This window comes from Rutidosis leptorrhynchoides, chromosome 4 (assembly GCF_046630445.1).
Source record: "Rutidosis leptorrhynchoides isolate AG116_Rl617_1_P2 chromosome 4, CSIRO_AGI_Rlap_v1, whole genome shotgun sequence".
Taxonomy (NCBI): Eukaryota; Viridiplantae; Streptophyta; class Magnoliopsida; order Asterales; family Asteraceae; genus Rutidosis; species Rutidosis leptorrhynchoides.
The window spans coordinates 611385130-611457218 of NC_092336.1; the positions used below are offsets into that span (position 1 = coordinate 611385130).

At 32.1% G+C, this 72089-nt stretch overlaps 4 protein-coding genes across 4 annotated transcripts; 1 reads left to right on the plus strand and 3 right to left on the minus strand.

The window, feature by feature from the left end:
* Nucleotides 1–8127: 8127 nt before the first annotated feature.
* On the plus strand, nucleotides 8128–10675 carry LOC139843016 (protein FAR1-RELATED SEQUENCE 5-like). The gene is made up of 5 exons (XM_071833104.1): nucleotides 8128–8435; nucleotides 8825–9047; nucleotides 9151–9435; nucleotides 9543–9725; nucleotides 9986–10675. Exons 1-5 carry the CDS (start codon nucleotides 8128–8130, stop codon nucleotides 10673–10675), a joined length of 1689 nt encoding a protein of 562 aa, XP_071689205.1.
* A 12206-nt stretch (nucleotides 10676–22881) lies between these two features.
* LOC139904552 (uncharacterized) lies at nucleotides 22882–23857 on the minus strand. The gene is made up of 3 exons (XM_071886471.1): nucleotides 23692–23857; nucleotides 23362–23592; nucleotides 22882–23199 (listed from the first exon to the last, which is right to left on the minus strand). The coding sequence occupies exons 2-3, from the start codon at nucleotides 23482–23484 to the stop codon at nucleotides 22930–22932; spliced, it is 393 nt and encodes a 130-aa protein (XP_071742572.1). The 5' UTR covers nucleotides 23485–23592; nucleotides 23692–23857; the 3' UTR covers nucleotides 22882–22929.
* A 116-nt stretch (nucleotides 23858–23973) lies between these two features.
* LOC139843017 (uncharacterized) lies at nucleotides 23974–25606 on the minus strand. Its single transcript, XM_071833105.1, has 3 exons — nucleotides 25528–25606; nucleotides 24433–24720; nucleotides 23974–24329 (listed from the first exon to the last, which is right to left on the minus strand). Exons 1-3 carry the CDS (start codon nucleotides 25604–25606, stop codon nucleotides 23974–23976), a joined length of 723 nt encoding a protein of 240 aa, XP_071689206.1.
* A 13829-nt stretch (nucleotides 25607–39435) lies between these two features.
* Nucleotides 39436–41627, minus strand: LOC139843020 (uncharacterized). The gene is made up of 5 exons (XM_071833106.1): nucleotides 41194–41627; nucleotides 40778–41151; nucleotides 40574–40723; nucleotides 39955–40459; nucleotides 39436–39514 (listed from the first exon to the last, which is right to left on the minus strand). The coding sequence occupies exons 1-5, from the start codon at nucleotides 41625–41627 to the stop codon at nucleotides 39436–39438; spliced, it is 1542 nt and encodes a 513-aa protein (XP_071689207.1).
* Nucleotides 41628–72089: the final 30462 nt, after the last annotated feature.

The following is a 72089-nucleotide window of genomic DNA, read 5'->3' on the forward strand; positions in this document are numbered from 1 at the left end:
GGCCAAAAACGAGTTATATTACATAGTTTCGGTATTAAGTCATGAAAATAGCAAATGGTTTAATGATTGGAGGGTGTTTGCGTGGAACGAGGGGTCTCAGGTTCGAACCCGGGCATAGGCATTTATTTTGGAACTTTTTCTTCTTGAGAGGTAGTAATTACTCTTATTATTATTATTATTATTATTATTATTATTATTATTATTATTATTATTATTATTATTATTATTATTATTATTATTATTATTATTATTATTATTATTATTATTATTATTTTTATTATTTTTATTATTATTATTATTATTATTATTATTATTATTATTATTATTATTATTATTATGTTTATGTTTATGTATATCATGATTTTTATTATTATTATTATTAATATAGTTTACATTATTATCATTTATATAAGTATTATAAGTATTATTATTATTATTATAGTTATTATTATTATTAGTATTATTATCTTTATTTTAGTATTATTATAATTATTAATTTTACAAACAAAAGAAATTTATATATTAAAAAGTATATTACATACTATATTTTTATATGAAATGTTATTAACTATAATAATAACTAAATTACATATAGTGTATAAAAATATTTTAAGATATTATAAGTAATAATATAAACACGTATATAAATATAAATATTAATTTTAATACATTATACCTACATAACAATAAGTTACAATTTAATAATATATTATAATAAATATATATGCAACTTTGTTCGATTACAATTATGTGTGTTAATATATATATAAATGATATAGGTTCATGAATCCGAGGCCAACCCTGCATTGTTCAGTTCTGTCGTATGAATATTTTACTACAAATATCGTATTGTGAGTTTCATTTGCTCCCTTTTTAAATGCTTTTGCAATATATATTTTTCGGACTGAGAATACATGCGCTGCTTTTATAAATGTTTTACGAAATAGACACAAGTAATCGAAACTACATTCTATGGTTGAATGATCGAAATCGAATATGCCCTTTTTAGTCTGGTAATCTAAGAATTAGGGAACAGACACCCTAATTGACGTGAATTCTAAATATAGATCTATCGGGCCCAACGATCCCCATCCAAAGTACCGGATGCTTTAGTACTTCGAATTTATCATGTCCGAAGGGAGTCCCGAAATGATGGGGATATTCTATATGCATCTTGTTAAGGTCGATTACCTGGTGTTCAATCCATATGAATGATTTTTGTCTCTATGTATGGGACGTATATCTATGAGAAATGGAAATGGAAATGGAAATGAAAATCTTGTGGTCTATTAAAATTATGGAAATGATTGATTACGATAAACTAATGAACTCACCAACCTTTTGGTTGACACTTTTAAGCATTTTTATTCTCAGGTATGAAAGAAAACTTCCGCTGTGCGTTTACTCATTTTAGATATATTACTTGGAGTCATTCATGACATATTTCAAAAGACGTTGCATTCGAGTCGTTGAGTTCATCAAGAATATTATTAAGTCATTTATAGTTGGATATATTATGAAATGGTATGCATGCCATCAACTTTCGATGTGATGAAAGTTTGTCTTTTAAAAACAAATGCAATGTTTGTAAAATGTATCATATAGAGGTCAGAACCTCACAATGTAACCATATGTTATTGTATTCGTCCTTATGGATTAGGACGGGTCGCTTCATGTGGTATCAGAGCGGTGGTCTTAGCGAACCAGGTCTTGCATTAATGTGTCTAACTAATAGTTGTTTAGATGCATTAGTGGGTCTGGACTTTGACAGTGTCTGCATGTCAAAAGTTTTGCTTATCATTTCGTGTCGAAAATTACCTGCTTATCATTCTTAGGGAATCACTTGCTTATCATTCTTAGTCTAGATAAGTCTTACTGCATTGATTGCATGAATAGTGTATAGACAAAATTCATATCTTAGCGTATCTGCTAACTCACATCTTAGCGTATATGTTACTGTAAACTTTGCCTATCATATTCCGTAAAAAAATTTCCGTAATCTACGAAATCTTTTGCTCTATATATATAGATATTCTATGTAAATAGAATACCATCCGATAGCCGAAAATCATTTCATATCGAAAAATCCTTTATTCAATCGTACGAAATGGAAATCGCCACTAGTTCAAGTCCCTCGAATTCTGATATGGAGTTTCACTCGAGCTCCGAAAGCAGTGTGACTGGAATGGATCAACCAATCAGCCATCATCTATTCTGGATGAATTGGAGATGGATTCGTAGCATCCTCAATCATTGGAGACAAGAAGAAGGTGATCCCTTCCATCCACCACACTGCCCTCTTGGCGAAGAACCTGAAGCACTTACCGACGAACCTGTCCGAGATACCATTTTCTCTCTCATTTCCAGAGTGTCTTGTTACGACTATATATTATCTCACATTCTAGTTCTTATTCACCCACTCGTCTGAACCACCAATCATCCCGGAGTAATAGAAGAAGTCAGCGAGCTTCGCGCTCGTGTACTGGCTTTAGAAAATATGGTGCAAAGGTTACAAGCACCAGCAGCAGCACCGGCAGCAATAGTACCATCACCACCACCGACAGTAACATCCGCACCCCACATTTTAACATCACAATCGGTACCTCGAGCATCAATGTCAGACACACCATAGATACCAAGGAGTACCAACAACAACAAACGATGAATTATTGATTCATAACTTCATCAGAGAAATATTCTACGGTGATTATGTAATCTCCAAAGTCTTAGAGATTATCTATCCTAGCCCTAACCATAAATCAGATGAGTGAACCAAAATGATAAAAGGAAGAGTAGAAACCCTGACAAGAATGGTGCATGATTTACAAGCTAAATTTGTTTTACCAGCAGCATCAACAGTACCATCAGCATCATCAACACTAGCAGCACCTATAACATCACAAGCTCCGCCAGTTCAAGAATCACCGTGGACATCATCACTAATCAACAACGCATATATTGTATCAACGAGTTATGAAGTATTAACTCATTCCCCCTGAAGAAATTATATGTATATTATACATATATACATATATATATATATATATATATATATATATATATATATATATATATATATATATATATATATATATATATATATATATATATAATATGAATTTTGAGATCAAAATAAATCTTTTCGTACTAAGCTATTATGTATGAATTAAATAAGGGTAGATACTACTCGGTTAAATTCATATTACTAATATGCTGAGATGTACATCCTTCCTTAACAACTTAATCATCGTTAACTACAATCTGTGTTTCAATTCAATGCATTCCATTTCCTAATAAATCAAGTGTATTATTCAAATATATGTTTGATTTTACACTTTCATCACCGATGTACTCGAAACTTTTCAGATAACATCATTCGTACCTTGCGAAGTTCACAAGAATTCCACGAATACCAACATTATGCATCAACAAATAACGAAGTATTGATTCATAATTTCAATTTCATTGAAAAATACTCCGTAAAAGTTATGTAATTTCTAAAGTTTTAGGGATTATTCAATTCTAGTTCCAACCGTAAATCAAATGAGTTTAATTTAATATTAACTCATTAAATCTATGTTACATTTGAAGAAAATATACACATATATTTTCATAAAGACTGTAATAAAATTCTTTTGTACAAAATATTAATTGTGAATTTTTTTTAACGGGTAGGTAATACCCGAGAGATATATATAAATTCACAATTAATATGTTACATTCTTCGAATCTGATTCAGCAATCACCAACTATACTCACTACTTTCACAACAATATACATTCTTTTATAAAAATCAAAACAACCATTCTCATCCAAATTTGATTACGTATTCTGATTTTGACAAATCAAAATCCAAGTCAAGATTTAACAGAAGACATCACTATTAGATTCTTACATCTTTTAAAGCTATACTTTAACTTCAAAAATGTGCTAGAACATCATTTCTATTCATAGAACCCAGAAAAGTATTTGTATCATTCAAAATCCTAGAACATCATATAAATAGTAACGATTACAATCTATGTTCAAGTCTTTCAAAACTCCTGAAGACACTCGAGATGATGATCCAACCACATGTAACCCGCAGTCTTATACCTGACAAACTCTCGAAACCAAAGTTATAGTTTAACACGTACTCGCGCCAGAACCTTAGGCATTTATTAGCAAAAATAACTTTTCAATCCCTTTTCAAAATAGACAGTTTTATCACAGCTCCAGCAAGTCAACTTCAACTTTTCGATCGAATCAACCTTATTATACCTTTGATATATACATTTGCCATTGTTATTGTTACCGGGAAACCATTTATATTCTGCAATATTACCAACAGAGGTACCAGCAATCTCGTTGCTCCTTGGCTTAAATCTCTCTGAAAAATTTGCTATACTTAATTATTAAAACCCTATCAGGTACTCATCGATATCTTGTAATGATAGTTGCTATACCAAATACCAAAAAGCATTAATCATTAATTCTCGAATTTCGCAACGTTCCTACGTCAACAGTTATATATCTATATATAACGTATATCTTCTGGACTGATGAATTCCAATTCGGAATCTCTGAATTCCTGAAAAGCACTCTAGCTTACAAATCAGATCTCTGAGTTCTGAAAAAGCTGATGTAGCAGCGAAAACTAAAGACTATTTAAACAGTCAAAAGTTTGATAATAAAGAATGACATACTGAAAAAGCTCAAAAGTTTTGATACTGAAAAATGAATTAAGCAAACCATGAAGGAGGCTATAGACAAATCACAAAGACTAAACCTGCCTTCAAAGAATCTAAATGATTCAGTATCTGCTGAAGTCATTAACAAATACCTTGCTCCTGACTCTAAACCTTTACGGACAAATCTTCTTCATCATCTTTCGATATTAGAAATTCTAAGATATCATCGTATCTTTCATAAAAAATATCCTCGATATTTCTGAAGATATTTTCATAACTATTCGTATCTAAAATCATTTATCTCTTCGCAATATCAGTGTTAAATCAGAAAGAAAACTGTTTTAGTTTCTAATTTCTGAAAAATTCGAACTTAAAATATGAATGTTATTGAAGTAGTGTTGGAAACTGAAGCATAAGTTAGTATAATATAATGACACTTGATCAACGTGATTATATTACAGTAAGTCATGCTGAGTTTCTAATGGAACTTGATGATTCACAGACCATAACATCATCAGGTGCCATGTTACACGACTCTTACATTCTATCTAATCTCCAAACATATCTTCCTGATAGTTCTATCTTTTCTCTTGAATTCTGATAATTTAACCAATTAATATCGTGTTGTTACAATCTCTCTTAGAACATTAACTATGTTCATTTTGAAATTCATATATATGAATTCTGGACCATTACTCACTTTACAAGAGGTCGAGAAGAGAATAAAAAGGCAAAGAGCTTCAAAATATAAGAGAAAATATAAAGCCCAATAACAACACGGAGGTAACAAACCGTGGATATTAATACGAATAGCAATATAAAGACACGGTATAATTAAGAATTGTATCACGCCAAGGTAATAGTAGAAGTAAACAGATTTTTCTGGTGGAAGATTGAAAAGAAGGATGACAGAAATGATAATTAGAAAAATATCAAGGAATAGAACGGGATTAAACATTTTCTCAATCTTTTGGATGTATGAACTAAGAAAGAAAGTATAGGAATGGTGAAAATAATGGAACAAAAAAAGTTTAATTTATAATGGGAATATCAGACAGAGAAATCGAGGCAGATCACCGTATTTAATTATAGAGATCTTAATTTCCTTATTCGCTGAAGAACTAAATCTTTTAGATTTCGAAGATTTCCTCTAAATCCCTTAAACTCCGGAAATTAACCCTATCTGCGTCAAAAGATATGACGAAACTTTATTTACTCATTTCATTCTTTTGTGATAGCTTCACTCGTACTCTTCGAGTAGTCGAATTATCTTATCCATATTACTGAACAGTAATAAAACTCTATTTATCAGCTCATATTCGTCAGGAAAATATTCTTATTGTTAGCCATGATGATCCCACTCAAATTTTAGGACGGAATTTCTTTAACGGGCAGGTACTGTGACGACCCGGAAATTTTCGACCAAATTTAAACTTAATCTTTATATGGTTTCGACATGATAAGCAAAGTATATTAAATTGAATTTCAAAATTTTTGAACTATTTTATGAAATCATTTGACCTTCGACCAGTTCCGACGATTCACGAACAATTAATTGTAACTTGATAGGGGTGTATATATATATATATATATATATATATATATATATATATATACATAGTGGACCAATCCATGAATAAGCACTAAATGGGGTACAAACTGGATAAGTGAATATGGGCCTCATATTTCATATTTTTAATAAAAAATTCAATTTATACTGAAAAATGCGAAGGGGTATTTTCAGAATTTCACATTTTAATTTTGGTATATTTTATCTTTTCACCTCGTTCATTCCTCTTCTGTTCGTTCTCTCTCTTCGTCATCAATATTCATCATCTTCATCATTAATCTTCAACATATATTCATCGATTCAACTTCAATCGTAGATTCAATTTCAATCGTTCATTCTTAATTTTGTAATTTCTACTTTTAACTTCAATCGTTCATCCTGTTACTTTCGATCTCTTTATTCATCATCAATATTCATCGTCTTCATCATCAATCTACAACATATACTCATGGATTCAACTTCAATCGCAGATTCAACTTCAATTGCTCAATCTGATGGTTACGTTCATTCGTATCCTCTTTTTTTGTTTTACTTAAATTAGTTTTATGTTTAAAATTAGGTTTAATTGATATACGTCGTTCGTTTCATTTTTTGCAGTTCATGTTATTACCAATTCGTCTAATGAATCAACTGCTGATTCTATTCCTGATACGTTTTCTAGAAAGTTTTTCATTCATCATTCATCTGATATTTTTTATCATTCATCCAGTCTCTTTTTATGTTTATTGTTTTTCATATGAATTATATATGCATTTTGATCAATGATAAATGTAATTTTTTTGTTTAATATATATGTTTTGATTGATCAGTGAAATCTACTTTTTTAGAGTTTTGTTGTATAATAAATGTTTTTTATAGACTTTTTTAGTGCTCTTTTGTTTTTGTTTGTGTTGTATGATAAACTATACGCAGTTTCATGTACTTTTGTACCATTCATTATGTATTTTTTAATCATTCATTATAACTGTAGGCAGTTTATAATATATAACATTCATAATTTGTTTTTCTTTCATCAAAATGTAACATTTTAATCTAATTATTGTATGAATTTTTTTATTATTCATCGTAAACTTTATGATGTTTCATTTTTTTTTCTCATTCATCATGTATCATTCATCATTCATCATTCATCATTCATTCTTTATAATTTATGATTCATCATTCATCATTCATCATTCATCATTCATCATTCATCATTCATCATTCATCATTCATCATTCATGCTTCTTCAATAATCATTCATCATGTAATTTATAACTATTTTTATTGTATTTTTCTTTTATAGGCACCAACTCTGTCTGTAGAAATCATTTTTTGTCTTCTTATGAGGATGAAGGTCCTGATGGAAAGAAATTGTGGTTTCCTAATGTTCCAGATCATTTTAATCCTGTTATTGGTTCCGTGCTTAGATCATGGGAAGATTGTTTATATTTTTACGACTTATATGTTGAGGCTGCTGGGTTCAATATTAAGAAAGCTTCTGAAAATAAAGATGAAGATGGTTCAGTTATTTACCAAGTTTATAGGTGTAATAGGGCAGGTCGTCCTGCCCCAAAAGCTCTTGTTCCCCCTGCTATTGTTAATCCACCTGCTGTTGTCAATGCATCTCAATCTGCCCCTGATCCTCATTCTTCCATTCCTGATAAACCTGCAAAGCGAAAGCATTAGCGTAGGAAAGTGTCTAACCGTAAATCTTCTAGTATTAAGGTTGAATGTGAAGCTTGCATTAGATTCAAACTTATTGAGGGTAAGATTGTTATTTTTAAGTTTTTTGAGGGGCATAGTCACAAACTCATAACTGAAAGGAATAGGAATTTGTTGAATAAAAGGAGGAAGTTGGATCCTGAACACATGAAATTTCTTTTCAAACTCAGTACTATATCAAATATGGGTGGATTTAAAGCTCACACACTTTTTAGTGCTCTTAGTGGTGGTATTGATAATGTTGGTCCTTTGCCTGTAGATTTCAATAATTTTCATCGTGATTTGATCCAATCTCTAGGTGATACTGATGCACATATTGCTATTGAACAACTGCTTATGAAGAAAAATACTTTACCTAACTTCAGTGTCGAGTATTACTGTGATCATAATGATTTTTTACGTGGGGTTTTTTGGGCTGACAATATTTCTAAGTTGAACTACAAAGAGTTTGGTGATATTGTTGGCTTTGATGCTACATATGGTACAAATATGTAAGTTTTCTGTAATTCGTATCACATTATTTTTGTTATTTATCATTCTATTTTTATCATTCAACACTTTATTTTTATCATTCATTTTTCATCATTCATCATTCATCATTCATAATTTCATCATTCATCATTCATCATTCATCATTCATCATTGATTTTTCTCATTCATATTGACAGATTACTTATTTTTCTTTTTTTATCCTAAACTTGCATTTTATTTTGATTATAAATTAACTAAATAATTATTATTTAAGACATTATTCATTCATAATATCATTCATTAAACATTAAAAACATTACTGAATGATTGAAATACTTTATTTTTATCATTCATCTTATAATTTTTATGTTTTTTTACATGATTTTTTATTACTGATTTTTTATTATAGGTATAACATGGTTTTTGTACCTCTCACTGGAGTTGATAACCATAAGAAGCTTGTTATTTTTGGAGCTGCTTTATTAGCTAGTGAAAGCATAGAATCGTTTAGTTGGTTTCTTGATTGTTTTCTCAAAGTTTTTGTGACTGAACCGGGCTTAGTGTCCACTGATCAAGACCCAGCAATGTTGGAGGCTATTAAAATAAAGTTTAAGACTGCGCAGCATCGGTATGTATGTGGCATATCAGTCAAAAACTTGAAAAAAGGTAAATTTTCTAGTTTAATTCATGTTTTGATATCATTCATTTGTTTTATATTATTTTTTTGTTTTATAGGTTGGTCGTGAGTTGTTTTCAAATAAAGATTTTTGTAAGCAAATGAACAACATATTCTGGAATCAAGAGTTGAATGCTGAAAAGTTTGAAAAGTGTTGGCAACATGTTTTAGATGAATTTGGCTTGCATGATGTCGATTGGTTTAAAGATATGTATGCTATGAAGGAGAAGTGGATACCGTGTTTTTTCCGAGATACACCAATAGCTGGATTGATGAGAACGTCATCACTTTGTGAGAGTGAAAATTCATTCTTTATAAAATGCAAGAACAAGCATTCTAAATTGGTGGAGTTTTTTCACGATTCGATGTTGTAGTTGAAAAGCAGCGCCATAACAACACGGTTCTCGAGTTTGAAATGGATAATAGATCTATTAATTGTGTTACCAATTAGCTAATTGAGTTGCATGCTAGGGATTTTTATACACCAACCATGTTTCTGTTAGTTCAAGAAGAAATATTTCAGTCTTCTATCTCTTATGTGCAAATCAGCTCAACCATTGGAGAGAATGAAGACAAACAATTATGTGTAATTGAAGAGAAATTTCCTCTTCCTCGTCTAAACTGGAAATATAGGGTCAGCTTTCACTTCATATCTTTTTAAATTTTTCCTAATCTGATTACTTACATTTTTTTTGTTTTAATATTTTTTAGGTTTAATTTATTTATTTTTTTCTTTCGGTATATTTGTCATTCATCATATTTTTTTTGTTATTATATGTTTTTGTCATTCATCTGTTTTCATTCATTATCTTTTTTTGTCATTCATCTTTTTTTCATTCATTATGTTTTGTTATTCATCTTGTTGTTAACTTTTTAATTTCCTCTTTTTTTTAGGTTACTTTTAATGTTAAAACTGCTGAAGCCAGCTGTTCGTGTTTGCTTTTTACACGTGAAGGTCGTTTATGTAGGCACATATTTTATATGTATCATGTTCATGATGTTGTTGCTATCCCTATGGTTCATTTGTTGAGGAGGTGGTCAAAGGAGGTATCTGAAACATTTAATTCCATTTTCGTATATTATGATGATAAGTCTGAATCCAAAAAGATTATCAATCACGTTTTCAACAAGCTTAGGAAGGTTTCCTCTTTATGTCGAGATGATCTAGATAAACTTGTTAGTTTTAGAGATAAGTTTGATGTATTAATTTGCGATTTTTTTGGTTCTACTTCTGATGAGCCTTCTACATCTACTAGAGGTGAACATATTAATAGACTATGGGGATTCTCTAAACCAGTCAATTCGAATATCCGTGCTCCAGAGAATATTAGAAACAAAGGTCAACATAGATCAAATCGGATATTGTCTTCCAAAGAAGTGGTTGTTAAGAAACATGTTAAGACAAGTGCTTGCAAGCGTTGTGGAATTCATGGTCACAATGTTCGGACTTGTACTACTGACCTCACTCAACTACATAATTCAAAGAATAAAGGAAAAAATGTCATTGATTTTGAATTAGAAGACGAAAGTGAGGAAGATGATGAAGACCTTGCATATGAAGATGAAGATTCTGATTCTGATTAATTGTTAATGTTTTTATCTTTTTTTATAATTTTCTATATGTTTTTATACTGCTACTCTTTTTAGTATAATTTTTTGTGAAAGTAGATTACGAGGTATTTTTTCAAGTTTTGGATCATTCATTAAAGCATTTTATTATTCATCTTTTTTTAATCACTTGTCATAAATTTTATCATTCATTATATTGTTTATCTTGTTTTTAGTCATTCTTAGCTCTTTCTTTTTATTTATCAGATTTATTTTATTATTTATCACGTTCTTTTTATCATTCACCACGTCATTTTAATCATTCACCACGTCATTTTAATCATTCATCTTGTCATTTTAATCATTCATCATCTCATTTTTATCATTCATTACAACATTTTCATCATTCATCACCTACTTTTATCATTCATCATCTTCTTTTATCATTCATATTGTTTTCCATCAGTCATCATCTCTATTTTATCATTCATCATCTTTTTTTTATTATTCATATTGTTTTCCATCATTTATCACCTTATTTGTTTTCAACTTACTGTCCTTCATCATCTTCTTTTTTCATTCATTTTAATTTTTTATCATTCATCACATCCTTTTTTCATTCATCTTGTTTTTTAATCATTCATCAACTCTTTTTTATCATTCATCTTCTCAAGTTTTTTTATCAAAATTAAAAGATGAATCGTTATGATTACTAAAATCATTTTGTAACAGTACAATTACTGTATGTTTTAAGTAATCATTTATAACTTTTTAAATCATTTTATTTTAAAAAAATTAGTTTAAATTCATAATATTACAATCTAATAATCCATTTTTGTTATCATGAATCATAATCTATCGTTATTTTAAATTCATAATCATTTATATCTCATTTTCAATCTATCATTCATCGTTTATGAATTTTTCTAACATATCACAAACATTCATCATAAAACTTTCAATCATTCACCAAACATATCATTCATTGTTCCATTTTCCATCAATCAGGAAACAAACATTTAGTTTGTACAAAATAAGCATCAAACAAACACTGGTTTAAGACATTGATATTCACTATTCGTCAAAACACAGTTCCAAAATATTTCATTTAATCACCTGAATTCTTCTTCTATTCCAAGACATCACTGACCTTTTTTTAAAACCTTGAATTATTTGTCTCTTTATAATTCTTCTCTTCTTTCTTTAGGTTCTCTTCTTTCTCCTTTTCTGAATGAGTTACTTCATAGGTATTGTACTTTTCCATCCACTCATTCATAGATTTATTGGTAGGATGTGTTAAAATCTTCACTCCATATTTCACACTTAATTCGTTTAACTGTTTTATTTGAGCTGGTCCTTCTTTAAAGAAACCACTCTTCCATTTAGGATCTCCCATGTATGTTTCCATGTGACGCATCACGAAAACACCACAGTCTATATCGTTTGTTTTTGTGCTCCATGCCAGTGGTACCACATTTACTTTGCATCCCATTTTTTCAATTGGATTTCCTTGATCTTTTAGATACTGTTTAAAAATCAATCCCTAAAAACAATATATTCTCTTAGTTAAGTATTAAAAATTTTAGTAAAACAAACTACCTATAGTTAAACACGATAGTTATCAATAATTTAATCAATATCAATTTTATCTATACTTTTTATCATTCATCATAATTATACGCAGTTTTTTTAACACCTAATATTCTATCATTCATGATATACTATAAGCAGTAATATGTATATTTTCTATCATTCATCTGTATTTTTAGTATTCATCATAACTATCTGCAGTTTTTTAACATATAATGTTCATATTGTTTTTATCATTCATCATAAACTATATGCAATTATATATAGTTATTGAAGTAACATTTCATAGTTTACTTACCACATTTGTTGGTATTTTGCCATACTTGTTTTCGTATATAACTTTTTTTCCTGAATTGTCAATCACATCAAGGATTCCAGTCTTCATGTGTGCACAGATCAGATAAAAGTGATCAGATTTGCAGATTGGAAACATCACCTGTATTGATTTTTTTTTATATCAGCTTATATGAAATATAATTCTTCATTTTAATATGAAATATGTAAATATATAATTTTTATTTGTCATTTTTTTCATACCAGATCATATGAACTGAAATTCCTTTTTCCTTCATCATCTTTCACAAAATTAAGTACATTGGCATTGAATTCTTCCTGGTCTGATTTGGTTGGCTTACTCTTCATCAACATCTCTATTCTCTACATGGTGAATAATATCAAGTTAGTTTATAAATTATAAAAAATATTTTCAAACATATGATATAAAATAAATCATGAATGATATCTATTCATTTAATTTATTCATTTATATTGAAATGATTGAATATTTTTTTAAAACTTACAATAAAACTTGTTGGCATGAAGTATCTTTTCGGAGAATTATCTGAAGCATGCTTTTCTTCATCATTCAGGATTGATGACCAAACATCAATTACTGGTGCATGAACAGCTATCCGATAGAATAGACTAGCCATGGGCATTGGGAAACATGCTACTGGATAATCACAAGTGTATACAAAATCGCTGGAAAAAAAATAGATATCCGAAATTATGTTAATTTTATCATTATATATGTCACTATTCTGGTAACTTTTAGTTGTGTTTTTTTAATACGTGAATGATAATATATAAAAGTATACTTACTAATCATCCTGCAGAAAAGATTTGAAGTATCTTGCAATTTTCTTCTCTTCCTTCTCAACTTTTGCTTTGATGTTCACCTGTCGTTCATACCAGGGTGATTTGTACACTGCTGCTAAACGAGTTTCTCGTTTCTCTTTTCCTTTCATGCCCTCTTCATCATTTATGTAACATCCCGCCTTTTTTCGTTTACTTTTCGTTTATTCATTTTAAAGTTCGTTATATATTTATAACATCTCCCGCTAATACGCGTTTTAAATTATCTCGTTTAGGTAATTCATGCACCAAGTGAAACTAGAGGGACTAGACTTGCCAAATGACCAAAGATGTTACTAGGTCAAAGTGGTCAACATTCATTCTCATCCATTCATCCATCTCTTTCTCTCTACTACTTCCTCCATTTTATCTCAAACTCCAAATCCAAAGATTCATCATCTATTTTCGTTCTAGCAAGTGTCCATCAAAACAAATTGCGTTTTTGGAATCCTTGCAACTTCCTCTTCGATTCCATACCGATTTCATTACATTTGGGTAACTTTCTAAAATCACTAGATTTTGTGTTCTTGATGTTTTTAACTTATAAAGTTGTTAGTTAGTGTCTATGGCTCAAGTCTAACATGAATATATGATTTATATGCTCGATTTCGTTGTTTTAGTGTAACTAGCATGAACATGAAAAGTGTGTGTTTGATTTTGAGTTTTGGATGATTTAATGTTGTTGTTATGATAAAGTGCAAGTATTAAATGTGTTCCTAGTATCACTAGCTTCAATTTGATGTGTGGGTTGCTTTAGATAACTTCATAAACTTGATTATTGATTTTGGTAGATTTGGGTTAGGGTTTGATGAACTTGAAATGAACCTTTGATGCTTTGAATGACATGAGATGTTATTAGTAAGTGTTTAGTTGTATTGTATGTCTAATTATCTTCGAAACGACATATCATTCATGTAAATTGTTTGCCCGAATCATTGATTTGCATTTATGAACTTGAATGCATTAAATGATGAGCATTGAATGTGATTTGGGTTGTTGCAAGTATTAAATTGTTTGTTGAAATGTGTTTAGTTATTTTCCTCGTCAAAATACCTTCCCGATGATATAAGATACATGTTTTGATTGTTTGCGGGTCATAAATTGGGATTGTTTGAGTTTTGGTTCGTGCATTTCTTTGTTGCAGCAAAACAGTGTCTGGATACAGATCTGAACGCCGTCCAGATTATTGGACACCATCCAGGCCTTCAATTTTGGACACCGTCCAGCAAATCTGGATGCCGTCCAGATACACTACCAGATTCTGTTTGGTTTGGTCATTTTTATGAAAAAAGTTTGCCATGCTATGGACCTCTGATTCACATGTAACTTGTTCTAACATGCTCATATATGATTAAAAACCTCAGAAAAATAGTTCGGGACCCGACCCGAACATGTTGACTTTTCGTTGACTTTTACCCGACCAAAGTTGACTTTTAATCAAACTTAACATAATACTTATGCGATCATTCTAACATGCTTTTATACTTGTACCTTGCATGAAACATGACAATTTGATTCACATGCTATTATAATCGAGTCTTAACGAGCCATAAGACTAATTGAACGCTTTGACCGACCGTGTTTACCGATATTGATACAAACCTTTTTGTTTAGGTCAATACTAGCATTCGTTCTTGCACACGTTTACTTGTTGAAGTACTTTTACATACGTGCACTCAAGGTGAGATAATAGTCCCACTTTTACTCTTTTGAACTTACAATTGGGATGAGAAAACATAAACGTTTCTTTTTACTAAGTGAACACAAGTACAGGAAAACAAACATTCTACATACGAGTTTGAACAAAAATCCTCAATTCGATTATCATTAGTTACACTTGCCGGGTGTAAGCGAGAACTTATGTTATATGGCCATATGGGTTTGACAAACTCTCATTCAGGCGTTTCGCTACCGTCTACGAATGAAATATATTTTTGAGAAACATTGTATGCTCTAACACTATTGTGATGGAGTTCTATGGAAGGAATGTTAAGCATTGATAATTGGGTGCTCGTGAAACAAATTTTGGAATGGTTTACTATTATATCAATGTTGCAAATCTTGTGTTTCACTTGTACTTACGTAAACCTATGATTTCACCAACGTTTTCGTTGACAGATTTCTATGTTTTTCTCAGGTCCTTAAACGTTTTGTGATACATGCTTCCGCTCATTACTTTTGATACTTGCTTGGATGTCGAGTATACATGCATACGTGGAGCATCTTTTGGCTACTTTTAAATTTTATCGTATATGTTTCAATTGTGCTTTAAACTTTGTTATGTAACTAGTTGTCGAACTACTTTGTAAACCTTGAAACATCTTTACTTTTGAAATGAATGCGACATACTTTTGGTCAAACGTTGTTTTTAAAGACTTATGACCACGTAACTGGACCTAAGTAGACGGCGCCGTCAATGACGATTTTGTCGGGTCGCTACAATTTACATTTTCATTTATATCTTTCAGGATCTCAGCTATCATAACAACCCCCTCTTCAACTTGTTTATTTTTTTCATTACCATCCTCCTTATCCAATGCTTCATTAGTTACCTTAATTAAACATTTATTATAGTTAGCTCTTATCATATAATAAATAATTATTCTTGCTATTTTTCATTTGTATTATCTACCTCATTATTATTCTCTTTATTTCTTTCTTCAACATCTGTAACTTTCAACTGTTCACTAGCATCTACTAGCTTATTCAATCCATCAACATTCACCTGAATTAAACGTTGATTATAGTATAGTTTTTATCATATTGTTTTTATTAATAATTATTCTTTATATTTTTTCATTAATATTATCTACCTCAGTTCTATTCTCTTGTATTCTTTCTTCAACTTCTTTGACATTCAATTGTGCACTAGCATCAACATTCACCTGAATTTAAACGTTGATTATAGTATAGTTTTTATCATATTGTTTTTATAAATAATTATTCTTGATATTTTTTCATTAATATTATCTACCTCAGTAGTATTCTCTTTTCTTCTTTCTTCAACTTCTTTAACAATCACTTGTGCACTAGCATCAACTTCTTCATCTAATTCTTCAGTATTCACCTGAAATAAATATTGATTATAGTTATAGTTTTTATCATATTATTAATAATTATTTTTGTTATTTTTTACTAATATTTTTTTATCTACCTCTGTATGAATCACATTATTCCTTTATTCACTAGCAACATTCTTTTCATTCAAACGGTCAGCATTCACCTGAAATAAAGAATTATTCATTGTTAACATTCATCATATAATAAACAATGTTTGTATTGTTTCAGTTTATTCCCTTTAGTTCTTTTACCTCCCTTTCTTCAACTTCTTGCTCATTCTCAGCTTCTATGTTATTCTCTGCACTTGTTTCCTGCACCTCTTTTTCTCCATCATCATTATTATTTTCTTCTTCACTTTCGATTTCAAAATCCCTTATTAGTGACATTTTATAATCATCATTCCTTTTTTCTGGGGTGTTTTCATCTGACCAAAATTCCTCTGGATCATCTAAGACTCCAATCATCTTTGTTATCCCCAACCGAATCTTCTGATTATTTGGGAATTTTTCTAATCTCTTTTTATTTCTGATTGCAACCTTTTTAATCAGGTTTAAGTCATTTTCAATCCCATCTTCACATTCCTACATTTTATTATATTAAAGTATCAGTTTAATACAATATGATTTTTATATACATGAAACATTGTATCAAAATCAACTTTTATCATGTATATAAACTGAAATTTTATATTTCTATTTGTATTGTATTTACTAATTTAAATTTTAATATGAAAGATTTTTTTTTACCTTCTCAAGTTCTTCAGCTTCATCACTTCGATTATTTGATTCCTCACTTTCTTCATTCGCTATCTCATTTGCTATGTTTTCCTCTTGTTATTGTTCTTCTTCTTCTTCTTCTTCTTCTTCTTCTTCATCATTCTCTGTTTCATCGTCTCTTTCATTCGCTATGTCCACAAATTCCACTTTTCCAAATTCTTCTTGTTTTATTTCTTCTGTTTCCCTCTGTTTCAACATTTTTGTTGTCCAAATCGATAATGTCGTACCTTTCTTCGGTAACTCCATGTTTGCAATCCTTATCGCTTCCACATAATGCAACTGTAATTTTACATTATCAGTTTCCATGATTTTTAGTTACTATGTTTTGATGAATCATATAAAACAAAATGAATGATCATAGGGAGGTAATGTATTGAATAAAAACAAGATGAATGAAATTTTTTTTGTGTGAGTGATGAATGATACAAAATGAGATGATGAATGATAAAATATGGGTTATGAATTATAAATTTTTTTAATTAATCATTAAATTTTTTAACATTCATCATTTATTTTTTACAATATTTTTATTTTTATTCAATATATACATAATGAAGAATGTTATTTACATAGTGTACTTACTATTAAAACTATGACAGATCCTGAAAACCATATCGTTTCGTTTGATTGGCTCCACAATATCTTGCTCTTTATCAACCGCTCTAAAATAAAACCGCACCAATCATATTTACTTACATCTTTTACAGTTGGAAAGTTGCCAATTAATAATTGGTTCGCGGTTCCCATTTGATTGATTTCCACCATGGTTGTAGAAAATAAGACAATGAAGTTTAGGAAGAACTCTATTCCAACTTCATTTGAGCTAACCATCTTATCGTGAATTTCTTTAAATCTCACATCTGTTATCCCTGCGTACTGTCTTCTCCAAATGCTTTTTGTTGTATTATTTTTTGGAGGCTTTTTGAATACCATAATCTGCTTTACACCCATTGGAAATCCAAACAACCTATGGATACTTTCTCTTGTAATAAGAATTGTTCCCTTTTCAAACTCCATTTGGCTTGTTTCAGGGTTGAAAGCATTGACACAGAAATAAGCAAGTTTCTTCGGAATTTCCTTTATATTCATATTTAGCAGTTTCTTGAATCCTAATAACTCAACTCTATGCTTCTGTTCCTTCATCATTTTCTCCATAACCAAGCACAATGTTCTTGGAGACATCCTGGTTTTCAGTTTCTTAAACTGTTCGGATTCCTCATTCACTATTCTTTTGGTTTTTTTGGTTTTCCCCGTTTTTCTTTTGTCCATTTTCCTTCTCTTAGCAGATTTATCTGTATTTCATATTTTCAACAATAATTTTTTAATTTAAATTATTCTATGATGAGAAATAATTAATTTCCAAAATATATGATGAATTATCCAAACATAACAATATATATGTACCTGCATTCTTGTTTGGAAGTCGTGCATCAAATCTTGATCGCTTAATGTTTTTTCCAATTTTCCTTTGTTGAACGTAGTACATTGCATCATCGTCTGTGCTGCTTTCTTCATCTGTTAATGATTAAGTACATTTAATTTTGAAACCGATTAATATTTATTTTGTAATTGAAGTATTGAGCATTCATTAAACATTAATCAAGCACTTATCATTCATCAAAACATTTTTAACTAATCAAACAATTTCCATTACTTTATTAATATTTATTTATAATCAAATACTTATAATGCATTTAATTTCTAGGTCGATATTAAGTTGTTTTTTCATCTTACCTTGTTTGTATTCTTCTTCCTCATCTTCAGATTCTGTACCTTCATCAATATCAGCTTGTTTTTCACATTGCTCTTCTATATCATTCTCCTCCTCCGTGTTACTATTTTCACTACTTTCATATTCCTCTTCAGTAACTTTTTTTCCCATTATTGTAGCTGATGGTAACAAAAAACTCCAACATCAACACATTATTTATCAACAAATAATTGATTATTCATCATTCATTATTCATCATTCATTATAATTACTACTAAATATTTTTTTATTTTAAGCATTCTATATCAAACATCAAACCTAAATAATATCATTTTACTAAATATATAGTGTAAGCACATGCATCCTGTTAATCTATTATTTTTATGTGATAAAAAATGATAAACAACATTAATAAATATTATAATCATCATTCATTAATTATAAAAAAAATATACATATGTATTTAATAATAATTAATATACCTGCAATATTTCCTAGTTTAAGCTTCACTTTGAGATTATCTATAAATATACAACAAATAAACAGTTACGAATACATTTTTTTAGTATAATATTTATATATTAAACAAAATTTATTTGTGGTTACTACCTTTTGTGGTTTCCGGTTCGTTATTTTTCTCCATTTTTGCTTCGTCTTCTTTTGAGCTTTCTCTTTAATCAGAGATTCAATCTATTTTAAGCAGTTCGAGCTTCTAGTTGTTTTTAATTAGGGTTTTCTTTTTGATCGAGATTTTTTAAGAGAGAGAGCTATACAAGTGACAAATGAAGTATGAAATTGAATAAATGATTAAATTGGGGTTTTTGTGATGGTCACGTGAGGTTGGATCACGTGACTTCTATTTTGTTTCTTTTTGAATTTTTTATTAATACTCCAAATATATTTATAAAAGTATTGGATCAGTTAAAAAAAATTTGGGATTCAAAATTTTTTGAATTTTATATATTTTGAATTTTAAAATATTTTGAATTTCAAAATATTTTATTCTCTCTCTATATATAGTTTCATCGTTTATCCCCAAAACCATAATACTGTATTAATAATTAATAAAAACCCAACCCTAAATATGGCACAGCCGTCATCTCCACCACGTTCGTCATCTCCACCACATTCACCATCTCCAGAAATTCTGATTCCACCATTTCATGTATACAATGAAATGGATAAACAATTCGTTGTCAAAACCGTGAAGGTCATCAACAACAAGAAAAGAAACTTGAGCGAGCTTTATGAGAAGCACAAAAATTATCAAAAAATCTATCAAAGCATCATTGACGTGAAAGAAAGTTATAAGAAGATTGTTGATAATGAATTTTATCATAAAATTTCAGCAGATGCAAAACCAAATAAAGTCTTCGAAAACTGTGAAAAGAGGATTGAGCTTAATAACATGAGAATGGAAGCAAATCTGAAGAAGATGAAATATGAAGAGAGTAAAATAAACTTTCTTAAGGATGAGATGGAAGAAGTTATTAAGCATTATAGATGAATTATTAGATAATTATGTTATCGTCTTTTGTATCTTGGTTTTAAAATCTGTATTGTAATGTTTTTTAATGCTTAATGAATGATATAATGAATGAATAATGTTTTAAATAATAATTATTTACTTATTCATGATCAAAATATAAGTTCAAGTTTATGACAATAAAAAAACTAATAATTGTGTCAATATGAATGAGAAAACGTATAATGAATGATAAATGTTGAATAATGAATGATGAATGATGGAATCATGAATGATGAATGATGAATGATGTATAGTGAATTATGAATGATGAATGATGAATGATGAATGATGAATGATGAATGATGAATGATGTATAGTGAAAGATGAATGATGAATGATGATTATTGAATGATGAATGATGAATGAAGAATAATGAATCATGAATGATGAATTTAACAATCTACATTACATCTTTTCTTTGTGTAAACCTTATAAAAGAAGCTGAATGATAAAAAAAAATTATTTAATGAATATTAAAAAATGTATATATTTAATGAGCAGCACTTATTTTTTTATCTATAAAACATAATTTCACATTAAAGTAACAGTCATCAGCAACACTTATTATTTTATAACATAACTGTATTTGTGTGAATTAAACTCAAACAGTTAAATTTCTTAAAAAAAATCTTAATACATGCATGTAAATAAAAATATTATTCATCATGTTTTCACTACACATTTGTCAAAAAAGTTTTCACTTATTTTCTGTGCATCTTATTCTTGCACTATCCATCAGTTGTTCTTTTTCAGTCTCTGTGTATGCACTATGAAAGCAATGCATTTCTTTGAGAACATCATCCTTAATAATGTTGATGTCACTAATGATTATCTTTGCAGCATATTTTTTGCGCAGCTTCTCAATCTGTATGTCCCTTTCTTGGCCTTCATCTTCTAGATAACAATCCCATGAATCACCACACACATATGTCTCCATATATCTCATCGTTAACACACTGTAAGCTGGATCCATTTCATTTGATCTCCATTTGAATACCTTTCTCTTTGGTTCTGATTTTGTCAACAAATCTGATTTGATATGTTTGAATTCTCCCAGATAACTCGAGAACAAGTATTTATGCATTTTATAAATGATTTTAATAATTTTAGATATCTCTACTTATTTCAGACATAAGATGATGCCAAACCCACAAAAAAAATTATATTTTTTTTTTGTCATCATTCATCATTCATCATTTATCATTCATCATTCATAAATTTATGATTTATCATTAATTTTTCTCATTCATCATTAATAGACTTTATATTCATTTTGTTATTTAATTTTCTTACCAAACCATCAGGAGTAAGTCCATACTTCTCATCAGTAGGCATATCCAAGTAGCTATGGTCTATTATATCAATATGTAAGCTTGTTAGATTGAAGCACAATAAGAAATTTAGTCCACTAACAAATACTGGGAAGAAAACCTGCATTTTACAATCATAACTTTTACATTAGTTAATATGTTTCATTAAATATTAATAATTTTTTAACATTTTTTACATCAATTTATCATACCATTTCTACTTCAGAAAATTTGTAATCTATATCATCACATGTTGTCTGGTGAACAATTTTTTCTCTGAATTTGACATATGTTTCTTCCTTGTAAGCACGCAAATCCAACATATCTTCTGTCTTCATAGTTTAAACAATTTATATGCTGTTACTACAAAATCATTGACTTTTTTATTTTAAATAGGTTTTTAATGACATACCAAAATTGAAGCTGGAAACATATATCTTGTCGCTTTGTGTTTTGTATACAATTTTGCTTCCATGTTCAATATTGCTGACCAGCAGTCAATGACTGAGTTTGATAAGTCCGTTTGATGAAGTAGGCTTGCAATCTCATTCCTGTTTAGTAGTTTCCCGCTCATGCAGCTGAATACAACTACCCTGTTTTGAGTTAAATAATCATTATTACACAGTAAATAAACATGAAATTATCAAATGCTAAATTTCATAAATGTATGTAATTTTTTGTTTCAAATATGATCAATGACAAACATAGTGAATGACAAACATGATGATCGACAAACATGATGATTGACAATCACGATTAAATGACAATCAAGGTCAATGGCAAACATGGATGAATGGCAAACATGATGAATGACAAATTTTTATTCTTTTAATGAACAAACATGATGAATTATAAATATAATTATTTATGAAGAATATAAATTATAAATATGATTTATGAAAAATAACATCATTAATCATAATCTATTTTTTATATACTTACTCTGGTGCATTAGCAAAACAGTACATGAATGTTAAGATTTCTTTTTTCCATTTGTGTGAGCTCACTCTTGTGATCAACTACAATTGCATTCCATGGTGTTAATATGATGTCATCATCTTCGGATTCAGTCAAAAGTTTGAATGATGGAGTTTCTATTCCATCCAATGATTTCTTTTTTAATCTTGATTCAGATTCAGCTCTTGGGTTTTGATTCATCTCAGCATACAGATTTCTAGGTTTCAAAGCAGATTTTTTTCGCCATTATTGCTGATTTGTAGTGAAGTAGTTGCAGTTGTTTGCTGTTTTTGTTTAGAATCTTCTTTTGTTGCAGGTTCTTCTCTTTTTTTTGCCTCAGATTCTTGCTTGAACAAACTTGTAAATTTTCTTTCAAATTCATCTATATCCTTATTGTTTGGATACATCTTTGTTGCTTTTGTTAACACACTGTTATTTTCATTTGTTTCTTCAACTATGCGCCGATACCTCAATTCTAAACACTTAAGATAGTCCTGTAAATTTTATATTTTATCAATCATAACATTCATTAAACAGTTTTTATTCATCTCAAAACAGCCACAAATCGTCAGAAATAAATAATTTTTTTTTGTCAAATTGATAAAATATTAATCAAACATTTAACATTCATTAAAAATCATATACAAAAAATATACCTCTGCATTGTTTGGTGTTTTGAGGTTTATTTGTTTTTGTTTCCCTTTTTCTTGAAAATCATCACTAACAATTTTTTCTTTTGCCTTCACAATTCTTCCTTCACCAAATTCCCCTTTCTTCATTTCTACATCAATCCTTCTTTTTATTTCTTCTGCTGTCCATCGCTCGATCACATAGATATTTTTATTTTTCAAGAAACCTTCACATTCTACTCTTTCTAGATACAACAGCTGCAATCAAAGAATAAAGTACAATTTGTTTTTTTATTGTATTTAATATAAAGAATAAGTATAATTTTAACAGTAAAATATATATGAAATTGTACTTACAATTAGCACACTTAACGGTCCAGAATAATACTATCCATTTTGTCCTCTGTCCCATCCCTTCTTGCTCTGTAATAGACATTCATATATGTATCCACACCAATCAACCTTCGATACATCTACCTCATTTGTAATACATGGCAAGAACTTCAAATTACATGTTCCACATTTGTTAGCTTCTACCATGCAAGTAGCAAAAAGAACAAGGAAGTTCAAAACGAACTTTCCATCTGCATTTTTTCTTTCCTTCATATATTCAACAACATCTATTGAATGTATGTCTTGCTAGTTATTAAACTGTTTCCTCCATGAAATAGTCACAGGATCAATTGGATTGCTTCTTTCCACGTATTTAATCTTCAATCCTTTCATTAGTACACATAAGACTTCATGCACTGTTTCTTTTGTGATTTTAATTGAACCATTCTTAAGATTTAATGTTGATGAACATTCATCAAAGTTGTTTACTAGATAGTAACCAAGTTTCATCTGATTTTCAAAGAACTTCATTTCTAGAATTGACCCAAATCCAATCTGCCTTATCTTTTCTTTTTGAATGTCATTCATATTCTGTATCGTTGTGTACAAACATTTTGGTGATGATCTTGACCTTATAATTTCATCTTCTTCGTGTTTAATACCTGCTTATTATATTATTATAACAACTACATCAGTTATTAGATTTTTTTAAATATAAAAATCAAACTAAATTAACTTTTTAAATTTTTTTAAGATGAATGTTACCTTTTTCATTAGAAGCTTTCAATGATGGCCTTTGAAAATCATCATCAGAATTGTCTTTGGGTTTTGATCTACTTGTGCCTTCACCAAACGTATTAATTTTTCTATCCAAACTTTTTTCAACTTTTTTCAACTCTCCCATATTTTGGAGTACCTTAATTACTGCATTTTCAACAAGCTTTATATCCTTTTTATTCAGTGCAGGTGTCTTTCTTACATACTTTCTTTTTCCGTCTTTTTCAAACTTTCCATGTTTATCCTTCTTTTTCAATTTCTGTTTTTCTTCAATCTCTGCAAACAGTTATGCAATCATTCATCATAAGCTATTTTACATACAAGTTTATAATTATGTATTAATTTAAGCATATCATTCATCTGTATTTTTTTTTAATTCATCATAACTATAGTCATTTTTTCAACATCTGACATTCATATTTTTTATTATTCATCTTCATGAAACATGTAATCTAATGATTGTATATATTTTTTGTCCTTCATTATAAAATGTAAGCAGTTTAATGTATTTTTTTATCATTCATCATGTACTTTTTATCATTCATTATAAACTATAACAATTAACATGTATTTTTTTTACAATTCATCATGTATTTTTTTATCATTTATCATTAACTATTATGATAGGCAGTTTTTTTAACATAACACATTCTTATTTTCTATCATTCATCAAAATATAACATGTAAACTATTATTTGTACATTTTTTTTTTCATTCATCATATACTATATGCATTTTTGTGTTATTTTTTCTATCATTCATCATTTAACATTCATGATATTCAAACATCAGCACAATTCATAAATAGAACATTCATAATTTCATCATTCATTTCAGTTTATATCATGTTCATCATATACTAATCAATCATGTAACGACTAAAATAATAGTCATCCTTATTATTACATCATTCATCAGTTTAATTATTCTAAACATTTTCAATTTCATTCATCGATATCAGATTTAAACCATATTATCCTATTATTGAATCGCATAATTTCAATTTTCATTCATCAGTTTAATTGTAACTACTTTTCAGAATTTATAAATTACGTAATCAATAAAACGTTAATTTTATCGTACCTGTATCATGAATTTCGTTTGATTTTCTTTTATTATTTTCATCTCTTTTTTTCCGTTTGTTGGATGAATCTTCCGCCATTACGTGAGCTTGTAATCTCAGCTTGTAATCTTCTTTTAACTATCGATCTTCAGTAGATTGTTGTTAGAATCGTCAGTTTTTTTCGTATTTCTTAGCTTCGATTTCGTGGATCTGATATTTGTTCGTTCATCATTTTAGGGTTTTTGTTGTTTTCAGCGTTTTTTCTTTTCTGTAATTCGTATTTTGTAAATGATGATTTTACCCCTCCGCGTTATTTTTAGTTTTATGTTAATTTGTGGTCCACATTTACTTATCCAGTTTGTACTCATTTTAAGCTTAGCCACGTATCGTGCCCCTATATATATATATATATATATATATATATATATATATATATATATATATATATAATAATTGGAAACATAATTTTAAATATTGTATGTTGTTGTTACTAAAATTTATTTATGTTAAGTAAAATAAAAATAGGATATTATAATGATTATTATTTAAAAATATCTATATATATATATAAATAAAGTGTATTGAATATATATATAGTTTCGAACTTATTTGGAAAATGATAGGTACACTCATTCGATTGATAATAACCTTGTTATAAACGAACTTATGTGATTTTAAAATAAACGGTGATCCGAAAATGAGCTATATAAATTTTAGGCTTATTAAAAATATATTTAAAAGCTAATTAATAAGTTTCAACATTTTTCATATTTTACCTAGAATCGAGAGGGACGGTTGATATAATTTTTATTTAATAAATTAATGACCAAATTTTACACCATAATGACTAAAATAAATAAAGATGATTATTGTAAAAATTTGGAATTTTCTAAGAACTTTTACCCACTACTAATTATCAACGGAGCACGATATATTACCCGAACTAAAACGTCGGCAGTTTGAGACAAGTGGGAGACTGCATTCTGATTTATATCATACATTTAAATTATCAATTAATATTATATTATAATTATTATTTCACTCACTGTGTTTGATTGATACTATTATTAATCACGGGATTTTAAATGATTGGTACTATCTTACTGTTTTTAAAATTTTGTTCGTTCACCCATTAAAGATTCGTTATTAATTATAACTGTACGTGTTACTTTCTGTTTCATGTCTCTGTCTGACTTTTAACTCAACATCACCTACCTATTCTCTTATTTATATATATAATGTTATATGCATGATATGTGGAGATACATCCAACCTTTATCATCAAAACCCATTAAAGAAAACTATGAAAACCCATTTGTCGATCAATACTCCTACTACTTCTTGCTACTTGAAACACTTAAAACACCACCATCATTTATTATTTCCCCATGTATTCTTACGACTGCATGCTATTGACAAACGAAGAATAAACAAAAACCACCATCTAAACCCATTTGTAGATGTTTAACCGAGCCCAAGAACCAAACCAATACACACGTCACTTTACTACAACCGATAAACTACCACCTGTTACCATCATTAATTATAACAACCCTCACTTTTCCCTTCTGAATTTACCAAGTTGTCCTTAGGGTTTCAATGTCATATTATGTGCATCATCATTAGGGTTGTTATCCATTTCGACAAACGAACATTTATACTTTCATTAAATGATCGTAATTATTATTAAAACCCTAATATGATATAAAACCCTAAACCTAACCTTACCTATTAACTACAAAACCCTAATATCATTTAATATTAAATAATAAACCCTAACCCTAGTACTTAATAAATAATATAAACTATATATATATATATATATATATATACATATATATATATATATATATATATATATATATATATATATATATATATATATATATATATATATATATATATATTAATACTTAAAAGTGACATGTAATAAACTATACAAATTAATATGTAAACAATTTGGAACCAAATAAAATTTATAAAAGTTAGGGACAAATAAATAAATAAAATGTATTTAAATAAAAGTATCCCTAATATTAATATAAAATATATATATATATATATATATATATATATATATATATATATATAATACTTAAATAAATAAGTAATACCGTAAAAAAATATAAATACTTGCATAAATAAAGGAGTGCCGTATAAAAAAAAGGAAATAAATACGTGAGATCACAAGAGAATTTCGACTGTAGGGTTCTTTCTTAGGAAATTAAACTTGTTCCTTAACCTTGCAAGTCCTAGTTTGATTCAAATTAAGGTTCTTGATCTCCAAGTAATAGAGTGCAATTAGGAAACCTACAAAATCTATAAAAAGCCATCGTGATTTCCAGGTTTATTCACCACAATAACCTGCAAGATTAGTCGACTATTTCTCTCCTGGTTTCCCTCCATTATTGTCGACTAGTTCACCTACAATTCCTGCCATCCATTCGATATTCCAGCTTGTTTTTCCCTCCAACATTCTGTCGACATTATCCAGCCTGCCTTATCGATCAAAAACCCTCAAAACCCTTTCCTGCATTTGTTTTTCTGTCCAGCTCCTTTTCTTGCTGTGCAGTCGCCAATCACCATCAACATTAGCCATCAAACCTGCTGCTAAACCTGCTGTACCTGTTGCTGTTTTTCTGTCGACAAGGAGGACCCAAACAGACCCCCTTCTGGGTAGTACTGCTGCTGCTTATTTTCTGTCTTCTGTCGAACCAAACTGCCCAGGAAAAATTGAGTAAGTTTTCTTCTGTTTCTGCTGTATTATTCAACACCATAACAGCCTTCAAAGTTTAATTATTGCTATGTTTTTCTTTCTAGTTTCTGTTGCTGCCATCATGAACAAACAGTCCAAGATAACCCTTCAAGTGGGTTGAAATTGTTGCTGCTGAGTTCCTGTTTTTCTGATTCAGTCCATCATCCTCATCATCCTTGATCTTAAACCCTAAGGTATAACTAATAAACCCTAGCTTAATCATGCATTTAAATTTATTACATTTAAGTTATTTATAAGTCTAATTGTGTGTTTAATTTAATTAATTTTAAGATGATTAAAAAGTATTAAGTTAAGTATTATGTTATGTATATAGAGTACGTAATGAAAAAGTATAAATAAGTTATGATGTTAAGATAAAAGTGTAATTATAAGATCTTGATTATGATAAAGATTCATGAATAACATGGATTGATTTTTATTAATATGATTAGGTTTAATGAACATGATTAGATAGAATGTTAAAAACTTATGATTTTATGTAAGTGAAGCAAGGATGAAAGATAAAAGTTTATGATTTTATGTTGAACTTAAATATAATTATGGTGATTAGGTTTAAAAGAGAAAGGATGCATGATCATAATAATAAGAAAATAAGTATATTGTTAATGAATATTGATGATGTGAGATTAGGGTTAATAATAGTTGATTAGTAAATAATAATGATTATGATATAGATTATGAAAAGGAATTGTTTATGTATTAAAGATTAGGGTTATACGTTTGGATACTACATATGGATAATAAGGATTAGAGTTATGAATATGATTAATTATTATGTTAAAAAGTTGTGATTTTAAGTATTGATTAGGTTAAGATTATGATAAAAGTTATGATTATGGATTAGTAACGTAGTTATGAACATGGTGTACGTGCATGCATGCATGCATACGTACGTATGTACATGTATATATTGTAGGTAAATGTGTGTGTATATATGCAAGTATATACATACGTGTATATGTATGTGTATATATGTATGTATATGCACGTGTGTGTGTGTATGAATGTGTATTATGTAAGTTATGTTTAGTTAGTAAATATAATAATGAAAAGTAATAAGTGTATCATCTTACACTTATATATATGTAACACCTACACCTAATATATATATATATATATATATATATATATATATATATATATATATATATATATATATATATATATATATATATATATATATATCATATAGTTATGAACACATACATGTATAATAATGAATAAAGAATATATATATATATGTATGTATCACATAGGTGTATAATATCTATGTAACATATAATGAGCAAGTATACATAATAGCTGATTAATTAGATACTAATACTATCATAACTTACACACCTAATTATATAGTAACACTTAATAACACTAAGTATATTATCATTTATATAAATATAACTTTCTCGAAAATGGTCACTGTTAATATAGTTTGCTATATTAATAAACAAACTTTATGTCTATTAGACATTAACTAATCGAACATAATATCTCTAGGTTGAGATCTCCGTGTTCAACACTTCGATCATTTAACTTGCGTGGAATATCTATCTGCTATTAAGGTGAACTTCATAGCCCCACTTTTTAACTTTCTCTATTACTTATTTTATAACTTTTGGGGTGAGACACATGTTTGCTTTCAAACTGTTTTACATTTAGACACAAGTACCTGAAAACTGTTTAACTGTGCTGACATGCTTTGATTCATGCTAAATCCCTACCATGATATCGTTAATTGCTACGTATAAAGGCAAACTTAGTTATTGTGAATAGCGCTATTGAGAGTGACGTCTCTAACCCTTTGACCGTTGGTCTTTGGTTACATAATAATGATTAAACGACATTGATAGTTCAAGGTGTCCTGGGGTAACTTTGTTTACGTCTCGATATCATAACTTCAGCATTTACTTTTGATAACTAAATCTTGGGGTCTAAAACTATATATATTAAACCTATGTTATTCACTCAACCTTTTTGGTTAACACTTTAAGCATGTTTTATCTCAGGTGAAGATTGCTAAAGATTGTGTGCTATTTAGACTTTGTTGCATTTGGAGTCCGCATTTTAATATTCATATTATTGCATTAAAACATTTATTGTAATGACATAATACTTTCCGATGTTTTAATACATTGGTTATCAATTAAAACGTCTCATATAGAGTCGTTCTCGTTTATACATACTTGTGTTGTGATATTGTGAAGTCATATTTTCCCGGCCCTATTTGGGGGTATGACATTAATACTACTCGTTAATGTTAGGTGTGTTCAAACCACCACCATGATATCACCTTGAGAACCACCGGTCACCACTTGATCGCCACCACCTCCCACTATCAACAACCATGCGATTTCTTCTCTGTCTCCATTTTCGATCAAACATCTCAATACCCACTTGTTTGCTTCTGTTCCTGTCTGAATACAATCACTTTTAGTCTTAACTATTTCTGTTTTCTTTTGATTAAAACAACACTCATCATCATCAAAATCGTGGTGTTCATGCCCGATTAACATCACCGGATCTCCACTATCCTTTTTAATGAAACCCTTCTTCACTCACCTCCTTGACCACCGCACAACCAGAAATATTCGAACACCAATGTTGCAGTTTCCTTCTTGCTCAAACAGTAACCAAACCCCATTTTATATTCCTATCACTAATCGAACGGGATCTATCTTCCAGTTTCAGCTTAATCCCAAAGAAAAACCAAACCATCACCGATAGAACTTGCTTCCGTTTCCATCGAACACCTTTAAACTACTTGTGTTTCACCCATTCTATCCACTTGCTACTGCTTATTATTTTCTGTTCCGATCATCAACACCATTACAACACACCCAAGACTTATTATCTATGGTTGATATATTTCTGTTTGGACCGAAGCTCAAACACCACTTTCTTCTAACACCAAACACCACTGTTGTAATAACTATTAACTGCTGCTATAACCCTTGCCTTCTTCTTCGTAAATTAACTCAAACAACAAACTATTTTTCTTTGGTGTTTCTATGAAATGAGCATGATGGTGATGTTAAATAATGATACTGTTACGATAATGGAGGGATTAATAAAGATGTCGATATTAATAAATAATAATGTCGGCTGTATGAATGCTCCAATTGTAGGGTTACTATGTCGATTTTTTTATGCGAAGTACAGATGGGATTTAAAAATGGACAGAGAAATAACGGGCTTAAGTAAATCAGGTTTATTAGTTTTGTTAATTGGGTTTCCTTTAAATTAGTGTAATGGACTAAATTGAGTTGGGCCCGAGATGTTAAACTCTGTTGGGCAAATTAAAACATTGGGCCAAGATAGTGTTTGGGCCTTACATGAACTAAATGGATGGAATTATTGGGCCAAAAACGGGTTATATTACATAGTTTCGGTATTAAGTCATGAAAACAGCAAATGGTTTAATGATTGGAGGGTGTTTGCGTGGAACGAAAGGTCTTAGGTTCGAACCCGGCCATAGGCATTTATTTTGGAACTTTTTCTTCTTGAGATTTAGTAATTACTCTTATTATTATTATTATTATTATTATTATTATTATTATTATTATTATTATTATTATTATTATTATTATTATTATTATTATTATTATTATTATGTTTATGTTTATGTTTATGTTTATGTTTATGTTTATGTTTATGTTTATGTTTATGTTTATGTATATCATGATTTTTATTATTATTATTAATATAGTTTACATTATTATCATTTATATAAGTATTATAAGTATTATTATTATTATAGTTATTATTATTATTAGTATTATTATCTTTATTTTAGTATTATTATAATTATTAATTTTACAAATAAAAGAAATTTATATATTAAAAAGTATATTACATACTATATTTTTATATGAAATGTTATTAACTATAATAATAACTAAATTACATATAGTGTATAAAAATATTTTAAGATATTATAAGTAATAAAATAAACACGTATATAAATATAAATATTAATTTTAATACATTATACATACATAACAATAAGTTACAATTTAATAATATATTATAATAAATATATATACAACTTTGTTCGATTACAATTATGTGTGTTAATATATATATATATATATATATATATATATATATATATATGATATAGGTTCGTGAATCCAAGACCAACCCTGCATTGTTCAGTTCTGTCGTATGCATATTTTACTACAAATATCGTATTGTAAGTTTCATTTGCTCCCTTTTTAAATGTTTTTGCAATATATATTTTTGGGACTGAGAATACATGCGCTGCTTTTATAAATGTTTTACGAAATAGACACAAATAATCGAAACTACATTCTATGGTTGAATGATCGAAATCGAATATGCCCCTTTTAGTCTGGTAATCTAAGAATTAGGGAACAGACACCCTAATTGACGCGAATCCTAAAGATAGATCATTCGAGCCCAACGAGCCCCATCCAAAGTACTGGATGCTTTAGTACTTCGAATTTATCATGTCCGGAGGGAGTCCCGGAATGATGGGGATATTCTATATGCATCTTGTTAAGGTCGATTACCAGGTATTCAATCCATATGAATAATTTTTGTCTCTATGTATGGGACGTATATTTATGAAAAATGAAAATAAAAATCTTGTGGTCTATTAAAATTATGGAAATGATTGATTACGATAAACTAATGAACTCACCAACCTTTTAATTGACACTTTTATGCATGTTTATTCTTAGGTATGAAAGAAAACTTCCGCTGTGAATTTGCTCATTTTAGAGATTTTACTTGGAGTCATTCATGACATATTTCAAAAGACGTTGCATTCGAGTCGTTGAGTTCATCAAGAATATTATTAAGTCATTTATAGTTGGATATATTATGAAATGGTATGCATGCCATCAACTTTTGATGTGATGAAAATTTGTCTTTTAAAAACGAATGCAATGTTTGTAAAATGTATCATATAGAGATCATAACCTCGCAATGTAACCATATGTTATTGTATTCGTCCTTATGGATTAGGACGGGCCGCTTCATAAGGCCTATTATTTCACTAAGATTGTAATTATGTATAACGTATATAATTTTGAAACTAATATCACTTAACAAAATCCAAATTTTAACTTATTAATATGCGCCGCCAAATAGAGTGACATTTGGCGGCGCATAATTTTTGGTTTCAGATTGTGCTGTAATTCCTATGATCACCCTAAAAGAGAATAAGGAGCAAGACTCCGTGAAGGTGTCTTGTCATTCGAGATCGTCTAGACTACGAAATTGGTATTTTACTTATTTTAATGTTCTTTTTATACGTTTTGAATTTCTATCATTTTATTATTTTAGTTTAAGCATGACTTAGCATGGTATAAATAGCTTTAAGGCCTATTAGTTCACTCAGATTGTAATTATGTACAATGTACATAATTTTGAAACTAATATCACTTAACAAAATACAAATTTTAACTCATTAATATGCACCGCCAAATGGAGTAACATTTGGCGGCACATAATTTTCAGTTTCAGATTGTGCTGAAATTCTTAAGATCACATTAAAAGAGAACAAGGAGCAAGATTCCCTGAAGGTGTCTTGCCATACGAGGTCATCTAGATGACGAAAATGATATTTAACTCATTTTAATTTTCTTTTCAAACGATTTGAATTTCTATCATTTTATTATTTTCGTTTAAGCATGACTTAGCATAGTATAAATAGCTTTAAGGCTTGTTATTTTACTCAGGTTGTAATTATGTACAATGTATATAATATTGAAACTAATATCACTTAACAAAATACAAATTTTAACTCATTAATATGCGTCGCCAAATGGAGTAACATTTGGCGGTGCATAATTTTCGGTTTCAATTGTGCTGAAATTCCTAAGATCACATTAAAAGAGAACAAGGAGCAAGACTCCCTGAAGATGTCTTGCCATTCGAGGTCACCTAGATGACGAAAATGATATTTTACTCATCTTAATTTTCTTTTTAAGCGTTTTGAATTTCTATCATTTTATTATTTTTGTTTAAGCATGACTTAGCATGGTATAAATAGCTTTTAGGCCTATTATATCACAAAGATTGTTATTATGTATAACGTATATAATTTTGAAACTATTATCACTTAACAAAATCCAAATTTTAACTCATTAATATGCGTCGCCAAACGCGGTTACGTATGGCGGCGCATAATTTTCGGTTTCATTTTATGTTGAAATTCCTATGATCACCCTAAAAGAGAATAAGCAGCAAGACTCCCTAAAGGTGTCTTGCCATTCGAGATCGCCTAGACTGCGAAATTGGTATTTTACTCATTTTAAAACGTTTGAATTTCTATCATTTTATTATTTTTATTTAAGTATGACTTAGCATGGTATAAATAGCTTTAAGGCCTATTATATCACTCAGATTGTAATTATGTATAACGTATATAATTTTGAAACTAATATCACTTAACAAAATACAAATTTTAACTCCTTAATATGCGTCGTCAAATGGAGTAACATTTGGCGGCGCATAATTTTCGGTTTCAGATTGTGCAAAAATTCCTAAGATCACATTAAAAGAGAACAAGGAGCAAGACTCCCTGAAGGTGACTTGCCATTCGAGGTCGTATAGATGACGAAAAAGATATTTTACTCATTATAATTTTCTTTTCAAACGTTTTGAATTTCTATCATTTTATTATTTTTGTTTAAACATGACTTAGCATGGTATTAATAGGTTTAAGGCATACTTTTTCACTCAGATTGTAGTTATATATAACGTATATAATTTTGAAACTAATAACACTTAACATTTAACGCTCTTAAACGATAAAAAAAAAATTTTTTTTTTTTTAAAAAACATGGTGACCACCCAGACCCAGTGGTCGCGGCGAGGCCAATCAAATGATTTCAAACCAGTTATTCAGTCCTCCTGTTTTCAAATTGCGTTTTATGCCACGACGCGGCAAATGGGATCGCGGCGCGACCATACACTGTCGCTGGTACTGCACTGCAACTTGTTTCAAAAACCACATTTTCACCATTACTTCTTCACTCAACACATTTTAACAACATAATACATAAACAAACTTAATGAAAACGGTTTCTTACATCGTCAAACGTTACGAAAACTATTTAATCATGAGTAACATATTTACACATCTTAAACATAACATTTGGTCCCAAAGCTCAAAAGAAACATAGTTTATGAATACAAAAGTTTTAGCGTCGATAAGCGGTATCATTAGAGCTAGATTCAAAATAGGGACTTGCATTACCACTTACAATATGACCAATGCTCCGCTATCCTTACATAGGCTCCTTACCTTCACGATGTCCTTTCGTTCCTACAAGAACATAAACACAACATGGGGGTAAGCTTTCATGCTTAGTGAGTTATAGGCGAATAAAGGAACACATATCATTGAGCATAATCGTTGCATCACTTAGTCTTTCCAACCCAAATGGTTGCTTACTTACTTTCGGATCCGATTCCTTTCCATATCATAGACATAACTTACTAAGGTCAATCCTAGTAATTATGTCTAAGCTAAACATAACCATAGGCATACACATATGCCTAAGCTACCTTAATCACATTGCATACATACATACATAGACACCCAAGGTGTCTAAGCCAAGTCATACCATAGACAAGATCATTAAGCAAGCTTAATGACCTTGCCTAAGCTAATCATCAACCATAGATACAATTATTAGACATGCCTAATAATCTTATCTAAGCTATCCATCTAGTGCACTTAGTCGTTGTCCTCTTGCACGATGCAATCCGGAAACACTAAGCCACTCTTGACCCGCCCAATTTACCCCCTATAAACTCACCTTAATTAAACGAGATTTCCTTGATCACTTGGAGCTCCTTTGCCTTGATTAGCACCTATACATGAGCTAATGTCGTCATTAACATAATTCAACGAAATTACATCTTTCAAAAGTTTACAACACTTTCATATACTTACACATTTGACTTAATCCCCTTTTTAACTCATCATTCACATGAACACTCACATACATGACATTCTTAACTTATCTTTTCACTTTTCCCTTATAACAAACATTATCTTACAAACCTCATTTCCCTAAATACACAATTTCTTTAGTTTATCTCTTATAAACATGAACTTGTAATTCTTTCAAGCATTTCATCAAACATTTGATGTGCATAATCCCATTTAAAACTACTAGCAACCTTAAAATCATCATACATCAAAATATCATTACTTGTAGTAGTATCAACAATTCACACATAAACTTTCTTCTTTACAAATTAACTAAATCTCATAAACAACTTCATTGGTGCATTTCATCAAACACCTAGTGTGCATGACTTGATTCTAAGTTATAAGTAACATCAAATTCATCATATTCACAACATACACTTAATTTGCAAGTTCATACATGAACTTACTTCCAATATCAATTACAAATTCGTTTTTAATCGAACAAATATGCACACTCACAACATACAACAACTTTTAAGCTTGATATTCATCTAAAACACCCAATTCTAGTGATACTTAGATATAAAAGTTGATACCTTGTCTTTAGGGATTTAAGAACACTAATTGTGCACAATGGAGAAGAAATTGAGAGATTGCAACTTGCTACAATGATTAAGGCACACTATATTTCATTAATTTTCACTTGCATGTACAAAATTCTTCCAATTGACGGTTTCTCCTTCTCTTCTTGCTTGGGTCGCCACTCACACACACACACACACCCCTTCTGTGTTTTAATTTTGTAACTGATAACAAAATTCAGCATTTTACATCTTTTAATTAATTTAACTTTGCCTTATTTGCACTTTCTACCCTCCCCACCAAAACCATATTAGGGGAGGTCCTTAAATTAACTTCGCATCACTAGTGCCTTTCAACTTAACTAACAAACTTTAAATATTATCCACTTATAATACAAAATAGCACCAACAATATATATATATCAATATTAAATTACATAAAATATTACCTTAAATAATTGGGATGTCACAACTCTCCCCCCCCCCCCCCCCGTTGGATTGTTTGCGTCCTCGCGAACCACTCTTGGTGCAACGATGGATAATACTTCATAAGCCATTCCTCGGGTTCCCATGTACCTTCGGAACCCTTTCTAAATTTCCATAACACTTTCAACAATGTCACCGACTTATTTCTTAAGTGTTTAACCTTTTGATACAAAATCTCTATTGGCTTTTCCGCATATCTTAACTTATCGTCAACTTCAATCTCATTTAATGGAACATATGTTGATTCATCCGCCAAACATTTACTTAATTGTGATACGTGAAACGTGTCATGTATGTTACTCAATTCATCGGGCAAGGCCAAACTGTAAGCTACCTTCCTGACTTTCGTGACTATCTCAAATGGTCCCACAAATATTGGACCCAATTTTCCCCTTTTTCTAAAACGAATTATACCCTCCCACGGGAAAACTTTAAGCATTACCTTATCACCCACTTGAAATTATATAGGCTTCCTTCTTTTATCCGCATATGACTTTTGTCGATCTTGTGCCGCTTTCATTCTTTCACGAATTTGGTCTATCATTTCGGTTGTTTGTTGCACTACTTCCGTGCTTCCTAATTCCCTTTGACCCACTTCACCCCAACATATTGGGGTCCTACACTTTCTTCCATACAACATCTCATAAGGTGCCATTTTGATGGTCGAATGATAACTATTATTGTACGAAAATTCAACTAAAGGTAGGTGAGTATCCCAACTACCACCAAAATCAATGATACACGCCCTCAACATATCCTCAAGAGTTTGGATAGTTCACTCACTTTGACCATCCGTTTGTGGGTGAAATGCGGTGCTTACATGCAACTTGGTGCCCATCATTTCCTCCAATATCTTGAAGTAAATCGGGTGTCACGGTCCAAAACAATGGAAACTGGCACTCCATGCCTTGCAACAACCTCCTTCATATATAATTTAGACATTGCTTCCGACGATGAAGCTTCTCTTATTGCAAAAAATAACGCACTCTTAGTCAATCTATCAACAATAACCCAAATGGCGTTGTGTTGCCGAGGAGTCTTAGGTAACTTAGTCACTAAATCCATCGTGATATGCTCCCATTTTCATACCGGTACCTCTAGTGGTTGAAGTTTACTATACGGCATTTGATGATCGGCTTTTACTTGGAGGCAAGTAAGACACTTATGAACGTACTTTACTATATCTCTCTTCATTCCTGGCCACCAATAGTCTTTCCTTAGGTCCCTATACATTTTTGTAGCACTGGGGTGAATCGAATACTTAGACTTGTGAGCTAAGTCAAGGAGCTCACTTCTAACACCACTTTGTAAGGGTACCCAAATTCTTCCATATCTAAGTCTTAGACCACGGGAATCTACTATAAAATCATTAACTTGCCCTTTGATTCTTTCTTTCCTCACGTTTTCGGGGGCTAACGCTTCATCTTGCGCTACTCAGATACTATCAAATATTTGTGGTGATATTACCATGACTAAACTCGTTACCTTAATCGGTTGGTGGCTCGACTTCCTACTAAGAGCATCCGCCACCACATTAGCCTTTCCGGGGTGATACAAAATTTCACAATCTTAATCTTTCACCAAGTCGAGCCCTCTCCTTTGCCTATCATTCAAATCTCTTTGGTCGAACAAGTACTTCAAGTTCTTATGATATGTATAAATAGAGAACTCTACACCATAAAGATAATGACGCCATATTTTCAAAGCAAAAACCACGGCCGTTAATTCTAAATCATGGGTGGGATAACGTTTTTCATGTACCTTCAATTTTCGAGAAGCATAAGCTATGACTTTCCCGTTTTGCATTAGAACACACCCCAAACATTTCTTAGAAGCATCACAATAGACTGTCATATTCTCATTTCCTTCCGGTAAGACTAGTATAGGAGCTTGAACAAGTTTCTCTTTAAGGAGTTGAAATGCTTGTTCTTGCTTTTCTTCCCATTTCCATTGCACATTCTTACGGGTTAACTTTGTGAGTGGGGTGGCTATTCTAGAAAAATCTTGTATGAATTGTCGATAATACCCCGCTAAGCCTAGAAAACTCCTAACTTCGGTGGGATTCATAGGCGGTTCCCATCTCAATATCGCTTCAATCTTCGTCGGATCAACACAAATACCCTTCTGATTAATGACATGTCCTAAAAATTGAACTTCACGAAGCCAAAACTCACACTTAGAGAACTTGGCGAACAACTTTTCTCTCCTTAAAGTTTCTAACACTTGTCATAAATGCACTGTATGCTCCTCTTCCCCTTTAGAATATACTAAAATATCGTCAATAAATATAATCACAAACCTATCGTGCATCGGTCGACAAACCCTATTCATCAAATCCATAAATGCGGTCGGAGCATTAGTTAACCCAAAAGGCATTACTACGAATTCATAGTGACCATACCTAGTTCGGAAAGCCGTTTTAGGGATATCCTCTTCCTTCACCTTTAATTGATGATCTATCTTTGAAAAGAAACATGCACCTTGTAATTGATCAAACAAGTCGTCTATCATCGGCAATGGATATTTATTCTTAATAGTGACTTTATTCAACTCACGATAATTGATATACATCCTCATTGTTACATCCTTCTTTTTCACAAACAAAATCGGAGCTCCCCAAGGTGAACTACTAGGACGAATAAAACCTTTATCTATCAAATCTTGTAGTTGAGTCATCATTTCCCTCATATCCAACGGAGCTAGTCGATAAGGTGCTTTGGCAATTGGCGTGGCTCCGGGAATCAATTCTATTCGAAACTCTACTTCTCGATCGGGAGGAACACCTGGCAATTCATCCGAAAACACATCCGGAAACTCATTAACTACCGGTACATTATTTATCTCAAACACTTTCTTTGAATCATCGATCACATGTGCCAAAAACGCACAACACCCATGGGATAAAAATCGTTTGGCTCTAGCATACGTACATATAGGAATAGCACGTCTGGCCCGTTCCCCATAAATCCAAATAACTTTCCCACTTGGTGCTTGGACTAATACAATTTTCTTTCGACCCGCTATTATTCCTTCATTGTCATCAAGCCAATCCATACCTACAATTACTTGAAACTCTCCTATATGCATGGGTATTAAATCTATAACAAATTTCTCATCATCCAAAATGATTTCACATCCCTTAATAACACTATATACCATAATGGTTTTATTGTTCGCTATATCAACCTCTAAAGGATGCTCTAACATACTTGGGGTCATGTCAAAATGTTTACAAAAAGAATAAGAAACAAACGACCGTGTAGCACCGGAATCAAACAAAACATGTGCAGGTAAAGAGTTTACAATAAAGGTACCTGACACCACATTTTGGGATTCCTTCGCTTCGAGAACGGTAATCTGATGAGCTCGGGCTCTTGGTCGGCTATCACTTTTCTTTGGTTCCGTTTTAACCTCCTTCTTAACACCACCACTTGCCAAATCCTTCTTATACTTCAGACATTCGGCTTGAAAATGACCCTTTTCAAAATAATAATAACACTGTTTTCCCTTCTTAGGACATTCGGCGGCTCTATGACCCGGTTTCCCACATGAGTAACAATCGGTAGTACCCGCTTTACACTCGTCCGTATGATTTTTACCACACCTATTGCACGTTTTTACTTCCTTACCACCACCCTTCCCCGGCATGAAACCCCCTTTTGATTTATGTGGGGACTCAGAATTAAAATTACCTTTCTTCGGGCTCATACTTTGCATTGACTTTGAATCTTGATCCAACTTTCGTTTAAACGCGGCTTTCTTCTTGAGTTCGTGTTCCCTCACAAGAGCCCTATTCATCATTTCGGCTAAGGTCTTATACGTACCCTTATCAATAAACTCGCTTATTTTGGGGTTTAACTTCTCATGGTAGTGGTCCATCATTAACTTAGGACTTGAAACAAAATCCGGACAAAAACGAGACTTATCATTAAACTCGGCATTAAACTCGGTCACGGATTTACTCCCATGCTCAATATTCATGAATTCGGACTTTAACCTACTAACTTTGGCGGGTGGAGCAAATTGATCCATAAACATTTCACGAAACTTTTCCCACGGAAAACTCGTCGCCACATTTCGTCCATGTGACTTAACTATAAAATTCCACCATTCATAACAGCTGCCCTTCATTTGGTGTGCCGCATAAATTTCCTTTAAGTGCTCGGGACATTCACACAACATGAAGGTTTCCTCTATCTCGTCGATCCACCTTTGACTAACAATCGGATCAACCTTACCATGAAATTCTGGTGGATGACAATTTGCAAAATTCTTGAACTCAAAACGCTCATATTTCTTTTTCGGGGCTTCTACTTCCTCTTGCCTTACCCCACTTCCCCCTTCCCCTCTTAACATAGGATTATTCATCATAAGAGTGTTTAACTTTTCGTCTAATTAATCATTAATCAACTTCTTTATCTTTTCTAGAAGAGTTGGGGTGTATCGCACTAAGGCTTGTCCTATTTGCCCCAAAAGATCATTTGCCATTGAAACTTCATTAGATTCGGTTTACGAGCCTTAGACAGACTCCATTGACGGGGTGTGGACGTACTCATCGTCCTCATCATTATTTCTATTAGGAGATACAATAGCCATTCTGAAATAATACATTCAACTCATTAGTTCAAATACATGCATCATCAATTTATCATAACTTAAGAGATCGAAAGAATTCTTAACTCATTTCACCACGACCATAGTAGATGTTCATGAGTACTAAAATGATGTAATGGAAATTCCCGGTCATCATTACACTATCGTATTACGCACTTAATCCATTATGACTCATGGTTAATGAGCATTAAAATCTTTGCTCAAATTATCCACAATCTTAGTATCACACTATAAGTCTCGTCAACAAACTTTATCCTATGGAGCATGGCATAATCCTTTAAACTTATCTATCATGCAAGTCCTAAACCGCTTATCCTTTATCAACGATGGTTTAAGCCTAGATAATCCCTATAGTGGATTATCCAAGTCCCTTAAAACATAACTCTGATACCAACTTTTAACGCTCTTAAATGATAAATGTTTTTTTTTAAACATGGTGACCACCCAGACCCAGTGATATGCCGAGGCGCGGCAATCCTTGGTTGCGGCGCGGCCAATCAAATGATTTCAAACCAGTTATTCAGTCCTCTTGTTTTCAAATTGCGTATTATGCCGCGGCGCGGCAAATGGGATCGCGGCGTGACCATACACTGTCGTTGGTACTGCACTGCAACTTGTTTCAAAAACTACATTTTCACCATTACTTCTTCACTCAACACATTTTAACAACATAATACATAAACAAACTTAATGAAAATGGTTTCTTACATCGTCAAACGTTACGAAAACTATTTAATCATGAGCAACATGTTTACACATCTTAAACATAACATTTGGTCCCAAAGCTCAAAAGAAACATAGTTTATGAATACAAAAGTTTTAGCGTCGATAAGCGGTATTATTAGAGCTAGATTTAAAATAGGGACTTGCATTACCACTTACAATATGACCAATGCTCCGCTATCCTTATATAGGCTCCTTACCTTCACGATGTCCTTTCGTTCCTACAAGAACATAAACACAACATGGGGGTAAGCTTTCATGCTTAGTGAGTTATAGGCGAATAAAGGAACACATATCATTGAGCATAATCGTTGAATCACTTAGTCTTTCCAACTCAAATGGTTGCTTACTTACTTTCGGATCCGACTCCTTTCCTTACCATAGACATAACTTACTAAGGCTAATCCTAGTAATTATGTCTAAGCTAAACATAACCATAGGCATATACATATGCCTAAGCTACCTTACTCACATTGCATACATACATACATGTGACGACCCGGAAATTTTCGACCAAATTTAAACTTAATCTTTATATAGTTTCGACACGATAAGCAAAGTCTATTAAACCGAGTCTCAAAATTTTTGAACTGTTTCATGAAATCATTTGACCTTCGACCAGTTCCGACGATTCACGAACAATTAATTGTAACTTGATATGTGTATATATATATATATATATATATATATATATATATATATATATAATAAAATATAATTTTAAATATTGTATGTTGTTGTTACCAAAATTTATCTATGTAAAATAAAACAAATATAATAATTATTATTTAAAACATATCTATATATATATATATATATAAATGAAAGTATATTAAAAATAAATATTTAATGATTGAAATACTCGTTGGACGTTTCAATTATTATTTAGAGAAGTTTAATTCGAACTTATATTATTTTAAAATAACGGTGATCCGAAAATGAGTAATATAAATTTTAGGCTTATTAAAAATGTATTTAGGAACTATTTGTTGAATTCTAAAACTTTTCATATTTTACTTGGGGTTGGGAGTGAATAATTAATGTAATTTTTATATAATAAATTAATGATCGAATTTTATACCATAATGACCAAAATAAATAAATATAGTTAATTTAAAATTTTGGAATTTTGGAATTTTCCAGAAACTTTTATCCGCCACTGAAATAACAACGAAATACGAAGTCCAGTCCGTGAAAAACTGTCGGCATATATTAACAACTGAGATTTCTGTTTAATCAATCTAGTACTAGAAACACGTTTCTTATTTATATTATTATTATTATTATTATCTTATTATTAATACTTTTACCAAATGTAACTGTAATTGTATGTATATAGATGTTAGATGAATTGGAATCCAAGAAAATAGAGTATTATTACTCCCGTGATATTTGGTTGTATCCATTCACTGCATTTCTCATTCTCTATATATGATATGTATATGAATATATGCATGATACATCATGATATTACACACAACCACCATTACTCTTCCCCTTCCTCTTCTTTTCATTTTCTGACCGAAGATCAAACACTTACACTTACTTCTACTAAAATTCATACTACTACATGTATACATATCCATCCCTAAAACAAATATCAAGCTTAAAACCATTATAACAAACCACAATCATCACCTATGATCAACGAATTAAGTGGTGCTTTCATTTTGTTTACTCGGACCATCCACCATCAAACACTCGTTATATTGTGACTAACCAGAATAGATGAAATGTCCCGTTCTTATTGATTAAAAACGTTCCATATTAATTGATTTCGTTGCGAGGTTTTGACCTCTATATGAGACATTTTTCAAAGACTGCATTCATTTTTAAAACAAACCATAACCTTTATTTCATAGATAAAGGTTTAAAAAAACTTTACGTAGATTATCAAATAATGATAATCTAAAATATCATGTTTACACACGACCATTACATAATAGTTTACAATACAAATATGTTACAACAAAATAAGTTTCTTGAATGCAGTTTTTACACAATATCATACAAGCATGGACTCCAAATCTCGTCCTTATTTAAGTATGCGACAGCGGAAGCTCTTAATAATCACCTGAGAATAAACATGCTTAAACCGTCAACAAAAATGTTGGTGAGTTATAGGTTTAACCTATATATATCAAATCATAATAATAGACCACAAGATTTCATATTTCAATACACACCCCATACATAGAGATAAAAATCATTCATATGGTGAACACCTGGTAACCGACATTAACAAGATGCATATATAAGAATATCCCCATCATTCCGGGACACCCTTCGGATATGATATAAATTTCGAAGTACTAAAGCATCCGGTACTTTGGATGGGGTTTGTTAGGCCCAATAGATCTATCTTTAGGATTCGCGTCAATTAGGGTGTCTGTTCCCTAATTCTTAGATTACCAGACTTAATAAAAAGGGGCATATTCGATTTCGATAATTCAACCATAGAATGTAGTTTCACGTACTTGTGTCTATTTTGTAAATCATTTATAAAACATGCATGTATTCTCATCCCAAAAATATTAGATTTTAAAAGTGGGACTATAACTCACTTTCACAGATTTTTACTTCGTCGGGAAGTAAGACTTGGCCACTGGTTGATTCACGAACCTATAACAATATATACATATATATCAAAGTATGTTCAAAATACATTTATAACACTTTTAATATATTTTGATGTTTTAAGTTTATTAAGTCAGCTGTCCTCGTTAGTAACCTACAACTAGTTGTCCACAGTTAGATGTACAGAAATAAATCGATAAATATTATCTTGAATCAATCCACGACCCAGTGTATACGTATCTCAGTATTGATCACAACTCAAACTATATATATTTTGGAATCAACCTCAATCCTGTATAGCTAACTCCAACATTCACATATAGAGTGTCTATGGTTGTTCCGAAATATATATAGATGTGTCGACATGATAGGTCGAAACATTGTATACGTGTCTATGGTATCTCAAGATTACATAATATACAATACAAGTTGATTAAGTTATGGTTGGAATAGATTTGTTACAAATTTTCACGTAGCTAAAATGAGAAAAATTATCCAATCTTGTTTTACCCATAACTTCTTCATTTTAAATCCGTTTTGAGTGAATCGAATTGCTATGGTTTCATATTGAACTCTATTTTATGAATCTAAACAGAAAAAGTATAGGTTTATAGTCAGAAAAATAAGTTACAAGTCGTTTTTGTAAAGGTAGTCATTTCAGTCGAAAGAACGACGTCTAGATGACCATTTTAGAAAACATACTTCCACTTTGAGTTTAACCATAATTTTTGGATATAGTTTCATGTTCATAATAAAAATCATTTTCTCAGAATAACAACTTTTAAATCAAAGTTTATCATAGTTTTTAATTAACTAACCCAAAACAGCCCGCGGTGTTACTACGACGGCGTAAATCCGGTTTTACGGTGTTTTTCGTGTCTCCAGGTTTTAAATCATTAAGTTAGCATATCATATAGATATAGAACATGTGTTTAGTTGATTTTAAAAGTCAAGTTAGAAGGATTAACTTTTGTTTGCGAACAAGTTTAGAATTAACTAAACTATGTTCTAGTGATTACAAGTTTAAACCTTCGAATAAGATAGCTTTATATGTATGAATCGAATGATGTTATGAACATCATTACTACCTTAAGTTCCTTGGATAAACCTACTGGAAAAGAGAAAAATGGATCTAGCTTCAATGGATCCTTGGATGGCTCGAAGTTCTTGAAGCAGAATCATGACACGAAAACAAGTTCAAGTAAGATCATCACTTGAAATAAGATTGTTATAGTTATAGAAATTGAACCAAAGTTTGAATATGGTTATTACCTTGTATTAGAATGATAACCTACTATAAGAAACAAAGATTTCTTGAGGTTGGATGATCACCTTACAAGATTGGAAGTGAGCTAGCAAACTTGAAAGTATTCTTGATTTTATGAAACTAGAACTTTTGGAATTTATGAAGAACACTTAGAACTTGAAGATAGAACTTGAGAGAGATCAATTAGATGAAGAAAATTGAAGAATGAAATTGTTTGTAGGTGTTTTTGGTCGTTGGTGTATGGATTAGATATAAAGGATATGTAATTTTGTTTTCATGTAAATAAGTCATGAATGATTACTCATATTTTTGTAATTTTATGAGATATTTCATGCTAGTTGCCAAATGATGGTTCCCACATGTGTTAGGTGACTCACATGGGCTGCTAAGAGCTGATCATTGGAGTGTATATACCAATAGTACATACATCTAAAAGCTGTGTATTGTACGAGTACGAATACGGGTGCATACGAGTAGAATTGTTGATGAAACTGAACGAGGATGTAATTGTAAGCATTTTTGTTAAGTAGAAGTATTTTGATAAGTGTATTGAAGTCTTTCAAAAGTGTATAAATACATATTAAAACACTACATGTATATACATTTTAACTGAGTCGTTAAGTCATCGTTAGTCGTTACATGTAAGTGTTGTTTTGAAACCTTTAGGTTAACGATCTTGCTAAATGTTGTTAACCCAATGTTTATAATATCAAATGAGCTTTTAAATTATTATATTATCATGATATTATCATGTATGAATATCTCTTAATATGATATATATACATTAAATGTCTTTACAACGATAATCGTTACATATATGTCTCGTTTAAAAATCATTAAGTTAGTAGTCTTGTTTTTACATATGTAGTTCATTGTTAATATACTTAATGATATGTTTACTTATCATAATATAATGTTAACTATATATATATCCATATATATGTCATCATATAGTTTTTACAAGTTTTAACGTTCGTGAATCACCGGTCAACTTGGGTGGTCAATTGTCTATATGAAACATATTTCAATTAATCAAGTCTTAACAAGTTTGATTGCTTAACATGTTGGAAACATTTAATCATGTAAATATCAATCTAAATTAATATATATAAACATGGAAAAGTTCGGGTCACTACAGTACCTACCCGTTAAATAAATTTCGTCCCGAAATTTTAAGCTGTTGAAGGTGTTGACGAATCTTCTGGAAATAGATGCGGGTATTTCTTCTTCATCTGATCTTCACGCTCCCAGGTGAACTCGGGTCCTCTACGAGCATTCCATCGAACCTTAACAATTGGTATCTTGTTTTGCTTAAGTCTTTTAACCTCACGATCCATTATTTCGACGGGTTCTTCGATGAATTGAAGTTTTTCGTTGATTTGGATTTCATCTAACGGAATAGTGAGATCTTCTTTAGCAAAACATTTCTTCAAATTTGAGACGTGGAAAGTGTTATGTACAGCCGCGAGTTGTTGAGGTAACTCAAGTCGGTAAGCTACTGGTCCAACACGATCAATAATCTTGAATGGTCCAATATACCTTGGATTTAATTTCCCTCGTTTACCAAATCGAACAACGCCTTTCCAAGGTGCAACTTTAAGCATGACCATCTCTCCAATTTCAAATTCTATATCTTTTCTTTTAATGTCAGCGTAGCTCTTTTGTCGACTTTGGGCTGTTTTCAACCGTTGTTGAATTTGGATGATCTTCTCGGTAGTTTCTTGTATAATCTCCGGACCCGTAATCTGTCTATCCCCCACTTCACTCCAACAAATCGGAGACCTGCACTTTCTACCATAAAGTGCTTCAAACGGCGCCATCTCAATGCTTGAATGGTAGCTGTTGTTGTAGGAAAATTCTGCTAACGGTAGATGTCGATCCCAACTGTTTCCGAAATCAATAACACATGCTCGTAGCATGTCTTCAAGCATTTGTATCGTCCTTTCGCTCTGCCCATCAGTTTGTGGATGATAGGCAGTACTCATGTCTAGACGAGTTCCTAATGCTTGCTGTAATGTCTGCCAGAATCTTGAAATAAATATGCCATCCCTATCAGAGATAATAGAGATTGGTATTCCATGTCTGGAGACGACTTCCTTCAAATACAGTCGTGCTAACTTCTCCATCTTGTCATCTTCTCTTATTGGCAGGAAGTGTGCTGATTTGGTGAGACGATCAACTATTACCCAAATAGTATCAAAACCACTTGCAGTCCTTGGCAATTTAGTGATGAAATCCATGGTAATGTTTTCCCATTTCCATTCCGGGATTTCAGGTTGTTGAAGTAGACCTGATGGTTTCTGATGCTCAGCTTTGACCTTAGAACACGTCAAACATTCTCCTACGTATTTAGCAACATCGGCTTTCATACCCGGCCACCAAAAATGTTTCTTGAGATCCTTGTACATCTTCCCCGTTCCAGGATGTATTGAGTATCTGGTTTTATGAGCTTCTCTAAGTACCATTTCTCTCATATCTCCAAATTTTGGTACCCAAATTCTTTCAGCCCTATACCGGGTTCCGTCTTCCCGAATATTAAGATGCTTCTCCGATCCTTTGGGTATTTCATCCTTTAAATTTCCCTCTTTTAAAACTCCTTGTTGCGCCTCCTTTATTTGAGTAGTAAGGTTATTATAAATCATTATATTCATAGATTTTACTCGAATGGGTTCTCTGTCCTTCCTGCTCAAGGCATCGGCTACCACATTTGCCTTCCCCGGGTGGTAACGAATCTCAAAGTCGTAGTCATTCAACAATTCAATCCACCTACGCTGCCTCATATTCAGTTGTTTCTGATTAAATATGTGGTGAAGACTTTTGTGGTCAGTATATATAATACTTTTGACCCCATATAAGTAGTGCCTCCAAGTCTTTAATGCAAAAACAACCGCTCCTAATTCCAAATCATGCGTCGTATAATTTTGCTCGTGAATCTTCAATTGTCGATACGCATAAGCAATCACCTTCGTTCGTTGCATTAATACACAACCGAGACCTTGCTTTGATGCATCACAATAAATCACAAAATCATCATTCCCTTCAGGCAATGACAATATAGGTGCCGTAGTTAGCTTTTTCTTCAATAACTGAAACGCTTTCTCTTGTTCATCATTCCATTCAAATTTCTTCCCTTTATGCGTTAATGCAGTCAAGGGTTTTGCTATTCTGGAAAAGTCTTGGATGAACCTTCTGTAGTAACCAGCTAGTCCTAAAAACTGGCGTATGTGTTTCGGAGTTTTCGGGGTTTCCCACTTTTCAACAGTTTCTATCTTTGCCGGATCCACCTTAATACCTTCTTTGTTCACTATGTGCCCGAGGAATTGAACTTCTTCCAACCAAAATGCACACTTTGAAAACTTAGCGTACAATTCTTCCTTCCTCAATACTTCTAACACCTTTCTCAAATGTTCACCGTGTTCTTGGTCATTCTTTGAGTAAATAAGTATGTCATCAATGAAAACAATGACAAACTTGTCAAGGTATGGTCCACACACTCGGTTCATAAGGTCCATGAACACAGCTGGTGCATTAGTTAAACCAAACGGCATGACCATAAACTCGTAATGACCGTAACGTGTTCTGAAAGCAGTCTTTGGAATATCATCTTCTTTCACCCGCATTTGATGATACCCGGAACGTAAGTCAATCTTTGAATAAACAGACGAGCCTTGTAGTTGATCAAATAAGTCATCGATTCTCGGTAGTGGGTAGCGGTTTTTGATGGTAAGTTTGTTCAACTCTCGGTAGTCGATACACAACCTGAATGTACCATCTTTCTTCTTGACAAACAAAACAGGAGCTCCCCACGGTGATGTGCTTGGTCGAATGAAACCACGCTCTAAAAGTTCTTGTAATTGGCTTTGTAGTTCTTTCAACTTGCTGGGTGCGAGTCTGTAAGGAGCACGAGCTATTGGTGCAGCTCCTGGTACAAGATCTATTTGAAATTCAACGGATCGATGTGGGGGTAATCCCGGTAATTCTTTCGGAAATACATCAGGAAATTCTTTTGCGACGGGAACATCATTGATGCTCTTTTCTTCAGTTTGTACTTTCTCGACGTGTGCTAGAACAGCATAGCAACCTTTTCTTATTAGTTTTTGTGCCTTCAAATTACTAATAAGATGTAGCTTCGTGTTGCCCTTTTCTCCGTACACCATTAAGGGTTTTCCTTTTTCTCGTATAATGCGAATTGCATTTTTGTAACAAACGATCTCCGCTTTCACTTCTTTCAACCAGTCCATACCGATTATCACATCAAAACTCCCTAACTCTACTGGTATCAAATCAATCTTAAATGTTTCGCTAACCAGTTTAATTTCTCGATTCCGACATATATTATCTGCTGAAATTAATTTACCATTTGCTAATTCGAGTAAAAATTTACTATCCAAAGGCGTCAATGGACAACTTAATTTAGCACAAAAATCTCTACTCATATAGCTTCTATCCGCACCCGAATCAAATAAAACGTAAGCAGATTTATTGTCAATAAGAAACGTACCCGTAACAAGCTCCGGGTCTTCCTGTGCCTCTGCCGCATTAATATTGAAAACTCTTCCACGGCCTTGTCCATTCGTGTTCTCCTGGTTCGGGCAATTTCTAATAATGTGGCCCGGTTTTCCACATTTATAACAAACTACATTGGCATAACTTGCTCCGACACTACTTGCTCCGCCATTACTCGTTCCGACACCATTTGTTCATTTTGTTCTATTAACCCCTGGTCCGTAGACCTCACACTTCGCCGCGCTATGACCATTTCTTTTACACTTGTTGCAAAATTTGGTGCAGAACCCCGAGTGATACTTTTCACACCTTTGGCATAGCTGCTTCTGATTGTTGTTGTTATTGCGGTTATTATTGTTGTTGGGATGATTGTTGTAGTTGCTGTTGTTGTTGTTGTTGTTGTTGGGCCGTTTGTTGTAGTTGCGATTGATGTTGCGATTGTTGGGATAATTGCTGCGATTATTGTTGTAATTGCTGTTGTTGTTGTATTGGTGATTCTTATCACCATTTTCCTCCCACTTTCTTTTGACTTGCTTCACATTGGCCTCTTCAGCAGTCTGTTCTTTAATTCTTTCTTCAATCTGGTTCACTAGTTTGTGAGCCATTCTACATGCCTGTTGTATGGAGGCGGGCTCGTGTGAACTTATATCTTCTTGGATTCTTTCCGGTAATCCTTTCACAAACGCGTCGATCTTCTCTTCCTCATCTTCGAATGCTCCCGGACACAATAGGCACAATTCTGTGAATCGTCTTTCGTACGTGGTAATATCAAATCCTTGGGTTCGTAACCCTCTAAGTTCTGTCTTGAGCTTATTGACCTCGGTTCTGGGACGGTACTTCTCGTTCATCAAGTGCTTGAATGCTGACCACGGTAGTGCGTACGCATCGTCTTGTCCCACTTGCTCTAGATAGGTATTCCACCATGTTAACGCAGAACCTGTGAAGGTATGCGTAGCGTACTTCACTTTGTCCTCTTCAGTACACTTACTTATGGCAAACACCGATTCAACCTTCTCGGTCCACCGTTTCAATCCAATCGGTCCTTCGGTTCCATCAAATTCCAAAGGTTTGCAGGCAGTGAATTCTTTGTAGGTGCATCCTACACGATTTCCTGTACTGCTAGATCCAAGGTTATTGTTGGTATGTAGCGCAGCCTGTACTGCGGCTATGTTTGAAGCTAGAAAAGTACGGAAATCCTCTTCATTCATATTCACGGTGTGTCGAGTAGTCGGTGCGATTTCCTTCAAAATAGTTAAATGGAACAAGTTAATCATACAGAATATTAAGAGTAGTTAATAGTATTTCGTAGCATAATATGAACTCATTTATAAAAGCTTTTTCTTCATATTAGCGTTTTATAAGTTTAAATTCGGGTAGTACCTACCCGTTAAGTTCATACTTAGTAGCTAATATACAATTCAACTACTACAATTCTATATGAAAAACTGATTATAATAATATTTCGCGTTCAAACTTTTACACAATATTTTACAAACTTACAATACCGCTTATTTTACATATAGCATGAAATATAGCACACAATAAATTTGATACAAGATGGTTGTGAAGATAATTCTAGCTAGTACACAAGTCGTTCAGCAAAGGCAATAAAGACACGTAATTCATACGTCCAGAAACAAGTCATGCATTCTGGTTTTACTAGGATTACTTCCCATCCTTTGTCTTGTGGAACATAACCGTTATGGCCGTTGATAAGACAGCGTGTTGTAACGTCGTCAAAGGGACGAGGGTTACGTAATGTCCAACAGTCCCGTAACAATCTAAAAACCTCATTTCTTACCCCAATTACCGACTCCGTCACTTGTGGGAACGTTTTGTTTAATAGTTGTAGGCCGATGTTCTTGTTCTCACTTTGGTGAGAAGCGAACATTACTAATCCGTAAGCATAACATGCTTCTTTATGTTGCATGTTAGCCGCTTTTTCTAAATCACGAAGTCCAATATTCGGATATATTGAGTCAAAATAATTTCTTAACCCATTGCGTAAAATAGCATTTGGGTTCCCCGCAATATATGCGTCAAAGTAAACACATCGTAACTTATGGATTTCCCAATGTGATATCCCCCATCTTTCGAACGAAAGCCTTTTATAAACCAAGGCATTCTTGGAACGTTCTTCGAATGTCTTACAAACTGATCTCGCCTTAAATAGTTGTGCCGAAGAATTCTGACCGACTCTAGACAAGATTTCATCAATCATGTCTCCGGGTAGGTCTCTTAAAATATTGGGTTGTCTATCCATTTTGTGTTTTTATACTGTAAAATAGACAAGAGTTAGATTCATAAAAAAAATACTTATTAATACAAGCAATTTTTACATATATCATAAAGCATAAGCACACTATATTACATATATTACACCACACGAATACAACTATCTTATTCCGACTCGCTTGTTTCTTCTTCTTCGGTTTTGGTTCGTTTTGCCAAGTTTCTAGGGATATATGATGTTCCCCTAATACGAGTCGTAATTTTCCACATTGGTTTAGAAAAACCTGGTGGTTTAGAGGTTCCCGGGTCATTGTTACAACTTAAGGACTTCGGGGGTTGACGATACATATAAAGTTCATCGGGGTTGGAATTAGATTTCTCTATTTTTATGTCCTTTCCCTTATTATTTTCTTTTGCCTTTTTAAATTCAGTTGGGGTAATTTCTATAACATCATCGGAATTCTCGTCAGAATCCGATTCATCGGAGAATTGGTAATCCTCCCAATATTTTGCTTCCTTGGCGGAAACACCATTGACCATAATTAACCTTGGTCGGTTGGTTGAGGATTTTCTTTTACTTAATCGTTTTATTATTTCCCCCACCGGTTCTATTTCTTCATCCGGTTCCGATTCTTCTTCCAGTTCCGATTCTTCTTCCGGTTCTGACTCTTCTTCCGGTTCCTCTTCGGGAACTTGTGAATCAGTCCACGAATCATTCCAATTTACATTTGACTCTTCATTATTATTAGGTGAGTCAATGGGACTTGTTCTAGAGGTAGACATCTATCACATAATATCAAACGCGTTAAGAGATTAATATATCACATAATATTCACATGTTAAAAATATATAGTTTCCAACAAAATTTGTTAAGCAATCATTTTTCAAGTAAACACGGTCGAAGTCCAGACTCACTAATGCATCCTAACAAACTTGATAAGACACACTAATGCAAAATTCTGGTTCTCTAAGACCAACGCTCGGATACCAACTGAAATGTCCCGTTCTTATTGATTAAAAACGTTCCATATTAATTGATTTCGTTGCGAGGTTTTGACCTCTATATGAGACATTTTTCAAAGACTGCATTCATTTTTAAAACAAACCATAACCTTTATTTCATAGATAAAGGTTTAAAAAAACTTTACGTAGATTATCAAATAATGATAATCTAAAATATCATGTTTACACACGACCATTACATAATGGTTTACAATACAAATATGTTACAACAAAATAAGTTTCTTGAATGCAGTTTTTACACAATATCATACAAGCATGGACTCCAAATCTCGTCCTTATTTAAGTATGCGACAGCGGAAGCTCTTAATAATCACCTGAGAATAAACATGCTTAAACCGTCAACAAAAATGTTGGTGAGTTATAGGTTTAACCTATATATATCAAATCATAATAATAGACCACAAGATTTCATATTTCAATACACACCCCATACATAGAGATAAAAATCATTCATATGGTGAACACCTGGTAACCGACATTAACAAGATGCATATATAAGAATATCCCCATCATTCCGGGACACCCTTCGGATATGATATAAATTTCGAAGTACTAAAGCATCCGGTACTTTGGATGGGGTTTGTTAGGCCCAATAGATCTATCTTTAGGATTCGCGTCAATTAGGGTGTCTGTTCCCTAATTCTTAGATTACCAGACTTAATAAAAAGGGGCATATTCGATTTCGATAATTCAACCATAGAATGTAGTTTCACGTACTTGTGTCTATTTTGTAAATCATTTATAAAACATGCATGTATTCTCATCCCAAAAATATTAGATTTTAAAAGTGAGACTATAACTCACTTTCACAGATTTTTACTTCGTCGGGAAGTAAGACTTGGCCACTGGTTGATTCACGAACCTATAACAATATATACATATATATCAAAGTATGTTCAAAATACATTTATAACACTTTTAATATATTTTGATGTTTTAAGTTTATTAAGTCAGCTGTCCTCGTTAGTAACCTACAACTAGTTGTCCACAGTTAGATGTACAGAAATAAATCGATAAATATTATCTTGAATCAATCCACGACCCAGTGTATACGTATCTCAGTATTGATCACAACTCAAACTATATATATTTTGGAATCAACCTCAACCCTGTATAGCTAACTCCAACATTCACATATAGAGTGTCTATGGTTGTTCCGAAATATATATAGATGTGTCGACATGATAGGTCGAAACATTGTATACGTGTCTATGGTATCTCAAGATTACATAATATACAATACAAGTTGATTAAGTTATGGTTGGAATAGATTTGTTACAAATTTTCACGTAGCTAAAATGAGAAAAATTATCCAATCTTGTTTTACCCATAACTTCTTCATTTTAAATCCGTTTTGAGTGAATCGAATTGCTATGGTTTCATATTGAACTCTATTTTATGAATCTAAATAGAAAAAGTATAGGTTTATAGTCAGAAAAATAAGTTACAAGTCGTTTTTGTAAAGGTAGTCATTTCAGTCGAAAGAACGACGTCTAGATGACCATTTTAGAAAACATACTTCCACTTTGAGTTTAACCATAATTTTTGGATATAGTTTCATGTTCATAATAAAAATCATTTTCTCAGAATAACAACTTTTAAATCAAAGTTTATCATAGTTTTTAATTAACTAACCCAAAACAGCCCGCGGTGTTACTACGACGGCGTAAATTCGGTTTTACGGTGTTTTTCGTGTCTCCAGGTTTTAAATCATTAAGTTAGCATATCATATAGATATAGAACATGTGTTTAGTTGATTTTAAAAGTCAAGTTAGAAGGATTAACTTTTGTTTGCGAACAAGTTTAGAATTAACTAAACTATGTTCTAGTGATTACAAGTTTAAACCTTCGAATAAGATAGCTTTATATGTATGAATCGAATGATGTTATGAACATCATTACTACCTTAAGTTCCTTGGATAAACCTACTGGAAAAGAGAAAAATGGATCTAGCTTCAATGGATCCTTGGATGGCTCGAAGTTCTTGAAGCAGAATCATGACACGAAAACAAGTTCAAGTAAGATCATCACTTGAAATAAGATTGTTATAGTTATAGAAATTGAACCAAAGTTTGAATATGGTTATTACCTTGTATTAGAATGATAACCTACTGTAAGAAACAAAGATTTCTTGAGGTTGGATGATCACCTTACAAGATTGGAAGTGAGCTAGCAAACTTGAAAGTATTCTTGATTTTATGAAACTAGAACTTTTGGAATTTATGAAGAACACTTAGAACTTGAAGATAGAACTTGAGAGAGATCAATTAGATGAAGAAAATTGAAGAATGAAATTGTTTGTAGGTGTTTTTGGTCGTTGGTGTATGGATTAGATATAAAGGATATGTAATTTTGTTTTCATGTAAATAAGTCATGAATGATTACTCATATTTTTGTAATTTTATGAGATATTTCATGCTAGTTGCCAAATGATGGTTCCCACATGTGTTAGGTGACTCACATGGGCTACTAAGAGCTGATCATTGGAGTGTATATACCAATAGTACATACATCTAAAAGCTGTGTATTGTACGAGTACGAATACGGGTGCATACGAGTAGAATTGTTGATGAAACTGAACGAGGATGTAATTGTAAGCATTTTTGTTAAGTAGAAGTATTTTGATAAGTGTATTGAAGTCTTTCAAAAGTGTATAAATACATATTAAAACACTACATGTATATACATTTTAACTGAGTCGTTAAGTCATCGTTAGTCGTTACATGTAAGTGTTGTTTTGAAACCTTTAGGTTAACGATCTTGCTAAATGTTGTTAACCCAATGTTTATAATATCAAATGAGCTTTTAAATTATTATATTATCATGATATTATCATGTATGAATATCTCTTAATATGATATATATACATTAAATGTCTTTACAACGATAATCGTTACATATATGTCTCGTTTAAAAATCATTAAGTTAGTAGTCTTGTTTTTACATATGTAGTTCATTGTTAATATACTTAATGATATGTTTACTTATCATAATATAATGTTAACTATATATATATCCATATATATGTCATCATATAGTTTTTACAAGTTTTAACGTTCGTGAATCACCGGTCAACTTGGGTGGTCAATTGTCTATATGAAACATATTTCAATTAATCAAGTCTTAACAAGTTTGATTGCTTAACATGTTGGAAACATTTAATCATGTAAATATCAATCTAAATTAATATATATAAACATGGAAAAGTTCGGGTCACTACAATAAACATCAAGAAACCCACCAAGAAACATTATCAATACTTGTAACCTTTATTTAAATACTTGTACGTTTATAACCATGTGACTCTTCGGGCTAGCTTGACCGGTCACCCTCACACAACGAGCCATCCTCATCATCGGTTAACATCATCGCCTACAAGCTGCTACCCTAACTGCCACCATCTTATAATCACCATCTTTGTTTTATTTCGAGTGTTTCTTCAAACACACGACCACCCTCTTCAACGGATCTTCACCACCATAGTTCTACGGTATCAATCATCTTCCTTCTTTTTCTTTTCTTGTGTTCGTTTTCTGTTTTAAGCATAATCAAGCATCACCATCAAACACACAACACTGCTACTTATAATCCTGCTGTATACTTGAACCAAACCAAGAAAACACCATATTCGACCTGCTGCTGTATTTGTTTTTCTCTTCTCTGTACGACCACAACAAACACTCTCATCTTCTCTTCTCTCTACTATATCTTCTTCGTGAATTACCATATATGTCCACCCTCTTTATCGAACATGTTCATCGAAAACCTACAACCTATTCTATTTCTATCCTTCATCGAACAGCACCAAGAACTACTATTTAACAATTATCTTCGAACAACCCATCACCATAACTATTGTGACCATCAAATTTTCTGTTGATATCGAGAACAAAAACCAGAACCAAACTAGACCCGTTTGTTTTCCTGTTACTACCAATCGATCAAAACACAACTACAGCCATGTCATCGAATATTATTGCTATTGAATTGCTATTGCGTGATTTTTATTCCTTTGTGGCCGACATATACCATTATCCCTACTTGATTTAATAAAGGATAATGATGGGTGGATAATGACGTGATAATGACTACATATTCAATATTTCTGTTACAGAATTTCAATATAAATTGAACCTTGAATTGTTGATGTATGTGGGATGTTTTAGGGGTTGGCAATGGGCTAGAAGTTCCTTGTAGTTGGGCTGTTAGTATTGGATTGATTAATGCAACAACCATCGGGCCAAAAAAAATTTATATATGTCTTAAGCTGCCGTTTAATTATAACAACCGAAACCCAATATTTCACTTGATTACATGATGATATACATGGTGAAATAATGATACAAGATATTGATGATGACTATAAACGAAAATAAAATGATGATGAGATGATTTTGATGATGGTGATTCGAAAACAATAATGATAGATGATTATAGGTGACGATATAATAAATGAGCTGATGATGAGATGAAAACTAGTATTTGATAAAGATGAGGATTTGTGATGACGGGTGAAGTTAGATGAATTAATTAGATGAAGAAGAATAAGTCACATTAGGTTATATAATCTAATCCGGGAATATAATTCAGAAAAACATAAGCAGCATGGTGGTTGGTGGTATTATCGGGTTAGCGGGACGTCGCGGGTTCAAACCCGGACTTGGGCATTTTTTTAGGGCTACTCCTTTGAGGTAGTTATTACTAATACTCTTATTATTATTATTTCATTATTATTGTTATTGTTATTATTATTATTATTTATTATTGATTGTTATTAAGTAATTAGTATTATTACTAATATTAGAAATAAGATTTTTAGTATAATTAATATTATTATCAGTATTATTATTACTATTAAAATATATAGTATTATTATGATTAATATGACTATTAAAATTTCTGTTAAAATCATCAGTTTTGTTAAAAGTACCATTATTATTTAAAAATATTATTTTTATGAAAACTAACATTTTATCTTATCATTATTATCTTTTCTATTAAAAATTATTATTATTATTACTAACATTACTTTTATTATTAGTATTATTATCAAAGCTATTAATATCAGTATCATTACTAAATGTAATTACTTTTAGTATTATTATTATTATCATAAAAAGATAAAAAAAATTATTTATTATTATTGATATTATTTTACTAAATAAATAATTATATAAGAATATATTTAAAACATATCACATAACAACATTAATATTTTCATAATAAATACTAATTATTTATCTAATGTATATAAAATAAAGTATAGTTAATTTAGTTATTAATGAAACATACAAGTTACTAACATAACAATTAATAATAAAACATAAACTTGTTCGATTACGATTATATGTTTTAATATATATATAATTGATATAGGTTCGTGAATCCGAGGTCAATCCTGCATTGTTCAGTATCGTCGTACGAATATTTTTACTACAAAATATTGTATCGTGAGTTTCATTTGCTCCCTTTTTAAATGCTTTTGCAATATATATTTTTGGGACTGAGAATACATGCGCTGCTTTTATAAATGTTTTACGAAATAGACACAAGTAATCGAAATGTATGAATGATCAAAATCGAATATGCCTCTTTTAGCCTAGTAATCTAAGAATTAGGGAACAGACACCCTAATTGACGCGAATCCTAAAGATAGATCTATCGAGCCCAACGAGCCCCATCCGTTGTTGCGGATGTTTTAGTACTTCGAAATTTATCATGTCCGAAGGGAGTCCCGAAATGATGGGGATATTCTATATGCATCTTGTAAATGTCGATTATCAGGTGTTCAATCCATATGAATGATTATTTTTGTCTCTATGCATGGGACGTATTTTTATGAGAAATGGAAATGAAAATCTTGTGGTCTATTAAAATGATGAAAATGATTGATTATGATAAACTAATGAACTCACCAATCTTTTGGTTGACAATTTAAAGCATGTTTATTCTCAGGTATGAAAGAAATCTTCCGCTATGCATTTGCTCATTTTAGAGATATTACTTGGAGTCATTCATGACATATTTCAAAAGACGTTGCATTCGAGTCGTTGAGTTCATCAAGAATATTATTAAGTCGTTTATAGTTGGATATATTATGAAATAGTATGCATGCCTGTCAACTTTCGATGAAATGAAAGTTTGTCTTTTAAAAACGAATGCAATGTTTGTAAAATGTATCATATAGAGGTCAAATACCTTGCGATGTAACCAAATTTAATGTATTCGTCCAGATGGATTAGGACGGGTTGTTATAATACATAGACGCCCAAGGTGTCTAAGCCAGGTCATACCATAGACAAGATCATTAAGCAAGCTTAATGACTTTTCCTAAGCTAATCATCAACCATAGATACAATTATTAGGCATGCCTAATAATCCTATCTAAGCTATCCATCTAGTGCACTTAGTCGTTGTCCTCTTGCACGGATGCAATCCGGAAACACTAAGCCACTCTTGACCCGCCCAATTTACCCCCTATAAACTCACCTTGATTAAACGAGATTTCCTTGATCACTTGGAGCTCCTTTGCCTTGATTGAAATGTCCCGTTCTTATTGATTAAAAACGTTCCATATTAATTGATTTCGTTGCGAGGTTTTGACCTCTATATGAGACGTTTTTCAAAGACTGCATTCATTTTTAAAACAAACCATAACCTTTATTTCATAAATAAAGGTTTAAAAAGCTTTACGTAGATTATCAAATAATGATAATCTAAAATATCCTGTTTACACACGACCATTACATAATGGTTTACAATACAAATATGTTACATCGAAATCAGTTTCTTGAATGCAGTTTTTACACAATATCATACAAACATGGACTCCAAATCTTGTCCTTATTTTAGTATGCAACAGCGTAAGCTCTTAGTATTCACCTGAGAATAAACATGCTTTAAACGTCAATAAAAATGTTGGTGAGTTATAGGTTTAACCTATATATATCAAATCGTAACAATAGACCACAAGATTTCATATTTCAATACACATCCCATACATAGAGATAAAAATCATTCATATGGTGAACACCTGGTAACCGACATTAACAAGATGCATATATAAGAATATCCCCATCATTCCGGGACACCCTTCGGATATGATATAAATTTCGAAGTACTAAAGAATCCGGTACTTTGGATGGGGTTTGTTAGGCCCAATAGATCTATCTTTAGGATTCGTGTCAATTAGGGTGTCTGTTCCCTAATTCTTAGATTACCAGACTTAATAAAAAGGGGCATATTCGATTTCGATAATTCAACCATAGAATGTAGTTTCACGTACTTGTGTCTATTTTGTAAATCATTTATAAAACCTGCATGTATTCTCATCCCAAAAATATTAGATTTTAAAAGTGGGACTATAACTCACTTTCATAGATTTTTACTTCGTCGGGAAGTAAGACTTGGCCACTGGTTGATTCACGAACCTATAACAATATATACATATATATCAAAGTATGTTCAAAATATATTTACAACACTTTTAATATATTTTGATGTTTTAAGTTTATTAAGTCAGCTGTCCTCGTTAGCAGCCTACAACTAGTTGTCCACAGTTAGATGTACAGAAATAAATCGAAAAATATTATCTTGAATCAATCCACGACTCAGTGTATACGGTTGTTCCGAAATATATATAGATGTGTCGACATGATAGGTCGAAACATGTATACGTGTCTATGGTATCTCAAGATTACATAATACACGATACAAGTTGATTAAGTTATGGTTGGAATAGATTTGTTACCAATTTTCACGTAGCTAAAATGAGAAAAATTATCCAATCTTGTTTTACCCATAACTTCTTCATTTTAAATCCGTTTTGAGTGAATCAAATTGCTATGGTTTCATATTGAACTCTATTTTATGAATCTAAACAGAAAAAGTATAGGTTTATTGTCAGAAAAATAATTTACAAGTCGTTTTTGTAAAGGTAGTCATTTCAGTCGAAAGAACGACGTCTAGATGACCATTTTAGAAAACATACTTCCACTTTGAGTTTAACCATAATTTTTAGATATAGTTTCATGTTCATAATAAAAATTATTTTCCCATAATAACAACTTTTAAATCAAAGTTTATCATAGTTTTTAATTAACTAACCCAAAACAGCCCGCGGTGTTACTACGACGGCGTAAATCCGATTTTACGGTGTTTTTCGTGTTTCCAGGTTTTAAATCATTAAGTTAGCATATCATATAGATATAGAACATGTGTTTAGTTGATTTTAAAAGTCAAGTTAGAAGGATTAACTTTTATTTGCGAACAAGTTTAGAATTATCTAAACTGTGTTCTAGTGATTACAAGTTTAAACCTTCGAATAAGATAGCTTTATATGTATAAATCGAATGATGTTATGAACATCATTACTACCACAAGTTCCTTGGATAAACCTACTGGAAATGAGAAAAATAGATCTAGCTCTAAAGAATCCTTGGATGGCTTGAAAGTTCTTGAAGCAGAATCATGACACGAAAACAATTTCAAGTAAGATTTTCACTCGAAATAAGATTGTTATAGTTATAGAAATTGAATTAAAGTTTGAATATGATTATTACCTTGTATTATAAAGATAACATACTGTAAGTAACAAAGGTTTCTTGATCTTGGATGATTACTTGGAATGGATTTAGAAAACTTGGAAGTAAACTTGCAATCTTGGAAGTATTCTTGATTTTATGAAACTAGAACTTTTGGAATTTATGAAGAACACTTAGAAATTGAAGATAGAACTTGAGAGAGATTAATTAGATGAAGAAAATTGAAGAATGAAAGTGTTTGTAGGTGTTTTTGGTCGTTGGTGTATGGATTAGATATAAAGGATATGTAATTTTGTTTTCATGTAAATAAGTCATGAATGATTACTCATATTTTTGTAATTTTATGAGATATTTCATGCTAGTTGCCAAATGATGGTTCCCACATGTGTTAGGTGACTCACATGGGCTGCTAAGAGCTAATCATTGGAGTGTATATACCAATAGTACATACATCTAAAAGCTGTGTATTGTACGAGTACAAATACGGGTGCATACGAGTAGAATTGTTGATGAAACTGAACGAGGATGTAATTGTGAGTATTTTTGTTAAGTAGAAGTATTTTGATAAGTGTCTTGAAGTCTTTCAAAAGTGTATGAATACATATTAAAACACTACATGTATATACATTTTAACTGAGTCGTTAAGTCATCGTTAGTCGTTACATGTAAATGTTGTTTTGAAACCTTTAGGTTAACGATCTTGTTGAATGTTGTTAACCCATTGTTTATTATAACAAATGAGATGTTAAATTGTTATATTATCATGATATTATTATATATAATATATCTTAGTATGATATATATACAGTTAAATGTCGTTACAACGATAATCGTTACATATATGTCTCGTTTCGAAATCATTAAGTTAGTAGTCTTATTTTTACATATGTATTTCATTGTTAATACACTTAATAATATATTTACTTATAATTTAACATAATTAACCAAGTGTATCAATATCTTAATATGATTCATATGTACCTAGTAAGACGTTGTTATAACGATAATCGTTATATATATCGTTTTCGAGTTTCTTAAATTAATAGTCTCATTTTTATGTATATAACTCATTGTTAAAATACCTAATGAGATACATACTTATAATAAAATCATGTTAACTATATATATAACCATATATATGTCATCGTATAGTTTTTACAAGTTTTAACGTTCGTGAATCACCGGTCAACATGGGTGGTCAATTGTCTATATGAAACCTATTTCAATTAATCAAGTCTTAACAAGTTTGATTGCTTAACATGTTGGAAACACTTAATCATGTAAATAACAATTTCATTTAATATATATATAAACATGGAAAAGTTCGGGTCACTACAGTACCTACCCGTTAAATAAATTTCGTCCCGAAATTTTAAGCAGTTGGAGGTGTTGACGTATCTTCTGGAAATAAATGCGGGTATTTCTTCTTCATCTGATCTTCACGCTCCTAGGTGAACTCGGGTCCTCTATGAGCATTCCATCGAACCTTAACAATCGGTATCTTGTTTTGTTTAAGTCTCTTAACCTCACGATCCATTATTTCGACGGGTTTTTCAATGAATTGAAGTTTTTCATTGATTTGGATTTCATCCAACGGAATAGTGAGATCTTCTTTAGCAAAATATTTCTTCAAATTTGAGATGTGGAAAGTGTTATGTACAGCCGCGAGTTGTTGAGGTAGCTCCAGTTGGTAAGCTACTGGTCCGACACGATCTATAATCTTGAATGGTCCAATGTACCTTGGATTTAGTTTCCCCCGTTTACCGAATCGAACAACGCCTTTCCAAGGTGAAACCTTAAGCATGACCATTTCTCCAATTTCAAACTCTATATCTTTTCTTTTACTGTCCGCGTAGCTCTTTTTTCGACTCTGGGCGGTTTTCAATCTTTGTTGAATTTGGATGATTTTCTCGGTAGTTTCTTGTATTATCTCCGGACCCGTAATCTGTCTATCCCCCACTTCACTCCAACAAATCGGAGACCTGCACTTTCTACCATAAAGTGCTTCAAACGGCGCCATCTCAATGCTTGAATGGTAGCTGTTGTTGTAGGAAAATTCTGCTAACGGTAGATGTCGATCCCAACTGTTTCCGAAATCAATAACACAAGCTCGTAGCATGTCTTCAAGCGTTTGTATCGTCCTTTCACTCTACCCATCAGTTTGTGGATGATAGGCAGTACTCATGTCTAGACGAGTTCCCAATGCTTGTTGTAATGTCTGCCAGAATCTTGAAATAAATCTGCCATCCCTATCAGAGATAATAGAGATTGGTATTCCATGTCTGGAGACGACTTCCTTCAAATACAGTCGTGCTAACTTCTCCATCTTGTCATCTTCTCTTATTGGCAGGAAGTGTGCTGACTTGGTGAGACGATCAACTATTACCCAAATAGTATCATAACCACTTGCAGTCCTTGGCAATTTAGTAATGAAATCCATGGTAATGTTTTCCCATTTCCATTCCGGGATTTCAGGTTGTTGTAGTAGACCTGATGGTTTCTGATGTTCAGCTTTGACCTTAGAACACGTCAAACATTCTCCTACATATTTAGCAATATCGGCTTTCATACCTGGCCACCAAAAATGTTTCTTAAGATCCTTGTACATCTTTCCCGTTCCAGGATGTATTGAGTATCTGGTTTTATGAGCTTCTCTAAGTACCATTTCTCTCATATCTCCAAATTTTGGTACCCAAATTCTTTCAGCCCTATACCGGGTTCCGTCTTCCCGAATATTAAGATGCTTCTCCGATCCTTTGGGTATTTCATCCTTTAAATTTCCCTCTTTTAAAACTCCTTGTTGCGCCTCCTTTATTTGAGTAGTAAGGTTAGTTTGAATCATTATATTCATAGATTTTACTCGAATGGGTTCTCTGTCCTTTCTGCTCAAGGCGTCGGCTACCACATTTGCCTTCCCTGGGTGGTAACGAATCTCAAAGTCGTAATCATTCAACAATTCAATCCACATACGCTGCCTCATATTCAGTTGTTTCTGATTAAATATGTGTTGAAGACTTTTGTGGTCGGTATATATAATACTTTTGACCCCATATAAGTAGTGCCTCCAAGTCTTTAATGCAAAAACAACCGCGCCTAATTCCAAATCATGCGTCGTATAATTTTGCTCGTGAATCTTCAATTGTCTAGACGCATAAGCAATCACCTTCGTCCGTTGCATTAATACACAACCGAGACCTTACTTTGATGCGTCACAATAAATCACAAAATCATCATTCCCTTCAGGCAATGACAATATAGGTGCCGTAGTTAGCTTTTTCTTCAATAATTGAAACGCCTTCTCTTGTTCATCCTTCCATTCAAATTTCTTCCCTTTATGCGTTAATGCAGTCAAGGGTTTTGCTATTTTGGAGAAATCTTGGATGAATCTTCTGTAGTAACCAGTCAATCCTAAAAATTGACGTATATGCTTCGGAGTTTTTGGGAGTTTCCCACTTTTCAACGGTTTCGATCTTTGCCGGGTCCACCTGGATATCTTCTTTGTTCACTATGTGACCGAGGAATTGAACTTCTTCCAACCAAAATGCACACTTTGAAAACTTAGCGTACAGTTTTTCTTTCCTCAATACTTCTAGCACTTTTCTCAAATGTTCTTCGTGCTCTTGATCATTCTTTGAGTAAATAAGTATGTCATCGATGAAAACAATGACAAACTTGTCAAGATATGGCCCACACACTCGGTTCATAAGGTCCATGAACACAGCTGGTGCGTTAGTCAATCCAAACGGAATAACCATAAACTCGTAATGACCATAACGCGTCCTAAAAGCAGTTTTTGGAATATCATCCTCCTTTACTCGCATTTGATGATATCCAGAACGTAAATCGATCTTTGAATAAACCGACGAGCCTTGTAGTTGATCAAATAAGTCGTCAATTCTCGGCAGTGGATAACGGTTTTTGATGGTAAGTTTGTTCAACTCTCTGTAGTCAATACACAACCTAAATGTACCATCCTTCTTCTTGACAAATAAAACAGGAGCTCCCCATGGTGATGTGCTTGGTCGAATGAAACTACGTTCTAATAGTTCTTGCAGTTGGCTTTGCAGTTCTTTCATCTCGCTGGGTGCGAGTCTATAAGGAGCACGAGCTATTGGTGCAGCTCCTGGTACAAGATCTATTTGAAATTCAACAGATCGATGTGGAGGTAGTCCCGGTAATTCTTTCGGAAATACATCGGGAAATTTTTTTGCGACGGGAACATCATTGATGCTCTTTTCTTCAGTTTGTACTTTCTCGACGTGTGCTAGAATAGCATAGCAACCTTTTCTTATTAGTTTTTATGCCTTCAAATTACTAATAAGATGTAGCTTCATGTTGCCCTTTTCTCCGTACACCATTATGGGTTCTCCTTCTTCTCGTACAATGCGAATTGCATTTTTATAACATACGATCTCTGCTTTCACCTTCTTCAGCCAGTCCATGCCAACTATTACATCAAAACTCCCTAACTCTACTGGTATCAAATCAATCTTAAATATTTCGCTACCCAGTTTAATTTCTCGATTTCGGCATATATTATCTGCTGAAATTAATTTACCGTTTGCTAATTCGAGTAAAAATTTACTACCCAACGGCGTCAATGGACAACTTAATTTAGCACAAAAATATCTACTCATATAGCTTCTATCCGTACCCGAATCAAATAAAACGTAAGCAGATTTATTGTCAATAAGAAACGTACCCGTAACAAGCTCCGGGTCTTCCTGTGCCTCTGCCGCATTAATATTGAAAACTCTTCCGCGGCCTTGTCCATTCGTGTTCTCCTGGTTCGGGCAATTTCTAATAATGTGGCCCGGTTTTCCACATTTATAACAAACTACATTGGCATAACTTGCTCCGACACTACTTGCTCCGCCATTACTCGTTCCGACACCATTTGTTCCCTTCGTTCTATTAACCTCTGGTCCGTAGACCTCACACTTCACCGCGCTATGACCATTTCTTTTACACTTGTTGCAAAATTTGGTGCAGAACCCCGAGTGATACTTTTCACACCTTTGGCATAGCTGCTTCTGATTGTTGTTGTTGTTGCGGTTGTTATTGTTGTTGGGATGATTGTTGTAGTTGCTGTTGTTGTTGTTGTTGTTGTTGTTGTTGGGCCGTTTGTTGTAGTTGCGATTGATGTTGCGATTATTATTGTAATTGCTGTTGTTGTTGTATTGTTGATTCTTATCACCGTTTTCCTCCCACTTTCTTTTGTCTTGCTTCACATTGGCCTCTTCAGCCATCTGTTCTTTAATTCTTTCCTCAATCTGGTTCACTAGTTTGTGAGCCATTCTACATGCCTGTTGTATGGAGGCGGGCTCATGTGAACTTATATCTTCTTGGATTCTTTCCGGTAATCCTTTCACAAACGCGTCGATCTTCTCTTCCTCATCTTCGAACGCTCCCGGACACAATAGGCACAATTCTGTGAATCGTCTTTCGTACGTGGTAATATCAAATCCTTGGGTTCGTAACCCTATAAGTTCTGTCTTGAGCTTATTGACCTCAGTTCTGGGACGTTACTTCTCATTCATCAAGTGCTTGAATGCTGACCACGGTAGTGCGTACGCATCATCTTGTCCCATTTGCTCTAGATAGGTATTCCACCATGTTAACGCAGAACCTGTGAAGGTATGCGTAGCGTACTTCACTTTGTCCTCTTCAGTACACTTACTTATGGCAAACACCGATTCGACCTTCTCGGTCCACCGTTTCAATCCGATCGGTCCTTCGGTTCCATCAAATTCCAAAGGTTTGCAGGCAGTGAATTCTTTGTAGGTGCATCCTACACGATTTCCTGTACTGCTAGATCCAAGGTTATTGTTGGTATGTAGCGCAGCCTGTACTACAGCTATGTTTGAAGCTAGAAAAGTACAGAATTCCTCTTCATTCATATTCACGGTGTGTCGAGTAGTCGGTGCCATTTCCTTCAAAATAGTCAAATGGAACAAGTTAATCATACAGAATATTAAGAGTAGTTAATAGTATTTCGTAGCATAATATGAACTCATTTATAAAAGCTTTTTCTTCATATTAGCATTTTATAAGTTTAAATTCGGGTAGTACCTACCCGTTAAGTTCATACTTAGTAGCTAATATACAATTCAACTACTACAATTCTATATGAAAAACTGATTATAATAATATTTCGCGTTCAAACTTTTATACAATATTTTACAAACTTACGATACCGCTTATTTTACATAAAGCATGAAATATAGCACACAATAACTTTGATACAAGATAGTTGTGAAGATAATTCTAGCTAGTACACAAGTCGTTCAGCAAAGGCAATAAAGACACGTAATTCATACGTCCAGAAACAAGTCATGCATTCTGGTTTTACTAGGACTACTTCCCATCCTTGGTCTTGTGGAACATAACCGTTATAGCCGTTGATAAGACAGCGTGTTGTAATGTCGTCAAAGGGACGAGGGTTATGTAATGACCAACAGTCTCGTAATAACCTAAAAACCTCATATCTTACCCCAATTACCGACTCCGTCACTTGTGGGAACGTTTTGTTTAATAGTTGTAGCCCGATGTTCTTTTTCTCACTTTGGTGAGAAGCGAACATTACTAACCCTTAAACATAGCATGCTTCTTTATTTTGCATGTTAGCCGCTTTTTCTAAATCATAAAGTCCTATATTCGGATACATTGAGTCAAAATAATTTCTTAACCCGTTGCGTAAAATAGCATTTGGGTTCCCCGCAATATATGCGTCAAAGTAAACACATCGTAACTTATGGGTTTCCCAATGTGATATCCCCCATCTTTCAAACGAAAGTCTCTTATAAACCAAGACATTCTTGGAACGTTCTTCGAATGTCTTACAAACTGATTTCGCCGTAAATAGTTGTGCCGAAGAATTCTGACCGACTCTAGACAAGATTTCATCAATCATGTCTCCGGGTAGGTCTCTTAAAATATTGGGTTGTCTATCCATTTTGTGTTTTTAGACTGTAAAATAGACAAGAGTTAGATTCATAAAAAAATACTTATTAATACAAGCAATTTTTACATATATTATAAAGCATAAGCACACTATATTACATATATTACACCACACGAATACAACTATCTTATTCCGACTCGCTCGTTTCTTCTTCTTCGGTTTTGGTTCGTTTTGCCAAGTTTCTAGGGATATATGATGTTCCCCTAATACGAGCTGTCGTTTTCCACAATGGTTTAGAAAAACCTGGTGGTTTAGAGGTTCCCGGGTCATTCTTACAACTTAAGGGCTTCGGGGGTTGACGATACATATAAAGTTCATCGGGGTTGGAATTAGATTTCTCTATTTTTATGCCCTTTCCCTTATTATTTTCTTTTGCCTTTTTAAATTCAGTTGGGGTAATTTCTATAACATCATCGGAATTCTCGTCGGAATCCGATTCATCGGAGAATTGGTAATCCTCCCAATATTTTGCTTCCTTGGCGGAAACACCATTGACCATAATTAACCTTGGTCGGTTGGTTGAGGATTTTATTTTACTTAACTGTTTTATTATTTCCCCCACCGGTTCTATTTCCTCCTCCGGTTCCTCCTCTTCCGGTTCTGATTCTTCTTTCGGTTCTTCTTCGGGAACTTGTGAATCAGTCCAATATATATTCGACTGTTCGTTATTATTAGGTGACTCAATGGGATTTGTGCTAGAGGTAGACATCTATCACACAATATCAAACATGTTAAGAGATTAATATATCACATAATATATACATGTTAATAATATATAGTTTCCAACAAAAATGTTAAGCAATCATTTTTAAAGAAAACACGGTCGAAGTCCAGACTCACTAATGCATCCTAACAAACTCGATAAGACACACTAATACAAATTTTCTGGTTCTCTAAGACCAACGCTCGGATACCAACTGAAATGTCCCGTTCTTATTGATTAAAAACGTTCCATATTAATTGATTTCGTTGCGAGGTTTTGACCTCTATATGAGACGTTTTTCAAAGACTGCATTCATTTTTAAAACAAACCATAACCTTTATTTCATAAATAAAGGTTTAAAAAGCTTTACGTAGATTATCAAATAATGATAATCTAAAATATCCTGTTTACACACGACCATTACATAATGGTTTACAATACAAATATGTTACATCGAAATCAGTTTCTTGAATGCAGTTTTTGCACAATATCATACAAACATGGACTCCAAATCTTGTCCTTATTTTAGTATGCAACAGCGGAAGCTCTTAGTATTCACCTGAGAATAAATATGCTTTAAACGTCAACAAAAATGTTGGTGAGTTATAGGTTTAACCATATATATCAAATCGTAACAATAGACCACAAGATTTCATATTTCAATACACATCCCATACATAGAGATAAAAATCATTCATATAGTGAACACCTGGTAACCGACATTAACAAGATGCATATATAAGAATATCCCCATCATTCCGGGACACCCTTCGGATATGATATAAATTTCGAAGTACTAAAGTATCCGGTACTTTGGATGGGGTTTGTTAGGCCCAATAGATCTATCTTTAGGATTCGCGTCAATTAGGGTGTCTGTTCCCTAATTCTTAGATTACCAGACTTAATAAAAAGGGGCATATTCGATTTCGATAATTCAACCATAGAATGTAGTTTCACGTACTTGTGTCTATTTTCTAAATCATTTATAAAACCTGCATGTATTCTCATCTCAAAAATATTAGATTTTAAAAGTGAGACTATAACTCACTTTCACAGATTTTTACTTCGTCGGGAAGTAAGACTTGGCCACTGGTTGATTCACGAACCTATAACAATATATACATATATATCAAAGTATGTTCAAAATATATTTACAACACTTTTAATATATTTTGATGTTTTAAGTTTATTAAGTCAGCTGTCCTCGTTAGTAACCTACAACTAGTTGTCCACAGTTAGATGTACAGAAATAAATCGATAAATATTATCTTGAATCAATCCACGACCCAGTGTATACGTATTTCAGTATTGATCACAACTCAAACTATATATATTTTGGAATCAACCTCAACCCTGTATAGCTAACTCCAACATTCACATATAGAGTGTCTATGGTTGTTCCGAAATATATATAGATGTGTCGACATGATAGGTCAAAACATTGTATACGTGTCTATGGTATCTCAAGATTACATAATACACAATACAAGTTGATTAAGTTATGGTTGGAATAGATTTGTTACCAATTTTCAAGTAGCTAAAATGAGAAAAATTATCCAATCTTGTTTTACCCATAACTTCTTCATTTTAAATCCGTTTTGAGTGAATCAAATTGCTATGGTTTCATATTGAACTCTATTTTATGAATCAAAACAGAAAAAGTATATGTTTATAGTCA

Excerpts from the sequence above, each read along its gene's own strand:
- LOC139843016 (XM_071833104.1), top strand. The coding sequence starts at position 8,128 with ATGGGTGGATTTAAAGCTCACACACTTTTTAGTGCTCTTAGTGGTGGT. Across the intron at positions 8,436-8,824 it reads GCTACATATGGTACAAATAT|GTATAACATGGTTTTTGTAC; the intron begins GTAAGTTTTCTG and ends TTTTTATTATAG. Across the intron at positions 9,048-9,150 it reads AGACTGCGCAGCATCGGTAT|GTTGGTCGTGAGTTGTTTTC; the intron begins GTATGTGGCATA and ends TTTGTTTTATAG.
- LOC139904552 (XM_071886471.1), bottom strand. The coding sequence starts at position 23,484 with ATGAAGAAAGGGGAATTTGGTGAAGGAAGAATTGTGAAGGCAAAAGAA. Across the intron at positions 23,200-23,361 it reads AAACACCAAACAATGCAGAG|GACTATCTTAAGTGTTTAGA; the intron begins GTATATTTTTTG and ends TAAAATTTACAG.
- LOC139843017 (XM_071833105.1), bottom strand. The coding sequence starts at position 25,606 with ATGGCGGAAGATTCATCCAACAAACGGAAAAAAAGAGATGAAAATAAT. Across the intron at positions 24,721-25,527 it reads AAACGAAATTCATGATACAG|AGATTGAAGAAAAACAGAAA; the intron begins GTACGATAAAAT and ends AACTGTTTGCAG. Across the intron at positions 24,330-24,432 it reads GAAAGCTTCTAATGAAAAAG|GTATTAAACACGAAGAAGAT; the intron begins GTAACATTCATC and ends TATAATAAGCAG.
- LOC139843020 (XM_071833106.1), bottom strand. The coding sequence starts at position 41,627 with ATGAATAATCCTATGTTAAGAGGGGAAGGGGGAAGTGGGGTAAGGCAA. Across the intron at positions 40,460-40,573 it reads ATCCCAAAATGTGGTGTCAG|AGCATCCTTTAGAGGTTGAT; the intron begins GTACCTTTATTG and ends CAAGTATGTTAG. Across the intron at positions 39,515-39,954 it reads GCACCTTATCGACTAGCTCC|GGGAAGAGGAGCATACAGTG; the intron begins GTTGGATATGAG and ends TATATTCTAAAG.